Source organism: Pyrus communis, chromosome 5 (genome assembly GCF_041283825.1).
Source record: "Pyrus communis isolate YQ-2024b chromosome 5, ASM4128382v1, whole genome shotgun sequence".
NCBI classification, from domain to species: Eukaryota; Viridiplantae; Streptophyta; class Magnoliopsida; order Rosales; family Rosaceae; genus Pyrus; species Pyrus communis.
This window is the reverse complement of record NC_142569.1, coordinates 163120-231084: the sequence shown is the minus strand read 5'-3', so window position 1 is coordinate 231084 and position 67965 is coordinate 163120. Positions and strand designations below refer to the sequence as shown.

The window sequence follows — 67965 nt, the reverse complement described above, 5'->3', positions numbered from 1 at the left end:
TAACCCATAAATAGTTTTTCTGCTCCAACCATTTTGGTCAAAAATTTTAGCCTCAGATTATTAAATAATGAATTTAGACTAATTTTTCTTTTTAAAATAAAATATTATGTAGACTATCCTAATTTAATTTTATGAGCATTTTAACCTAAAAATATTTAGATTCTGACAAATACTGAAAAATCACTAACCGACACCATGAAACTCGTTAAACACTATGAAAAAAATATGAAACAAATGAAAGATTTTTTTTATACTTGTTTTAGCCATTAGATTTAAATTTTGACAATTAAAATTTTTTTTTTTACTGTTGAATTTCATCAAATTAGATCTTAACCGTTTGATTCAATGAATTTATAAATAGAAAACTAAATAAAATATACATATATGGTGGGTTAGCCCTATTAATCCTGGGCTAAATTTAGCTTCCATTTGAGTTTTAGGCTTTAGGCCACATTTTAGCCTTGGGTTAGGTTGAGTTTGGGGGGGAATAGAAGTGGAGATTTGAGTTTTAGCCCAGCGTTGGAAAAGGCCTAAGAAGCTTATTATACATATTACAAGGAGTATTTATCAAATATAGCAAAAAAATAACATTTAATTTCAAAAATGTGAATTAAATAGACACAAATACCTTCAAATTTAACAATTAAATAAATTAAAGGGTTTTTAGCTACTATCACCTCAAGCTCTGGTCCAACTTCACCTTTGGTTCTACACTCCACCACCACAATCCTATCCCCTTGGACCCCCTCATCACCGACATTGAGCGCCACCATGGTTACTACAAGTGGGAGCATCAAAATTTCAATCATACCTTCAATGCCTTTTTTCTTACTAATATCATTTTTAGTTTTAAATATAAAAATAGTTTTTAAAGTTAATTCACATGTCGTTATATAATTGTATTTGTGAGACCCACGTGGCGCCATATCATCATACTAACAGAACAATTGATAGATTTTTCATGAAAAAAAAAACTAAAATGATCACGATGGACAAATTCAAAGAAAGACTAAAATGATTCACGATAAACAAATTCAAGAACACTACTATTGATTATCATTAATTATTAAGAACCAGATTAAGGAGTTATGTCAACGTTATGAATCATTTTGGCTAAAAAGCCTTTAATTTATTTGATTGTTAAATTTGAGAATATTTATGTCTATTTAAGTGGAATTTTAAATATATTTAATTTTTTTTATAAAAAGTGATATTTTTTAAATTAAGAATTAATTTGTTGTTATATTTGATAAATACTCGATTACAAGAGCCGTTAATGTACACTTTTGATAGCATGAGAGAAAATTCAAAGTTTGTAAATAGAAACTATCATGTTGAATTTGGGCCGATGCTAAAATTTTGTAGCCCAGATTTGTGACAATTTAAGATGGATTTGAGTCACCAGACTGACATAACCCAACCGAGTTGGCAACGAATACAGTACAACCCACCTGCCTAAGAAAACCCTAAATCTTAACGCACAAAACCCTTTTAGGATTTGACCCCTTGGGTCGAACAGTTTAATATAAGCTTCCTGGCTCGAAAAATTATAAACCATGCAACCAATAACCATATTCTCTTGTATAGTGCACTGTACAAAGGAATAATCAGCGCTATCTATACATAACACATTATAGTTAACATATTCCAGCTCTTTCATCTCATCTCATTCTTATAAGAGATCAAAACGTTTGTGTCCCATATAAGAGAAGAATGGTGTTGGTCTGTCCCATATATTGACCCCATTCCCATAGGAGAAGAAGAAGTTGATATTGCAATTGATCAATTCAGCAGCTGAAGGGAAAAAAATTCACAGAGAGCAAAATATCATTCCCGACACAAGTCCAAATGATCAAACCCCAAAGGTTTGAACATAGGGAATTTGGAGTGTCGTGCTAGCTAGTGCTCCTGGCTATAAGCTACCCTACCATCACACATATCCTATACGAGTAGTAGATGAAGAAGTTATTTCGGGCTTCTGTGTAGTCAGGTTTTCGGCTTAATGGCCTTCTGAAGTTTGTTGACACATTTCATCTATCAAGTTGCAAAGGACCGCTTTCCAATTTACGAAGGTGTCGTGGAATTTTCACAAGCTTTTGCTTTCAGGATTCTATAATATCAGATATTAGAATCACCTTTTGATCCATATAACGCCCGACTGCTTTCCCCTTGCCTTCTTTCTTCTTTTCCCTTCCTTGTTTTTATATGCATATGTATGTAGCATATAACTAAACTCATTTCGGCTATATAGTCGTTTGAATCACATAAGGCTCCAAATTGGAAAATTACTGAAATTTCGAGTTGGTAATTGTGCGAGTTGAATCTAGAGTGCCACTTTGATCTGCTGGTTCGCCTACTACCTGTTTAGGTTTCTTTGGTAAATAGATACCAGTTAGGGTTTGCAAACAAATTTTGGCAAACGACTGATTTCCCAACGCTTTGTTGCATGTTTAAATGGATTATATACTGATGTACAAAGTTTGTAAATTAGTACTTGTTCATTAATTTCATTCGTATAGAATTTGGTTAAATAAAGTGAGTGCATGGGATTCTTTGGTGATTGATTGGGTGCCAAGGGCCAACTTGGTTACGTGAAGACAGGAATCCTTCCCTCTCCCTCTCCAAATACCAATCACCTTTTCTTTTCATCTTCCTTTTCCTTCTGGTTTACTGCTACTTTCATTTCATGGCATGGGAAACTAGATGACGATAATGTTTATCATCACAATTCACAGAGAGACACATAAAGACACACAGAGAGAATCACACACATAACCCTCGAAGAGTGAGCGAGCGAGTGGTTTCCATGAGATGGGTCCCGCTGGATTCCACCACCTCTTTCCAGATGTTGATGGCCTTCCCAATTCCCAGAGCAACCCTGATATGGAGAGATTTTTTAATGTGACCAACACACGAAGTGGTACATCACGTGTCATAAATGGTGAGATATGTGTGTTAAAATATTAATAATTTAAAAAGTAAAATTTTCCATCATTTACATAAAAATATGTGATGTACCATCCATATTCACGTGATAATAAAAAATTTCTTCCTGACATGGGCTTTTAGTTTAGTCCACATGATATTCACTTGGGAGCTTGGAATCCAAAACCCTGGGGACCCCTTGGGTTCCACCCTATTTCTAGCTACACACAAATTTATAGCACCTCTACTAAATTGAGTGAGGAGAAGAGCTGTGACAGCCTTATTTTCCTGCTCCACATGTATAATCGTTTTCTTATGCTTTATCTTTATCTTTTTGTTTTTGTTTTTGTTTTTTTTTTTTTTGTGCTGATCGATCAAGAGAGCATAATGCTTTCTTCTTTTTGTCTTTCTTCTACATAATGTAATCAACATTCCAAACATAATAATCAATAAACTCCCATTTTCTCCTGAAGCGAAGAAAAAACTAATTGTTTTTAATTATTATTATTATTATTATTATTATTATGGGAGAGAGGGTTTGAAACTATGAAAATAATTTAGAAAAGAAGGGGGTTTTGAACTCGGCACAATAGATGAAAACCCAAAACCCTATCCAATAAGATAATGTACCACATGCGGAGAAAAAAACTAATTATGTTAATTGTTGAATACATTAAATATAGTGTATGTTTTTCAATTTTCAGTTTTCATGCCGTGATTCTTGAAACAACATCTTGTTAAGTTTGTAGTTAGATTCAAATAAAAGATCGATGTTGGGATCGAAACGTTCAATATGAGTATTGTACAAATGGGAAGTGAATTTCGGCACTCTCCTATTTTTCATGGACTTCTTTTTTATTTCTGTAAAATTGTATTGAATAAATCAAAGAATAATACAATGAGGCCCGTCTGTCAGAGATGATTGATTTCAAGAGGATTATTCACTATATTGAAGGCATTTTGAAGAAAAAAATGAATGTCAATTTTATATTTGATCCAAGTTAAAGGTTGCCTGTGTAGGATTAAAAAACAAGTTTACTTCATGATTAACATTTAACTTGGACAATACAAGAAATTTGTCATCCATATTTTTCTTCAAAATGTCTTCAATATTATGAACAATATTATCTAAGCTAACTCTCTCTAACAAGCGAGACCTGAGTGTATAAAAATAAGAAAGAGTGTAGAAATCACTGACAAAATAAATCTCAAATATCCAATTATTGTTGATTACATAAAGGTAAAAAGAAAAACTAAGTTGATTAAAGGCTGACATTTGATTCGAAAAAAGGTTTTTATCTGCACTTTATCTTAATTAGTGTCGGGAAAACTTTTTGTTTGATTGCAAAACTGAAGTTAGTGATGTAGGAGGAGAACCTTATCAGGATTCATGAGCTTTTAGGGTTGGCCAATCATTTCCCTTTGGTGATTACATGTGTGTGTCTATATCAAAGTAATGCAGTATACGAGAGATTTTTTAGTGTGCTCGGAACACGACACATTAACAAAATCTCTCACAGTATGCAAATGCAATGTATACAATCGATCATAACACTGCTTTGACCCCTTAATCTAAGGTTTTGTCCTTTTAAGCACCTCAAAACTTTCTTTAAAAAAAAAAAATCAGATCTTTATACAAAACCATCATATCCACCCGTGACCCGCCACTGCTTTTTCATCCAGGCCGGCTAAAGAGATCAATCACATGCATTAACGTCTGTGTTCTTATTTGACCATGAAAAACTACTGAATTTATACCGAACGATTTGAGTAAAAAGATATATTTCTACGTAAACATTTACTCCTTTTGTCAGGGTAAAATGATTTTTGTCCCTACCCTGCCTTTAATACCAACAGTAGTATGAATGATCACGCAGTTCATTTCGAAGGAAAGCAGGGGCAATTTGTGAGAAGCTGAGTCAGCATTAAACAATTCCACGTCAGACACGTAGAATTCTCACGTACTTAAATGTCCTTTAGCTTCTTCACCCACACCCCAGAAAGGAAGGGAGAGAGAAGAGACCGACCAAGAGTTAGAGGAGAGGAGTGAGATAAAGAAATAAAAGCAAAAGAGTGAATATTTCATTTTGTTTCCAGATTGCATAACATATCTGCATCCATCTTCATTCAATCTTCTGAAGAAAACTACTTTCAGATATCACCAGAGAAATGGGCGAAGTAAGTATTTGGCCGATACTTCGTTTTATTCACTAGCTTTATTTATGTGTGCGCGCGCGCGATTTGAACAGCTTGCTGTATTTTTTGATATATTTCGAACTTTTTCCAATATTCTTGTTGGTTGTTTCTTGTGTATTTATACATTAATTTGTTTGGGCAGAACAAAGATTAGCTTCATGTATTAAGTGGCATTTTATAAGTTTAATTTTCTAGTTGATTTTTGTTTTGCTATATATTTTGTATGGAAACAAATTAAAGGAGAAGAAAGAGGAAGAGAAGAAGGAAGAAAGCAAAGATGAAAAGAAAGAAGAGAAGAAGGAAGAAAAGAAAGAAGAAGAGCCTCCGGAGATTGTACTCAAGGTTGATATGCATTGTGAAGCTTGCGCAAGGAAAGTTGCTCGAGCCTTGAAGGGTTTTGAAGGTAAACTTGTTCTTTTCCTTATTATTTCCATCTTTAATTTTTGAATTCTGACAACCTCTCCCTCATCAATTTTTTGAATTGTATAAGAATAAAACAAATTGAGCTAGGAAAATACTTATAATTTAGTTTAAAAGTGTTTTTGTATTTAGTGTAGTTCATGTTTCGCACGTTTTTCTTGAAGAAAATACTTTTCAAGTGTATTTCTTTTCGTTCATAATTAATCAGAAAGAAATTAAAAAGGTACGAGGAGGGGTTAGTGCAAGTAGTTTGAATTTTGAGTATTTGAATGTAATTAATTCGTGGTGGACGGTGGTGGGTGGACTGCAGGAGTGGAGGATGTAACGACAGACAGCAAGACGAGTAAGGTGGTGGTGAAAGGGAAGGCGGCAGACCCCATAAAGGTCTGCGAAAGATTACAAAAGAAAAGCGGCAAAAAAGTGGAGCTCATTTCACCTTTGCCTAAACCACCAGAGGAGAAGAAGGAGGACCAACCGGTTAAAGAAGCTGACAAGGAAGAGAAAAAGGAGGAGGTAATTCTTTCAAAGCTACTTTCACATTTTTACTCTCTATTTTTTCACGCACTGGCTCTCCACCATAAGATTGTCGTTATATATTACTAATGAGACATTAACAAACTCATGAAATAATCATATATATTAAGTTTAAGTTTGAACGAATTAATTAGGGTTTTTATGGATGGTGTGGACATGGATCCTCGATCCAATTGTCTTAATTCAACTAGTCAAATTATCCGGATCATTGAAATTTGATTAAATTATTACAAACAGAAGCTCGTTTTAAAAATTATAATAACCCTAACCGTTAGATCAAATTTCAATGATCCGAATGATTTAACTTATTAGAATGAGACAACCGGATCGGAAAAGGATCATGTCCCAATCTCCGATGAATGGAGGGATGGGGTCGGCTCGATTCTCTAGAACAGTGAATATCGTGACTACTGTTTTAAATACTGACATGAAAGTAACAATTCAAAGTCAGCAAATTACAGCCCCACCTCCACGAAATTCACCATCCACATGCAAGTCCCTCACAAGAAAAAATTCTCAGGCACATTAGGGTTTTCGGTATTTCTAAGTGTTTTAATTATTAATTCTTAATTTTTATGTATGTAAATAAAGATTTAACTGTTAAAATACTTAAAATAACATAATAGTTGAAGTATCCAAGAAAGTCCTTTTCACAAAACCAATACTAATCGCTAGATGATTTGTATGATACATATATATTGTTGTCGTGTGTCAAAAATATAATGATGTATTCATTTTGACTCGATTCTCGTATTATGGCCACAAAATCGCAGAATAACTTATGTCCAATGTCCATGGTCCATACCGTGGAAGGTTTTTTGAGAGTTGTTGAGGGGTTTGGGAAATTAAAGCCTTATCTAATAGAAATTGAGACTCTATATTTCATATTTGAATTGGACATTCATATTCTTATACTAGAACATTTTATTCATGTATTTTATTAACCAAATAAAATATACGCATGTACTCCAACGTCACTTAATATGTGTTCTTGAGATTTTGTGTTATACCAAAGAGGCACCAACCCTACCATACTACCATACTACCATACTCAGCTGTATGTTGTACTTACAAACATATGCTGCAGCAACCATGGGCAATTGGGCGTTGGCCATGAGTGCCGGGGGTCAGGGGTACATGCTGCAACCCGTATGTAACATGAAAAACATATGCCTTCCTACGACTCTTTAGGCTATATATAGCTATTGCTCTTCCTTATGTATGATTTAACGAATAAAATGAAAGAAACATGTGCTCTACTCCCACAAGGGCCACAATAATACACATGTTTATAGTGCATATGCAAACGTAAATTGCAATAGCATCATGCCATGGACGCTGGTTGTCGTATATTTAGTCTGTTGCATCAGTATGTATCCCACTTTCTCACATTGGGAGTTGCGATTGTTGGCATCACATGTCCATCTTTACTCTTGTCCTTCATTGTCATATATATAGATCAACATTACCAATGAAATAAACAAATCTAATATATATATATACACACACACATACACACACACGTATATGTATTCAAGAAACCAGTGATGTACGTAGAAAGTCCACAAGTCTGGCTACAGAAGACATCGTCATTAGACCAAGAATCTATATGTGTAGTTCAAGTAATAATGCTTAATCAATTAGTAAAACCCGATCTTCTGGTAAAGAATCAATTATTTGATCATACCATTCAGAATTTTATCTGTGACAAGTGACAAATTATTTATATAATTCAACGTTCGATCTTGTCAGCCTCCTGCTGTTGTTACAGTGGTATTGCAAGTTCGAATGCACTGCGAAGCGTGCGCTCAAGTTCTACAGAAGCGAATTCGAAAGATCCAAGGTACTTTTTCCGTATAATCTTTCTTTCTCTAAGCCTACATATATTTGTTTCAATTCAATTAATACAAGTCTTCTTTACCGCATGCATAGCGTACTGATGTAGTACAAATAGTTTTATTCAAATGAAAAAAAAGAATCACACATTTTGGGTTTAGGATTTAATACCTGGGGGTAGTGCATGTGAAACGCAATTCCTGTTGGAAATTTAAATTATTATTATATATTAAATTAATTGAATGGAAATTGGTAGTGGTGTCTTTTGGTGGAAAATGTGTCCCTCAAAACATGAAATTCAAATGACAAGCTCTATAAATACGGAAAGTCCATATATTCATTTAATCACTTTTCACATTTACATATCCATTCACTATATATGTACTTAGAGACTTTTAAATGTCTCATTGAGTCTTACATGAGAGTATTTAGCATAATTGTGGTTCATTAGAGCCTTATGATTTAGAATGCTATTATTACAACGCCGATCAACCATAATAAATACCGTAGTGGGGCGTAAACTTGCCTTAAGGACAAAATGTCTAACATTTGATATTCCATCATGAGTATGGATTAAATTTGATATTAGTTGAATGAATTATTTCTTGTTTTCTAGGTGATTAATATAGCAATTAAACCCTATAATAATAGAACGCCTGCAAGGCAGGGAAGTACATTTTTTCCGAATGTAATTAAAGCGCAGCCTAAATTGTTGAACTATTTTACCAGATCAACCTGTAATATTTTGGAGGGTGCATGTTAAATTAAATATTGCAGGAGTGGAATCAGTGGAAACAGACGTAGCTAATAATGAGGTTGTAGTAAAAGGCGTAGTGGACCCGGCGAAGCTTGCTGAGGAGGTGTATAAAAAAACCAGGAAGCAGGTTTCTGTTGTGAAGGAGGAAGAGAAGAAGGAAGAAGAAAAGAAAGAAGAGGAGAAGAAAGAAGCCGAGAAAGAAGGAGAGACGAAACAAGGGGAGGAAGACAAGCAGGGAGAGGATAATAAGGTCGATATCAAGCGAAGTGAATATTGGCCGACAAAGTACTACTCGGATTATTCATCGTATCCAAACCCTCAGATTTTCAGCGATGAAAACCCTAATGCATGCTCTGTTATGTGACTGCTATATGTATATGCGTGCAGTAAGACGCATGCATGCATGCCTAAATCTGCAATTTTCTAGGTACATGTGGTAATTAATAATTGAACTATTAAATATTGCAACTTATATATTAATTAAGAGTGTATGCGTGCCACCCTTGGGCATCAATCCAATATATATATATATATATATATGTAAGTTTACGTTGGTCGGACTTTGAATTATATATGTCGTCATGTAATAATGTAATTTTTTTTAATACTACGTAGTATTGAATAATATGTGAAATTAATGACTAAGATTAAAAAAAAAAGATCTAAGCAGGTGTAAAAATCAAATCTAACGACTAAAATCCTCGTAACATTGAATGATACGTAATATTGAAGCCTTACCCATAATAATGAGTTGCTTGACCTAGTTTGTATCAGATGCTCTAAAGAGTCTAAACATAATTGTGAATTCTAGTGTGTATGACATATAAGTAAGACCAAGAAGCTCCTTCCTTAATTTGATGCGTGAATTATTAGAAGTGTTGAACATTGTGATTAAAGATAGATAATTAATCAATTGAAAGAAGAAGATCGAAGGAACAGAATATGTGAAGTAGTCATTGGACTTTTTTTTTTTTTTTGGGAAACATAAGCATTTGATCTTTTCCATTTAGATAAATTGATTGTTTTGTTTCTTATATTTCTGAAAATAGTGTTATTGTAATTTGCTTTTATGTTCTGTGGTGTACCTATAAAGATGAATCATGGAATATACACATTTTTAACTTTGCATCATTTTGTCTTTGGGAGATATAAGATTGATTAGACATATAAGATTTTTTTAGAATACCATTTGTTTCTGCTACAGGATTTAAACTTCTTCATGATAATTGTACCATTTGTATATAATCAATTGACGTATGAATCATTTTAATATGTAACTATTTGCCCTTATTTATTAATAGCAAAGTTATTTTTTAGGTGAAATTTTAACATTCACCCCTCCTAATTATTAGGTGCGAAAATCTTCAATAGTTGCCCCTATTTGTAATTAATAATTAAGTGCGAATTATCGATCACTACTTGTTCATAGTTGTACGTCCGTTTTTCTTGTCAAGGAAACTGATTGTCAACCTTAATTGCCTAATCGACTTTCTCTCCCAGTATAACTTACTCACCACCAGTTGATCAGTATCAAAGAATATTTGTTTGTTTGACTTGTAAGAGTATGAGTATGATTCTTACAAATCTTGGGATAGTTGATATTATAAAGAAGTCTAAATCATGTTGATAAGAGTTAATCCAATCATATTGGTATATTGAAGACTCTTGTGTTTGCCCGATTATAGGACTCATATTGATAGAAGGAATCTTGTATTCCTTGTGGGATTGTTATAAGGCGATCCAGGTCTTGTAGTATAAAACCGCAAGCCACTGCTTTCACAAAAACACACTCTTATTGTTCCAATTACCTATAAGTTGGAGAGCATTGAGTTTTGCAGAGAGGAGAAGGTTGTGTGCAGGTTTTCATGGCTTCTTTATCCGTGAACATGTCTACAGGTATGTGTTGGTATAATTGATGCAGTTCTTACAATACATAATTTAAGGATTGTGATTTAGTTGATTAATCCTTGTGTTCTTGGCTAGTGTATTAATTTTTCAAGTCTAGTTTACTCTTACATGACTCCCATGTATGTGATCGCTTAAGATTTTGCAATGGCGACGAACCTGCTATGTATCATGGTATGATACATAGAAATCTTGAGTTTAACATAAACCTAGCTACGAAATTATAATGAACCCTACCTACTTAATTTAGGCTTGTATTGAATGTCATCTCTTATTGCGGGGATCGGACTACGTATTAAGACACTCGACGGCTCGAGTAAACCTTCTCAGTGATGAATCTTAAATTTCAAATTGACCCCCTATTTTCAAATTTTATTAGTTGCATGATGAAATTCTTGGAACTCTAATGAATTATTTTCATTCCTGATAATTTTTATTAGATAACATTGAGATAAGGAAAAAGTAGTCATGATACATTAATCTATAACGAGTTCCATATTTTGTGAGCAAAATTGTTTGTTAAAATGGCAGCAAACATATTCAGGATTTTTGGTGTTAACGAAAAAACATATATTGGGCTTGAACATGCATGGGCCAAAAAGAGAGAAGAGATTAGATATATATTATAGGATTATATGCTATGTCGATCAATGTGCAGAACTCTCAAGTGCATGTAGAGGCACAAAAATATTAACGGTTGAAATTAATTATAATAGTAAAGCCAGTGGAAGAAAAATGATACAAAATTGGACAATCAAAGTTAAGAGACCCACATGAAAAGGCTGGAGAAAGATAATGGTATGACAGCCACTCGTCTAATTACTGGAGAAAGATATCCACCCCCCACCACCACCACCCCCCCCAAAAGCCCTGTCATCTTTTGAGCTGGTGGTCTGTGTCAAATGTCAATATGTATTTGTCAAGGCCTTATATAGCCAGTGATAAGTGGTGACCAAAACAGTAATGACCTGAGATCCGTTTTCCACTCGCTCGATGCAGAACGTATTCATATATATATGGACCATGCACGATAACTAACATTTGGTCCTATCTTAAAACAAAAAGTATCTGCTCAATGAGGGCTGCTCTTTTAGCTTAGTTGGAAACATAACATTATTAAGGCAACACTTTATTTTCAACACCATCCCACTCGAGTTCAACGCACCACGTTTAAATTTCATACCCCTCCTCCTCTTAAGAGTAAATTGCTTCTATTAAAACAAAATAAAATAAAGAAGTGTCTCGCTCCACTGTGAAGCATTGGCAGTTAGGAATAAAACATTGCTCAAATTGACACATGTGAATATGAACGAATTTACAAATGAAAACTTAAAGGGGGCATCAAAGACAGATAGATATATATACATATATGGCACTACTTGAGTGGGAACGACGAAGCCAGCTGGCTTTATACGATAGGGGGCCGGGTCAGGTCAGCACAGCGTTAGACCACAAGGGCATTGCCTTGGAAGAAATTATAATTTAGTGGAATATCGTCAAATATATAATGGTGGTGGACCATGGATGGGATCTCTGGAGATCAATCTTTGCATCAATCTTAACCGAAAGGTGAAACAGACTGTTTGGTAGTATACGCCTACTTAGGTGGAGCGATCGAGCAAGCGTGCTTCGTGTTGGGTTCAAATTTGGGTGGCATTGGTGGTACCTAGCTTCGCAAGCTTGAAAATCAAAAGCTAGATTGTCCAATCTTTAACTCTCCAACTGCTGTTATGTATATATATCAGGCCCAACTTATACTGCGTGGACTACTGCCTCCCCAATGTTTTTTTTTTTTTTTTTTTTTTTGGAAGCTACCGCCTCCCCATTGTTTTAGAACAAATGGACGAGGCTGAAATAGAATAATGCATGCATGGGGAGTATAAATGTAGTTATGTAAATAAACTTTATTATGTCATGCCATTTAGTCGTATTGTAAGATGAGATTCATTACTTAATGTCTAATATATATATATATATATATATATATATATATATATATATTGGGGTTATGTTATCAGGGGGAGGTTAGAATTAATGTAGGCAGGCTACGACAGAGTAGTGACACCACACCTATTTTTGTTTTGCAGTAGTAGATGCAATGTCTGAAGATGCAATGTTTGAATTGTTTCTATGAAATTCTTTGTCCCAAATATTGGCAGTCGGCTGACAGGTCTTTTTCTTATTGTGAGCGTCGCGACTTCATTTGGGTACCCAATGCTCATCCAAAAACTTCATCCATCATACATCGATCACAAGTTTAGAAATTCGATAAAAAAATTAACAGATTAGAACCAAGAAGCAACATGGATGCTCTCGTATTGGTCTCCACGTATAACAACGTATAGTTGTAGGGCCAGTCAAATAATTAATGGATAATAAGTGACATAAATAGTACACTTTATAAACTTGTTGAGACTTGTTAATTTGTAAATGCCAAACATCGATCTCCAGTTTCTAGTGATTTTGATTCAATCAAATGAACCCTACATTACAGGTTGAGAATCTGAACAATAAGGTAGAAATTGATGATTCAAATCAAATGAACCAAAAGCTCTGTTGCTGTTCCAGAAGATCACAAGGCCTGCCCATTGCAACTAATCGCAATGGAAGTGCTGTCTTGTAACTACTTTTGACTTGTGAGTAGGTTCGTTAGTGTTTTCTTTATGTTATAAGTGCCTCCTTTTGTCGCTTTCAATCTTGGATCGATCGAGTCGAGGGTAAGGAGTGCTGAGTGCTGAGTGCTGAGTGCTGAATGAATCTCAACTGCTGAGTTTGGTCAGCACGAAAAGTTTACGAGTTTGGACTCGCGGGTCCACTTGTGACTGTGGGACCTTCCACCCTTTGAGCCACCCGTCTCTGTAAATCGCGGGTCCACATGCACATAGTACTCGGCCTTTGCGAAAGTCTTCTGCAGGCCCTGCCATGGCCACCACCCATCACGTATCAATGAAAGTGAGCTCTTTTATGCATGACATGAGGATCATCTTTCATTCTTCTTTCCAATGTTTCAAGCTAGCTTTGAAATGTGAAGGTCACATCACAATTCAATTCCAATTGGCACTGTACCTCACTAACTATATAGGGTGCCTTTTCCTTCCAGATGAACCAAATATATAATGCAAACAGGTGATACCGCTAAGATTACTTCCACCCAAAACAAATTTGGTGGAACAATTGGACCACGTTTCCAGTTTTCTCATACAGATACGAATGAAGTCATTTCGCTCCTTACATATGATGCATCAGATACATGATAAAAAAAATTGAACAAAATTTCTAAGTAAGAATTCACTAATAAATAAGTTGAAGTCCATCATCAATTTTTATTTTCTATCCTACATTAATATATATAATCATTTATTAGAAACTGTAACCCATCGGACTCAATGTGTATGTTGCCGCATGGAACACTCTCTCCCTCTTACTGATGCACTCCTAACCAAATGAGTCTTCATAATTTTTATTTTTAGTTATTCATTTGTACTAGTGAGCCAACATATGGTTCTTACTCCAACCAACCTCAGTGATCCAAAATAGTAAGAGCATATTGAGCTATGCAATGTGTCATCTTATTAATTAAAATTAGTGGTTTTCTAAGCTCAGAAATAACATGATTCGTAGATTGGTACGCCTTTTTGCCTCATCTACAACTATTACTAGTTTCTTTCCAAGGGGAGATCATCACTACTTATATATAGAGTCTATAGACTATATAAACTAATTCCTCTAATTCCATAACACACAATACAAATACATATATCTTTTAAATACAAAATTATTGTAATAAATATGATTCACGTGAATTAACTATGACAAGGTATCCGTTACCTAGTTTGCATACGAATTCAAATATTTGTATTCGCTTATTTGCGCTCGTTAGACCATTTTTAATATATATATATATATATATATATATATATATAGTAGCTTAAAATTTAATTTTTAATAGAAAAATATAAAGTTTGTGTTTTTTATATATACCGAGTAAAATGTTAAGTATCAACTATTTGAATTTCATGCCAGCAGGCAGCAGGCCACACAAACACAATTCCATAACACGTCAGATACTACAATGCCTTTGTGGGCCCCAGTGTCCTCCACGTAGTAGGTATTCTGTGAACTCTATTTCTAGCAGATCACTTGTAAAGCCAAGCTGGCTTTTGGTCGCCACAAGCCCACCTGTGCAAGACGTTCGAGTACACGTGATGTTCACACGCGCGGTAAAGTTGCAGCCCCCAACCAATTTTTCCACTCTTCCCCAATGAATGATCGCCTCCAGACCACCACCGCATTTCACTCACCACTTACTCTCAATCAGTCGCCATATTACATAAAATTCTATTTAATATGCAACTTTTATGTCATTCAAATTTCGTGTGACTAGAAAATATATTCTGCTATGTAAAAGTTTTAAAGAAAAATTAATGAAAATGATTTGAAAATTTTGAATTTTAATGAAAATGACAAAAAGAAGTTGTAAGTGAATAATATCATGATTTATTTTTTAGAATAAAAATATGGTTTTTCGTTTAAGTGAACAGTACCGAAAACTTTTCGTTAAAGTTCTCAAGTTTTAAAAGTAGTAGCTTTATAGATTTAACTTCTTTTAATTAATTAATTAGAGAATTGTTATTTTAATACTTTAAAATTTTTAATATATACTTTTCACAATTTTATTTTTTTTAATTATATAAAATTTAGAATGTAAAATAAGATTTTTAAAATGTTAATAATAATTTGATTAATTATCTCTTACTAATTAATGAAACTTTCTTTGTTAGTCAAAAGATAATGAAAAGACAACTTAGTCTTCTATCACACAAAAAAAAATGATGGGCAATAATGTAATTTCACAAGTCCAAATTTTACTATTTTTTATTGAAGCCTCACCTACATGTGATGTTAAAATATCTCTAATATTTAAAATAAAAAAAAAAAAAAAATCTCTCACTCCCCCCACGTTCTCTCTCTCTCTCTCTCTCACTCCTTCTCATTTAAAAAAAAAAAAAATTGTTCATACATACAAGTATGTAGACAAATGCTAGTAATAAATAAATAGATCATTTTTAACTATAAATTTTTATGCAGTTTAAAGACTAACTAATTTTATATTTAATTATTTTTTACAGAAGTTAACTTTACATTTAGACTTACAATGCCTACAATTCCATAAGAAGTTTGTGCCAAATGAATATTTTGACTAAAAAAAATTCTAAAGCCAAGAGGATGGTCCAACATTTGCCAGGTGGATGCCATTATATTTGCCTTCGAACTGGAACAAACACGAGCACAACACAAGTCTTTGTCCTGCATGGCAACATGGACACATTTTATGTGGGTCCTGTGGAACCCATGTGCCATGTGGTAAGAACGAGACGTTTGGGTGTGGATAAGGTTCAGGGTAATTAGATAAATTTTTAGCTGTGACGGAAATACAGATGGTGCATTATTGTTTATATGTAAATGGTGAAAATTTTTAATTTTTAAGTTATTAACCTTTTAACACACATAATTCACAATTTCTATAAAGACACGTGGTATACCACCTCGTATGACGGTCACACTGAAAAATCTCTCAGGTAAGTGATGCCCACACACGCGGTAAAATTTGCAACCTGCGACCATGTGTATTTTGCAAATTTAGACATAAAACTGCATGTCTATCTTACTTGGAAGAACCTTTTAACAATTGGAACCTCACGGTAGAGGTATTTAAAGTTCAAAAGATCGTACGTAAAAATCTAAATACATAACAATATGTGATTGATAATTAAAATGTCACAATAAAAATATTTAAGTCAATAAAATTGTATAATAAAGTCAAAACAAATAATAATACCTGATCAATTAATTATCGCATTTTATGCAAAATGAGGCACGAAAGCTACGTGGGCATAAATTATTAAGAAATTATTGTGTAATTCAACAAGCTAGAAAACAATTATAAAATAATTTGGTATTGAAAGTTACGCCACGTGACTTTGATACCCGATGTCAAACATGTATGCCATAAAAAGTTTTAAATTCAACTCATTTGGATTTTTGGACTCGCATAATTGGCATACAAACAGAACGCTAAGACATTTTGTTACTGGGCACACGTATTACAGAGACTAAACACGAATAGTCTAGCGTACCTACCATTCAACGAGGGAATATATAACAATTCTATATTAGATATGCCATTTGAAGTCGATAAAACAAAAGATATGTCATATGAAGTATGAACATTCTCCGATTAAAAATATACTATACAATTAATACAATATAATGTATTACTTTTGTTTAAAATTAGGGTGTAATATCTACACCCTTCTAATTTTCGATCGTTTGATCAAATGAATCGAAGAAAATCAAATGACTAAAAATAACAAATGATGTTTAAATAGCACACCCCTAAAGTCAAAGCAAAAGTAGTGAAGTTAATTGTTAATGAATTTGACACGTAATAGTAATAGTAATAGTACTAAAAAAATGTTATTCTTACTATCTATGTAACATTCCGCATTGTTCAGGGAAGTGGATCATGTAAGCCTTATATGTATATTCTCATCTCTACCTAGCACGAGGTTTTTTGGGAGTTCACTGGCTTCAGGTTCCGTAGGAACTCCAAAGTTAAGCGAGTTTGCGAGAGCAATTCCAGGATGGGTGACCCACTAGGAAATGCTCGTGTGAGTTCCCAAAAACAAAACTGTGAGGGCGTGGTCAGGGCCCAAAGCAGACAATATCGTGCTACAGTGGAGTCGTGCCTGAGATGTGGTAGGGGCCCGGGCGGGGATGTGATAATTTGGTATCAGAGTCAATCCCTGGGCGGAAGTGTGCCAACGAGGACATCGGGTCCCTGAGGAGGGTGGATTGTAACATCCTACATCGTCCAGTGAGATGTGATAATTTGGTATCAGAGTCAATCCCTGCCCGGAAGTGTGTCGACGAGGACGTCGGGCCCCTAAAGGGGGTGGATTGTAACATTCCACATTGCCCAAGGGAGTGGATCATGTAAGCCTTATATGTATATTCCCATCTCTATCTAGCATGAGGCTTTTTGGGAGTTCACTGGTTTCGGGTTCCGTAGGAACTCCAAAGTTAAGCGAGTTCGCAAGAGCAATCTCAGGATGGATGACCCATTGGGAAATACTCGTGTGAGTTTCCAAAAATAAAACCGTGAGGGTGTGGTTGGGGCTCAAAGCGGACAATATCGTATTACGATGGGGGTCGAACCCGAAATGTGGTGGGGACTTGGGTCGGGATGTGACAATCTATTTGTATCATTTATTCAATATAGTAATAAGAAATATTATTATTTTCATCTATTTGTATCTCTCTAACATAAATGGAATTTAAAAGTGTGAGTGGACCTTGTATTTATTAAATTAATAATACAAATAGATAATAAATGCAACATTATTAATAATAAAAAAAAACAGTATCCTAGGACGAGAACAGTAACATTACAGGGATTTAGATCCTCTCCTGAATTTAGGAGGCCAAGCTTCCTGAGCAAAGCATAAGACCGTTGGATCCAAATTCAACGATTATAATTATTATAACATTTAGAGGATCCTCATATTTGTAACTATTAGATTAAAATCTAACGATCCGTGTGATTTACTCAGAAAACTTAACCTCTAAGTTCAGGAGGAGAGGATCCAAATCCACGTTACTGGACAAAAATGTCAGGAAGGACACAAAATCTTGTAGCCATGGATTATATATCTTATAAATATGAGTGCATAACTAGTCTCTTGGTCTTACGGTCGATACTTAAATTCCAAGCAACCACCGCAGAAACAAACAGACACACACGTCAACTAGTCCACTATACTTCACATCTACTTCAGAACCACATCTAGTCCACTGAGAGAAAACAGAGGGAGAGAACTTTCAACTTTGTTTCAATGGCGGCCAAGAACCACAGCGACCCAGAGAAGGGGCCTAACGGCACTAACGGCGCCGGCGACCATTACCCACATCAATCGGACGGTCACGAGCCATGCAAAATAGAAGAGGTGGCGCTGGTGGTGCCGGAGACCGACGACCCGACGATGCCGGTGATGACATTCAGGGCATGGTTCTTGGGACTGACTTCCTGCACTATCCTAATCTTCCTCAACACCTTCTTCACCTACCGCACGCAGCCGCTGGCGATCTCCGCCATTCTTATGCAGATTACTACTCTGCCCATCGGGAAGTTCATGGCCTCCGCCCTCCCCCGCCGCGAGCACAGCCTCCTTGGGTGGCGGTTCAGCCTCAACCCCGGGCCGTTCAACATAAAGGAGCATGTTATTATTACCATTTTTGCGAATTGTGGGATTTCTTACGGTGGGGGTGATGCCTACTCGATCGGCGCAATCACCATTATGAAGGCTTACTACAAGCAGAGCTTGAGCTTTATCCTTAGCCTCGTTCTCGTCCTCACCACTCAGGTTCCACCACCACTCGTCCCTTTTTCAGCTTTCATTCTTTATATTTTATTATCGCTTTCTGAATTTCATATTTGTCGGGTAGAGATTTTGGAAAATTATGATTTTACCATGCATAGATTATAGTCTAATGCCTACTTTTTGTTCATAAAGAATGGATAATAATTGGATCCACTTAATTGCATTCCACTCTCATCATCTTTGCTATTAACGTATTTTCACTTTATGAATTTTATAATCGAAATTGTTTATTTTTTTAACCATCATTTTAAAAATCGTCTCTATAAAAATCAAATCGTTTATAGTTGTATGCATGTTTCAAATATATTGCCCTTTAAATTTAGAAAAAGGTTCATTATTTGTAATTTGATATGAAAAGAAAAGAATCATGTTTGTGGGTAGATGCTAGAAAATCAAGAAGCCAAATTGTTGGGCTTGTTCTCCAATTCGAAGTGATTTTACTCTTTGAACTAATGTTTTTGTGAATAAATTTTAAATTCTGGGGTTTGGTGATCTGTTGCAGATAATTGGGTATGGATGGGCTGGGATTCTCAGGAGGTACTTGGTCGACCCGGTGGAAATGTGGTGGCCTTCCAACCTTGCTCAGGTTTCTCTGTTTAGGTAAAGACTTGGTTATTGTCATGCGTCGTATCTTAATCAATGTTCGTTCCCTTTGGTGGTTCTTGAGAATAAAAGCTCAAGATAAAAGTTGAATTCTTTGGTCCTCAGTGAACTAGGATAGCTAAACTGACTGGTGATAACTCAAAAGAACATAGTATTTCATTCCTCGATTCTTGGCCAACCAAATGGAGTGTAATAGTTTCAACAATTTCACCATTCCTTGTCCAAATTTGCTTTTTTCTTTTGTAAACGAATATGGTTTTGGATGAACAGGATTAGGAAAGAAAGTAGGTAAAACAAACTGCAGTCATATTCTAATTTCCCTTTTACATCTTTATGGTAAAGTGTTGTTGGTTTCCCTGCCAGTTTCCAATGAAATCATAAGCCATGTGTTGTTGCATGTTCAATGGTTGAGTTTCTTGGGAACAATGTTTCATCATGCTCTGTCTCTTGAAAGATTGGAATAATATTTGTCACAACGTATAACCGCTCCAATTGTAAAGTTATAATAATAAAGGTCCATTTTAGGATGAACGACTTTCTCAAATTGTGAATCTTGCTTTGATGGGGAATTTTCTTGTAGGAAAAGCAAAACTTTTGCTGTAAAAGTAATCCTTCAATGGGCATAAAGTATAGAATTTGAATGTGTGTCTGTTGTTACTGGTTTGGTGCTATGCTTTTGTTCACATCAATGACTTTGTTGCTGTTTCTGTTTTGCTGTTGTTGTAACTTGTCCACAGAGCACTCCACGAAAAAGACCATAAAGCGAAAGGCCTTACCCGGATGCAGTTTTTCCTTATTGCCTTGACAGCAAGCTTTCTTTACTATGCACTCCCTGGCTATCTTTTCCCCATCTTGACGTTCTTCTCATGGGTCTGCTGGGCTTGGCCACACAGTATCACAGCTCAGCAGATTGGCTCAGGTTACTATGGACTTGGTGTTGGTGCCTTCACCCTCGATTGGGCTGGGATTTCTGCTTATCACGGCAGCCCCCTCGTCACGCCATGGACTTCCATTCTCAATGTTGGGGTTGGATTTGTCATCTTCATCTACATCGTTATGCCTCTTTGTTACTGGAAGTTTAACACTTTCGATGCTCAGAAGTTCCCTATATTTTCCAGCAAGCTCTTCAATTCTACTGGGCATAAATATGACACTACCAAGATCTTAACACCCCAGTTTGATCTTAATATTGATGCCTATAATAGTTATGGCAAGCTTTATCTTAGCCCCCTTTTCGCTTTGTCCATTGGATCAGGATTTGCAAGATTTAGTGCAACCCTTGTTCATGTGGCACTGTTTCACGGAAGGTACTTTCAATTCTTAAATGCCATAGCTTCTCTTAGTCTCTACATATTGTTAGATCTGCATAGCACGCTAGATAGATATATTGATTTAACTGACAAAGTGATCCTTTATTCCTTTTCCTAGTGCTATTTTGAAGCAAAGCAAATCAGCAATGAAGAATGCGAAAATGGATATCCATGAGAAATTGATGAAAAATTACAAACAAGTGCCTGAGTGGTGGTTCCTTGTTTTGTTAGCGGTGAGCATCATCCTGTCCTTGGTGATGTCTTTTGTGTGGAAAGAAACTGTGCAGCTGCCATGGTGGGGTTTGCTGTTTGCCTTTGTCTTGTCTTTTATCGTGACCCTCCCTGTTGGAGTCATTCAAGCTACCACTAACCAAGTAATCTTTCGATTTCTTGAATTTCAACCACCTTTGTTCTTGCATGTACTAACAAGCTGTGAAATATCATTCTAAACTTCGAATCATTTGTGTGACTTCTGTGTAGCAACCTGGATTTGATATCATAGCACAATTCATGATTGGGTATGTTCTACCAGGAAAACCAATTGCAAACTTGCTTTTCAAAATTTATGGACGAATCAGCACTGTCCACGCTCTTTCTTTCCTGTCTGACCTCAAACTTGGGCACTATATGAAGATTCCACCTCGGTGCATGTACACTGCTCAGGTATTTGATTCAGCACAGAAAATTGTGCTTAACCTTTCTGTTCTTGTTAAAGGTGGTTATTCACCTTATTAAACTGACATTTAATGATGTTTGTTCCCAGCTGGTGGGAACTCTAGTTTCCGGTATTGTGAACCTCGCAGTTGCATGGTGGATGCTGGAAAGCATCGAGAACATATGCGATGTTGAATCCCAAAATCCAAACAGCCCGTGGACTTGTCCTAAATACAGAGTCACCTTTGATGCTTCTGTTATATGGGGTCTGATTGGACCAAGGCGACTATTTGGACCCGGAGGATTGTATAGGAACTTGGTGTGGCTATTCCTTGTTGGAGCTTTCTTGCCGGTTCCAATCTGGGTAATGAGCAAAATCTTCCCAGACAAGAAATGGATTCCCTTGATCAACATGCCGGTCATCCTTTATGGCTTTGCGGGGATGCCGCCTGCAACTCCCACTAACATAGCAAGCTGGCTTATCACTGGAGGTATCTTCAACTACTTTGTGTTCAAATACCACAAGCGCTGGTGGCAGAAATACAACTATGTCCTGTCTGCAGCGTTGGATGCTGGTACAGCTTTCATGGGCGTCCTCCTCTTCTTCGCCTTGCAGAATCCAAAGCACGAATTGAAATGGTGGGGGACTGAACTCGATCATTGTCCTCTAGCGACATGCCCCATTGCACCAGGTATTCATGTCGACGGATGTCCAGTTTTTTAAATAGCCAAAAAATAGTGGACACCAAGACATATATTTGAAGGATCAAACCTATGAGGAGGACGGATCTCGTCGTAGTTGTGGAGGAAGAGGAGATTGTACGTACACTCTTAGCAGCTGTGGATTTCAGGGTTTGGGAGTTGGTTCTAGTTTTTATTGCTCTCTAGAATAACTAGAAATGTATCATTCAGATGAAATGTATGGGTGTTATTGTTAATTACATAAGAATCAATTTAATCTGAATGAATGGGTAATACATATGTTTCTGTGCACTTTTAGCCAAAGGTAAATAAGTCCAACCGCATGGGACAGACTCAATGCACCTTCGAAGTTTATCGGGTACATGTAAGTCTTTCTCCAATCGAGTAATAGAAGTAGTGTGATATTTCTAAGACATTGTATGGGAATGGATGTTAACTTGCAAATGAATTAGACACAAAGAAAACTTATCCCTTCCACCTTGGTAGGTTTGGAAGGGAGAAGTTTTCTTCCTTTTCGATCCATCTTGTACCTTCGATCCGTTTCTAAGTTCAATACGTATTGAATTTAGTAAATTATCCACTTCAGTCTAACACAAGCCACCAAAGGGTAATTAAATCTTCCAAAATACGTACTTTTTTTAAGGCAAATATTATACGAGAGAGAGAGAGAGAGAGAGAGAGAGAGAGAGAGAGAGAGAGAGAGAGAGAGAGAGAGAGAGAGAGGGTGGAAGTAGAAAATTTGAAGAGAATGCAGATAGGGTGATAAGGGTAGTCAAAAAAATTCATTCTTTCACCCTTTTTCTTGTACAACTGAAGAGAAACAAACAGCCAATAAGCGCGAGTGAAAGAATTAAGTATGCAAAAGAAGATGGATCAATGGTCATTAAGCAATGGAATTGTGTGAAAATACAAATCCTTCCTCAACATAACCGATGCCACGAAAATGGCATTTGACTTTGAAATTCATATAAAGCTAACTACATAATGGGATCCGTGGAGTCCAGGCAGACACTTAGTGTATGTTTTTTTTCTCTTTTATCTCTGCAAGGACTTGTAGAGAACCACCGTAACATACTTCGCTATAAACCTCTCTGTTGTCCCGAGTGCCACCACAGATGGTCCACTCTTCCCTCTCTGCATGTAAAGATGATTGAGTACCACATGTTGAGGTCTTGACAAAGGAGGCGGCATCTCCATGTAAGATGAAGGTGCATTCAACAGTGTCATTTGTAGGTGTGGAGGAACCGATGGGGGCTCCTTCGCAAAATCTTCAGATCCAAGCTGCAGGTTGTTGTAACTTGAGTCCGGTGACTGGGGAGGTTCAAAGCCGGAAATGCTTCCGATGTCTTCTGGAACATAATCCTGCAGAAGAACCAACAATATCAAATAGCTTACAGAACTTGCGCATCCAAGCCCAGTTTTCAAACAATTTCAACACTAATACTTAAAACTATAGGTCAAGACCCAGGCAACCAATAAATGAGAAAATACGAGTGCATTCTGTTTACATCTGTCATGCCACTATAGAGATTTAGAACTGATGGCAGTAATTTAGAAAATATAAAAGAAAAGGGTAACACAACATATTGATTAAAAATCCTCATAAAAATGTGCAATTTCAAAAATCACACACACACACACATAATGAACAAGTGCTAAATTACATCAACTGAATGTCATTTCGTCTCGCGCTCTTCGCCAACATTTAAACAATAACAAAATTATCATTTCAAGCACTTTTTTTTAATCACGGCATATAAATTTCTCATCATCTCCAAGTTTGACTAAAAGTAGAGCGGTGCAACAGAAAGAATTTTTAATCGGCTGTAATTTGATCCTTCTCTTATTAGTCCTGTAGACGAAAGCTATAACTACCAACTGACACGCCCTCCCAATGTCCCGAGGACATCAGGATCCCCAATCTTGATGTCCTCGGGACATCAGGATGGGGGCGTGTCACCTACTCTCTATGTAATATCCAAACCAACACATGAAAGAAAGGGATAATTACAGCTCACTGGAAAAGACAAAGATTACCATGAACAGGACCATATGAAATATCATTTTTTCTTTTGACAGAGACCTAGTCTTCCCCATCTCGAGTAGAGTTGAAAATAAGTTTCAGGAGGTTTTAACAATTTGGTAGGAGTTATACAAGATAATGGAAATCCCTGGTGTTTGTCTTGTATCAATGTGTTTCAAGTTAGAGGCCAACCCCAAGTCCAACCTGATCTACTTAATTGGGCTCAACGTGATTTTCCTCTTTTGCAGACAGCTTTGTACGGGCTTAAAAACAGAAATTTGGATAGAGAGCTTTAGGAACAGAAAGTAGATACACAAGGGTGGCGAAAAAGCAGTCTACTTAAAAGGTAAACATGAATTTAACAGCTAAGCTATGTTGAAGGTATTAATTATTGAGGCTTTCAAAGCACATATATAACAACACAAATTGTTACTGAAGAATTTAGACTCTAATGACGTGAAACTTGAATGGAACATATAAAAGGAAAGTTTATATGTATGGACTATGGACTATGGTATATGATATATCGGTTGTATGAATATGAGAAATATCGTCAACACAATATAACTGATATTCCCTAGTCCATACAGCCTAATATCATCATTGAATAGTTAAAGGAAATCAAAATCCTGAAAAGTAGGATTTGAATAAACAGAATTAAGTTGAGACTGGAAAAAAAAAACATAAATAGATTAAGCTAAAAAAGGGGTACTTAAATGCTTTAACAAATTCGTATGAATACAGTTTCTGAATGATGATATTACAATAAACATCAAGCAATCCCTAACTCTGAAATGAGCTTTTCCCTGCTAAAAATTAGAGGACATTTCAAAAAAAGGTTATACTCATTATTCCCTTATTCAATCCTACAAGAAGGTTATGCTACTTATAAGATCTGACTAGGAGTTTCCTTTATCTGGTTTAGATTATGAACAGTTATAGGCGATTATAATGGGGTTGTTACACTCATCCAAAACACGTATCAACCTAAGAAGAGATGACAACCATTACCTGCAAGTCCAAAAGGTTGTAAGAATTGCCAGCATCATCTTGGGCCAAGGGCAAGTCAGGGGAACACCTCCACTGCCCATCAACAATAAACCTATATTGGTAAACACCGGATGGCAGTACTTTCATAATAGTGAAGTCCTTCCCTGATCTCTGTAAAGCCCATCTGCAAACCAAGATAGAATAAAGAACTCAAGTAAGAGTTCACATAGTGCAAAAACTATATTCACAATCTAAAGCACTTATTATTCTTTCTATTATTTTCGAAAACCTTGTCTTCCAATTATCCCATGATCCCTCCACAGCTACATCCTTCCCACCATAGCTCCATGTAATCATAGTCGGAATTCCTTGCTCACAGCACATGTCTTCAAACCCCGACGTTTGCATCCACGAGTTGTTTGGGATTTGTATCTCATCTGGTCTTTGTAAGGGAACCACAGGGACCTGGAAAAAGAATAATAATAATAATAATAATTGAACAAGAGGAAAAATATTATGGATCGCCGTAGATCAAATACATCAGTGTGAGTAACAGGCAAGGGTACAAGTAAGATAAACATATTTCAGGGCATTGACTGCGTATATACTGGAGCAGAAGCAGATTACCAATGGTATTTCTAAAGGATCTTAGCATTAAAAACTTTTAGTGTTAGTATCTGGTAGTGCACCAAGAGACAGATTCATGTAAAACGGATATTCCAATTCAGAATTGGAGGAGGAAGGATGTTGGTATCAAAATTATTACTTGGTTCGCGCAATCAGTTCCCCAACGATTAACCACTCATGTTTCAGTTTCTGCTACAACAATGATCCAAAATACAGACTTGTCACAAAGAAACAAGAAATTGTATGATTTGGGCCGCCTCTTAGCAAGTTATCAATAAAAAGGAATGAAGAATTGGACAGCTTAATTCACAGAGCCAGTTCTAAGCTGAATCACAAAAGCCCCCAATTCTAGGAAAAAAAGCAATTCGATGGCAGTTGGGTAAAATTGAATCTCGGTGGAAAAATTAAGAAAAGCAAAAACCTTGAAAACAAGTAAGATGAGGAGAGAAAAAGGAACTGACTTGGGGAGTGAACATCAAAGGGGAGTGAGTGGCCCTAGGGCTATGAGGAGGTGATTGACCCATCAACTCAGCGGAGCCATGAACAAGACGGCCGCCGTGGGCAGGGCCCTCCTGCAAGATGCCGGCGGCACCGCTGTCTTCCTCGGCCGCAGAGGGGCTTCCACCACCATCTTCTCTCCCATTCACATTCCCCATCACAATTGCTTGGATATGACCTCTGCTAGCAACAAGCACCAAGCACCAAGCACCAAGCCAAGAAAATAAAACTACAGATGCATAATAAATACCCACTTTGCAGAATTGGAATCCAATCTCATACGATGCAACCTTAAATCCCACAAAGCTCACGAATTTAGATTGATCGGGCGTCAAAACGAAAAGAAAGAGCCCAGCAAAGAGAACCCCCCCGTTTAATATAAATAGAGAGAGAGAGAGAGAGAGAGAAAGAGAGAGAGCAAAAGAGAGATTATTAGATTAAGAAGAGGGAGCATTAAGCAACAACAAACACAAAGGAAAAAGGTGGGGGCGGGTAGGGGGTAGGGGGTAGGGGGTAGGAGGTAGGGGTAGGGGTAGGGGCAGGGGGGCAGAATCGGCAGATGGAAAGAATAAAAGTGAAAAAAGGGAGGGGAATGGAGGATGGAGGACGGAGGGTAAGTAGTAAATAGTAAATTAATTGATGGGTGAGTAATAATCGCAATCGTAATAATGATATTAAAGAAAGAATAATAATGGATGGAGAAAGAAGAAGTAATAATCTCCGATGAGTTTGGAAGATGGAAATGGAATGGTAGCCCAATGCCCAATCATTTTGTTGGTTTGATGGGGAAATGCCCTTGCTCCTCACGTCATCACATTTTGACAGAGTCCTTCTTTTCCCTTTTATCCAACCCTTTCTCTGCCTCCCACTACTCACTCCCCCAAGACACTTCATTTTGTGGTTTCTTCCCTTTTGGGTTTGGGGAATGGACTTTTCCCATTGGAGTAATTACTAATGCATATATTATGTAGGCAATTATATGGTTGCTCAAAAGTAAAAAAAGAGAATGCACAAACGTGAATAAGGTCAGTTGATTAGGATAACATAATCATACATTTCTACTTAAGTTGGAATTCCGTAGATTAGAATAATTTCGAGTTGCCTTGTGAAAATAAAAGAAGAAATATAGTTTTGTTTCTTAGCAAAAAGGGAATAAAGGTGAGAGTGCGTGTTGGGTTGGGTCGGGCCTTTTGATATTAGATTAACTAGGTTCCAAAAGGGCATACAGGATTGGTCCAATCACCCTCACGCACTCATTGGCCGGCAGACCTATCTCATCGTCCCCTATATTTTCAGACAAAAGGCCTCTACCCCGTAAAGCGATATGAAAAACGGGAAAAGCGGCGAGAGCTTTAATTCGAGAATTTGTTTTTCAGTGCGGCATTTAATCAAACAGATAGCGAACTACAGCGGCAGCCTCGTGAGTGACCAACCTCTGCTTTGTTTCATCGTATGATCTAAATCCTTTGCTGCTGTTGGGTTTTTTTTTTTTTTGTCAACACCTACAGATGGTGTCGTTTTCTGTTTTCTTTGATAAAATTCCTTGATAAAGAAGCCGTCTTAATTTTTTTTTTCTTTGATAAAATTCCTTGCTTTGTCTTATAAAATATGATATTTATCTTCCGAAGCATTTACACACATGATATCTGTCGCCACACTTTTCCTATAAAGGTATATACTTTATATCTGATAAGTACGATGTGTACAGAGCCTTGCATATCAATGCTGTGACTGAAGCGCCATCCAGGATCCCTGTCTAATATGCAATGGATCTGTACGATCATATCTTATTGTTGTTGCTTGCTTCCTCAACGCATGCTTGTGAAGGTTTAGAGGTCAAATGCTGGAACCTTATCCTGCCGGCAGTGTAGGTTCGGATGCCATTACCAACGGACGATAGTTTGAGTCCTTTGTGCCTCCTGACGGAAGCGGGTCGGCATTGTGCATTCTTTGGTATTCCAAGTACTCGAACACAACACGTTTTGTCCAAGTTGGGAATTGCATGTAGATTGGAAGGAAGATCGATCATGAAATCCCCAAATTCGTCTGTGACGCCTTGTGCCAAACTGGATTTTCTTCTCCCACTGACACGGCAATTGACGGACACCAAAGCACCTGCAGATTTTGACCAAATAAAAACAGATGGTGAATATACACATCGATTGATTGAACAATGGTTTTGTAGTTAATTGGAAATTAATATTATGATTAATTGAATTTGTAAATTAAATGATCATAACATGACTTAATTATATATATGATTCTGTCTTATTGGGCCAAATATATCGCTAGCTCATTTTTTTTTTCCCTTTGAATGTTATTTTCGATGAAATTATTTCGACGAATTAATTAAAAAAAAAACACCACAAAATATGTAAAACGGTGTTTTTGCTTTTCATCCAAGTCAAATAAAGTGTAGCTTAATTAGCAGTATAAAGTCGATCGTGAATTGCTTTCTGTAAGGTGCAATGATCCATAGTTAATGGATGATAATACTAATACCGGTCTGCCTTGAACCCCATTTAATATGTCCAAATCAATTAGGAGAAGTTGATTTTCGCTGGTCCAACGTGAACATCAAAATGTCAGGTGATTGCTTTAAGGAGCAGTTATTCACAAAGACACAGAATATGTGTCTTCATAAAATATTCATAAAAAATAACGAAGGTGGTGGCTAAGAGTATATCATGTTTGATATATGAAGAAGAACAACTCCTTGGAGCTGGAGGAGACCACTTAATTCAAGTTTTAGTTTCATAACCCTAAAATTCAAACTTATAAACTTATAAATTATTGGCACGCTGAGCATGGATTCCTCAGCTTTTATATAATCTAAGATTATGATAAGGATACATCTAAGAGGAAAAATTAAAGGAAGAAAGACGAAAATGGAGTAGTGGTTTTATATTGTTGAAGTAGGTAGTCTAAATTGTTGCTATATGTATATAGTTGGTTATACTGCGTAAATGAAGTTTATCAATGATGAAATTACATGACAAATAATTAAAGGTATAAAGTTTGCCACAGAATGGATGAGACATAAACAACAACAACTCAACAAGCGAACGCGTACACAACTAATTGCATGATGTAGGAGATTACTCTATAAATGCCGTAAACATATATATGCAGATTCGTATGTAGATATATCAGGATTGTTGAGCATTCAAGTATATAAATTAAACTACACACCTGATAGAGGCCATGCATGAAGATGAAGCTGATCACGATCAGTTTGATCAGGATGCAAAATATTCAAATTATTATGATTAATACAAGCCTCCTCGCAATGGACGGAGCCTGTAATAAGGACGGTGGAAAGCTTTTCTTCTCCATATCCAGCAACCTGCATCATATCTTCTTGGCTGGACATCAGCTGCTCTAACGGGTTATTATTCATTTCATCCTGTTGTACTTGTGCCACTCCTCCTCCCCTTCCTCCTCCTCCTTGTCCTCCGTGATCATCAATAATATCCGCCATCGCCATTGAAATCGATCTTGTGACGAGGCTGCTGCCGATGATTAATAAGTTGAATAAAATGATGCAGCTCATCTTCAGAAGCTTGTTGGAGGCGCAAATATTGTAGTAGCTCATCTTCTTTGTGTTACCTCTACGTGAGTTGATCATCAGTACTCCTCCTTTGGTTTTGGTTTTGGTTTTATAGTAAGCTAATGCCCTCGCGATGGTCCCATTTAAATTCCACATAATACCCTCAATCACTGGTTAATATTACGTACCTTCGCAGTCCTTGTCTCCCACCTACATCGTGATAGAGTTACCCTTTTGCCCTTTAAATATATAGATGGATCTCTATGCATGCGCAGTGCGTATTGCATAAACCTCGTGGTCGTGGACATACCAACACCCAAAAAGGTTGTGGTTTTTGGTCATTTGATTAATGAAGTTACTGCCAACTAAACAGAACAAAAGGTTATTCAAAACAAGACGAAATGGAGGGTATATCTGTCTTAACGACCTTTAAAAGGCAGAAGAAGTAGGAGAGGTGGAGGGGAAGTTAATTTGTTGGTTGGTAGCCTACTCTTGTCTTCTACGTATTCTTTTGTTAATCAGATTTTAAGCGCAAAACACAAGCCGTTTACCAAGATTAAATTAATTAATTAATTAATGACGCACACACGTACGTCTCGATCGGCAGTTATACATATTGGATAGGTTTGATCCAAAACATGAACAAATATAATTTAACCTGAAAAGGATCAAAAGGTTGGAGAACTTTAGCCTCAGTTTAATCGATCGGTGAATCCTAAACCCAATGCATAAACTTGTATTCGTTTAGCAAAGAAAGAAGAAGTTTCTGTTTGGATGGGTGAACTGACCATTACACTTACTTTGCAACCCTGCATTGTGTTATTGTTCTGTGTATATACTATAGCTACATTAGTTTCGCACTCACATATTGCACTCATGAAAATAGCTAGCATTGAGACATGCACGTTGATATTATATATAACATTAATATTCTTAGAATATTGTTGGGGAAAATTGTTAACTGAAATTGTCAGTTGCTTGTTATCGTTGAACAACCTTCCCAAGCAGCCACACACACACACACACCAAATTTCCAAAAAATGAAAGTGATTTCTCATATTCAGTGAAAGAAAGTAACCTAGAGATTAGAAAATGAAGCAAAGCTTAAGAATACAACGTATTTATTTGTAATTCATGTATTACCTCTTGATGTTGATGATGCTGATGTAATTAACATCAAGATTGCCTAAGTTCTAAAATATTAATTTAGATGCGTTTTGGAAATTAACATTTTTGTTCCTAACTCAAAATATATTCCTAAAACTTGGAACACAACTAAATTTGTATTTTTTTCCTTTCAAAATATGTAAATATTATGGCATCTGAACAATTCTTGAAAGTGACCCCTTAATTGTTGCAAGTTGCACGAAATTTATGAATAAAAATGTCTTTGTCATGAATTGCATTTCTTGCATCACTTTAGTCGTGCTTATTGTTACTTTAGATCATTTGTTTTCCTTTGCAGGTTTTAAACAAATATAAAAGGTCTTGCACCCGCAAATTATTATATAGATTATAATTATTATTTTTTGAGAAATAACGTCTCAAAAATCTAATTATACACTACAATTTTTTTATATTTAATGCATAATTAACTTTTTAAAATGTCGAAAATGTCAAAACTTAATAATACAATATTTAAATGTGAAAATGGCGCCAAACAACCATTAAGCAGCTTCATTTTGCTTGTTGAGTCAGACATATAAACTTGGAAGTGACAGCGCATCCCATTATTTTGTTGATGTTTAACCAAATTAATGTGCAATTTGGGCTGCGATGGTTATGATGGTTAACCAAAATAAGAATTGTGATTAGGACATAAATTATGAATAAGACATGAACATGATGCTCCACTTTGTTTTACCATTTAATTTATACCTTTAAAATTTAAAACTGTCTCCTCAAAGAAATAAATCATACGTTTAATACTGATATAGATCGTGATTAGCACAAATGAAAAGAAAAATATCAGATAAATAAATGCATGCAGTGTGCATATCCTTAATTAGTGCTTTGGGTCTGGAGAAGTGTTACTTGTGGCTCTAGCTATATAACTTAATGGGCTTATTAGTAGGCCCTGAACCTATTGGATCAGGTAACTAATTCGGGTAGAGAATCTTGATAATTGGATGCATGTAAGCAGGGGATCCATGACTGAGGATAGATCTTCTTTGTGAGGATTCTTAAAGATTCTTTAATCGTGTTTGTTTATTGTGCATCATACAATCAGTTTTTGTTAGGTGCTATTTATATTCAATTTTAAATAAAATAATTTAAAATAATTTCTAACCACACGATATACAATAAACAGACATTATTAAAGAATCTTAAAATCCTCACAAAAAAGATCTGGAAATAATTTTCATTCGGGATCCATGATCATCAATTCATCATATTGTGCATATTACGTAGTGGAGTGGGGGTCCCTTGTCCTACTACTTGCATTTGCATGATGAAATATATAACTCACTTTAACACTACCGGATCGTAAAAAAATTAACACTCCGACTCTTTGAAGCTTTGTAAAGTGGAAGTGTGGAACCAATCTTTAAACACCAACAATTAACAAATAAAATTTAGAGTGATTACATATGTTGATTAATGACATGTCCAAAGGCACACCTTCCCATTCAAAAATTGCATGTGGATCATCAGAGCCGTCTGAAGTGGACAATAAAGTACAATAGTGTCATCTGATCTTATTTTTATTGGAAAGGAATCTCCTTTGAATCTTTTTCTTATAATTCATAAAGTTCGGTAATTCAGATTATTGAAATTTGATTCAATAACTATAAATACAGAGAACTACTTTAAAATTTATAATAACTTTAATCATTAAATATATTAGAATAAAGAAATCCGGAGATGACGATTTTTCATTTTTATTGGCCACTAATGCATGGTTGGTCCCACGCAACGAAATGAATTGGAAAGTCTTTCAAACATGACGCAAAAAAAGTCTCTAAGCCTAAAGTTGATGTATAAGAATAGGAATCTCTTTAGATCTTTTTCATCGAATTCAGTCATTTGGATTATTGAAATTTGATCCAACGGTTACAAATAAGAAACTTCTTTAAAAATTATAATAACTTTAACCGTTAAATTAAATTTCAATGATTCTGATAAGTGAAGTTGGTGAACTTGATAGAAAGGATCCGGAGAGGATCTCTTTCCAATGTACAATGCCCAACACAATTGAAATTGATGATGGAAAGAGGTGGTGGAATAAGGCTTTATGCTATAACCAACTTTAGTTTGTTTTTATTTTGATTTGCGTGTCTCGTCTCTAATATTGGAATGCAGTAATCAAGTCGGATGAGGATAAGTACCGTCCCACAAGACCTATGTAAAACAAATAATGTTATTTATACCATATATTTATCTCATATTTTTATACTATTTTAGGTGACATTGAACAGTTATACCATTTGAAAAAAATTGTAAAACCCAAGAAAATGAAAGAAAAAAACTCCTCGTATACCACAATCATCATTTAATTAACCAGTTGTTATTAATTATTAATTTATTAAATAATGAACTAAATTTAAAAATCTGATTAATTCAAATAATGTGGCTATCTATATCAAATGCCACCTAAAATGATATGAAAATGTGGTACAAAAACATGGTATGAATAATATTACTCAGATAAAACAATTGTTACAGGGGTGAGACTTTTCTCCACTTCGATTATTACTTAACTGTAGCATCTTAAACCAATAATTACAAATAAGGCAACATTATATTATTACAGTCGCAACTCAAAGTTGTAGGATATCTCCTTCCCTGTGCTCTAGACGAGTGATGAGTCAAGATGCATCATCTATATATCAAGAATACGCGTGAGGTCCTGAGCACAGGCCAGGTGTCAAAATCTTATCGATAAACGAACGGCCCAAGACCATCCCACATGTCACAGACAAAGCATTATAATCTCCCACACCACAACATCTAACACCATACGAAGATAGCCAGTACCACTCCAGTCTGAAAGCGTAGTCCACCCTCTCCAAGGGGTAAGAGCAGCAAATTTAGCAAATTATATTTACCATCCTCCTTTGTCAATTCACTTTCATAATTTCTTAATAGCCTGATATCCTAATAGCTAGTCAAATTAAGAATAAAGATCGAGCACTTGTCTCTCGCTCTGCCCTCTCATAGGGCTCATACATAGCCAGTATATTGTCACGTAAGGAAAGTGAACATTATATATATATATATATATATATATATATATATATGGCTGACTCGGACAACGACTCTGGAGGAGGAGGAGGAGGAGGAACGACAGAACAGCAGAGAGAGCAGGACAGGTTTTTGCCGATTGCAAACGTGAGCAGGATCATGAAGAAAGGTCTGCCGGCCAACGCCAAGATTTCAAAGGACGCCAAAGAGACGGTGCAGGAGTGCGTCTCCGAGTTCATCAGCTTCATCACCGGAGAAGCCTCCGACAAGTGTCAGAGAGAGAAGAGGAAGACCATCAACGGCGAGGACCTGTTGTGGGCCATGACAACGCTGGGGTTCGAGGAGTACGTAGAGCCTCTCAAGGTTTACCTGCACAAGTTTAGAGAGGTGGAGGGTGAAAAGATGACTGGTAGTACCAATACTAGTGCTGGAACGGGAACTGGAATGTCCGCAGGGCATGGAAGGCACGCTGATCGATATCATCGCGATCATGAGAGAGAGCAGCGGTATGTGCATGGTCATGGTGCTGCACGCGATAGTATAAATGGAATGTATGGTGTGATGTCAACGCAGTCCACGACCATGATGATGATGGATCATCAACAACATCACCATCATGAAGGTCATTTGTATGGATCTGGTGGTAAACCCTCCACAGGGCATGGGAGACCAAGGTAGGGTTAATTAAGTATATATAATGTTAATTTGGATATATTTTCACAGCACTAATCGTGTTTTGTATGCAACGGACGCGCTTTCATAGGGGACCGATTAACACTTCGAACTGTTGCATACAAAACAGCCATAATTCATTGATATGAGAAGTTTGTCCAGTTTAGGGATACCTATAAACTGGATGATATTGGTATAACTGTACAGACATTCAGTTCGTTCGTTTTCCTTATTCTCTTGTTTCATTTGGAGGATGAAAAAGTAGGTGTGCTATTCACCGGTAAGAATAATGTTTTAATGGATCACATCACGATAGCCCGCAAATTCGTGACCATAATTCCAAGTTTGCAATGAGCCAATGACCACATTTCGTATATTCGAACGCCGTTATGTATTGTTGTTTTAAATAATCCAATTGTCCGGCCTATTAGCTCAGCTGGTTAGAGCGTTGTGCTGATAATGCGAAGGTCGCAGGTTCGAAACCTGCATGGGCCATCTTCTTATCAACCGGTTTTCTTTTTAACATTCATTTTAGCATGAATATGCGTGCCAGTTGTTTTTTATGTAATTTTTTTTATCCTCAACGGACAATGGCTAACACAAGTTTATCAATATAACCTTGACAAAGACTGGAGATAATTTGTTATTAAACCATGGTTCTTATTACATGGTGGTTGTTACACTGCATCAGTGTAGCGTATACTTCAGAAAGGCGAAAGGCATAAATTCGTCTACTAATTTTCTGGATTACAAAATAAATTCCCTTGCTCCGAAATTTCAAGGACCGATAGATGATCAAACTCCGCCGTCTCTCTTGGGCGCCTTACTAGTATTATTCAAGTACAAGTAGCTCGCCTTTTGGTCATAAAAACTTGATGCAAGTAGTGGAGAAAATCCTGAATACTGCCCATCCATCTTTGTTTTGCATATGTCATTGATGTATTTCAGAAGCTCGTTATTCTGGACAAACGGTTGGGCTGCATACTCATCAAATGGCATCCACTGCAAAGCCATATTACACCACACGACTGTCAATACAATTCAAGAGCTTCTATAGGTGCTGTATTTCTCCATTTTCTCTAATTCACAGCCAAGATGGATACAGCACATCAATTAAATTTACAACACCACCAGACTTGTACGGAGTCACGAACGTAGAAATGTTTATCGGTAAATATACTTTATTCACAGGGGAAATTGGGAAAGAAAATGACAAGGACTTGAAGAGGTATGCACAGTTTAGATTCGTCCTATCTATCTGTAAAAGGGAGTTAATCACTGTCAAGATGGAAATAAATTTATGTCTTATCCTCCCTTAACTAAAAATTACCTGGGCGGCTTCAATCTCATGTTCCTGCGTTTGGATATCAAAGGAAAGGGGTCGCATCATGCACACAAAAAATAAATCTGACTTCTCAAAGAATGACTTGTGGCTTTGCCTGCAAATTGTAACAGTAATGGTATGAATACTATAACTATTCCAAAGAGCTAGAGGAACTACAAAGTAAACATGCAAAACTAGCGATGAGAATCATATAATAAGCTCAAGATAAAAGGAGTAGATTAATCGTTCAATGTTCTTAACATAATTGAGCCTGGAATATTGAGATTTATTTAAACCCAATAACAGTCATGGTAGCATGGTGCCATGCCCTAATTTATAAAATAAGTTTGAACTTTGTAGTCATGTATTAGTTTCATAATCATAGAATAATGTCTTATACGATTGTAAATTATTCACCAAAACTACATATTTTTAGTTAAGTAACTTGCGAGTCCCTCAATCAGACTGGATTTGATGATTAAACATACACCAACACAGTTTCTCTGATGAAAACACGATAAGTACCTGAATGCTAGAACTTCTACAAACTCCGAGTCAATCTGAAACCACGGGAAACACAGAAGAATAAATTCGTATAGGAAGCCAATATTTACACTCATATGTAAGGAAGTGTAAATTCAATGTAAATACTGACTCCAGTTTCTTCTTTGACTTCTCTCACAGCAGCTACACAGATATCTTCTCCCTTCACAAGAGAATGTTTTATATATTGGTTAGACTTGAACCACACTCCATTGCTGTGACAATCAAAAACAAAACTTCCAGGAACGCAGACACACACCTCGTCTACAACTCCAGTAGGGAACTTCCACACACCTGTCCCCTGTAAAACCCCGCTCTTTTCTTGGACTGCTAGCACCTACCATCGAATGTTTACAAAACCCAAAAGTTCCAGCCATTAAAGCAGAGTCATGGAGAATAACAAATGTTGTGAAATGTTCCAAACATCCCATCGTCTCGGAAATAAAACAAATGGATCTCGCATAAAATCTTAAAGACTAGAGTAACTCAAACTTGGGGAGTTTTGAGAAGAAAAAAACTTGAAATTGACATGAGAGGGATAAAATGATAAATTGATAAAGGGGTTGGTACCATAGAATTGGGAATGTATGTATACCTGTCTGGTGTTAGGGTTGAGGACGAAAGCGCCAATTCCGACACGGTGGGTGGCATTGGAAGGAAGGGTGTGAGAGGATTGTGGAATCCAATACACGAGCATCAAATACTTAGGCTCTGCATGATGGTACCAGAATCCCTCCTGCAATTCCCAATCCGTTCCTGCCCAACATCTATTAACTACTAGTTGTACTTTTACACACACGTATATGTATGTAATGTAAGGAACACCACCTTCATTAATTAAATAATCAATTAATCAAATATTGAGCATGAATAAATCACAGAAGTTAGAATGGGAGATTGACCTTGACCGCAACTTCAACAAGATTGACTCGTTCTATAGGCAACTTGATCCAAACACCCTTTTTCCCCTGCACCCAACAATCAATCAGAACTATAGTTATAAATCGTTCAACTGGATATATGAGAAATTGAAATTCGTGGTAAAATTAATTAATTACCTGAAGCTTCCAGTGGGCAATAGAGGAGGTAAGCAATGAAAGGAAGGTGGCAGGATCCATGGGATCATTGTCGTTGATGTGGACGATGACACCTCCGTAATGGTCATGCATACCACTTAGAACAAGACTTTCTGAACTAGTTTCACCTTCAGCGGCCATTGATAATGTTGTTGTTCGATGTCTACGACGAAGCTGAGCCTCAGCCCTCGGCCCTCAACCAACACCAAACTCGAATAATGTTTTGAATGACTAAAATAGCCTTCTTATTTTCCTTCTCATTTATTTTCAATAAAATTAAATAAAAACGGAAGTAAAAAGAAAAAAAAAGGCAACACACATGGCTGTTGATTGTGAGCCTGTTTTAATTCCATTCCGGTAACAAATTTTCCTTCTATTTTGCCCCTTTGCCCCACTCCCAACTATGGAAAAATTTGGATACAATACAAACACGTATTCGGTACAAAATAGGCATCATTGTAAATACTCTAGACAATGCAGTTATTCATTTAACTAGGACTCTCTTCCCATGTTTTTATTGAATTTATCGGTATATTTTACAAATGATGAAATACAGAGAGTATAAAATCTTGCTTTCGTCGTGCAGTGCATAAGAGTGAACGACATGCTTCCCCCTAAATACCAGTTGGAATGTAGCTTCATGCTCGCAGGTAAAGATTGCAAATCATTGTACAAAGTAGTCAGATTTAAGTTTATAAGCTTACACATGGCTCCACCCAATTGATAGACAAGGACTTCATACAATTCATACCTGACGGTAACAACTTCCACAAACTCTGAGTCAATCTGAAACAACATAATTAATAACAAAAAAAAGTGAAATGAGAAATCGCATTAATAAGCTAATATGTACACTCACTAAATGGTAAGTCGGAAAACTAGTTACTCCGGTTTCTTCCTTCACTTCTCGGACAGCAGCTGCAAAGATATCTTCTCCCACCCAACGACTCCAGTGGGGAGCTTCCACACACCTGTCCCACGATATTGTCCACCCTTTTCTTGGACTACTAGCACCTATTGTTGAAATTTTATAAACCCAAAAGCTTTAGCCATGACAGGAGGATCATGAAAAACAATAAATGTAGTGACAGGTCTCAAGCATTATAAGTAACACGGCATTCTTCCGAAAATGGTTGACTGAAAATTGACATAAATGGATCTCACATAACTCTTTAGACATGATAAGCCAATTGTAGGAGTATGCAAGTCCAGAAAATTAATGTAGACATGAAAAATTCACTTATTCAGATGATTGTTCGATGGAAGGAACATAAACACACACACACACACACACACAAATGAAGCGAGCAAGATGGAAACTACAGATTTATAACTACATAAAGATAAAGAAGTTCCCTTACTTTGAGTAAATTAAATGAAAATGAAAGAAAGAAGCGCTATGTGAACATTTGAGATAAAAATGATAGTGGCGGCTGGGGCGTTAGAAATAGAAAATGCATATATCTCTCTGTTTTGATTGATGAGAAAGGCACCAATTCCGACACGGTGTGTTGCATTTGTGGGAAGAGTATGAGGGGACTGAGGAATCCAATACACGAGCATCAAATCATCAGGCTCTGCATGGTGGTACCAGAATCCTTCCTGCAATTCACTCCTCCCCAATATATCGTAAGTAATCTATACATATACAGAACAAATTTGAATTATCAACATTAGCAAGAAGAAAGAAAAGCATGAACAGAATAGGAGCTTGACCTTGACCGCAGCTTCAACAAGATTGACTCGCTCTATTGGCAATCTGATCCAAACACCCTTCTTTCCCTGTACAAATATTAGGCTTTCAGCAAAATAAAAAAGATAAGTACTTTAGTCTTTCTAATAAAAGTACTTATAACTGCAAAATTCTCTCCAATCGATCCAAGAAAGATTGGCGATGAAATTATGAAAGATTGAAGTAAATACCTGCAGCTTCCAATGCGCAATCGAAGAGGTAAGAGAGGATACGAAGGTAGCAGGATCCATGTGCTGAGTGATGTGGACGATCACACCTCCGTAATGGTCATTCACTGCACTAAGCACCTTCTTCACCTCCCCTCCACCACCACCACGACTTTCAGTTTTGGCAGCCATTGATGATGATCGGCAAGCAGAGAGCTCACCAAATGTTTGGTAGTTTTCTTACCATATTAGCAGGAGAGAGTCAGTGGCCATTGCTGACCAAAATTAAAAAAAGAAGAGAGGAATGGGCACACGCGTGGCATGTGAGATGATCACGCAGTAGGCACGTGACTCCACTGACAAAATTGATGACCTCCGTAAATTCAAGTTTTAAAAGGGCCTTTTACCTCTATTTTACTTTCCATTTACCAAAATTCATTGCGTTTTCACCCACCGCTCTCAAGTTGTCGGCCCAAAAACCCTCGCTCGCGCCGCTGTTATCTTTCCCTGGCTTTACCTCCTTTTTATTTTTTCTTTGGTTTTTAAATAAATATGTAAAAGAAATTGAATTTCTCATTTTTACCGTGGTCGTCCCCGGGGGCGTGAGGTTTATGGCAGAGTTAACCGGCGGGCGGCACTTACCGAACTCGGACGCCTTTGGAGAGCAGATATCCCCGTTCCCTGAGAGCACGTACGACCTTGTGTTCGAGAATCCGACGCCCGCGGTTCCCTCGCCGCCCCAGAAGCTGCGTCCTGTCAGGGGCGGTGGCGTCAGGTCTCCGATGGACAGCGGAGGAAAGCTGGAGGATGTTGGTCCGGCTAAAGTTGGGTCGGGAGACGAGCTGGAGGACGAGTCCAGGTCAGTCTTTGTTTTCTTTTAACTCCAATCCAAAGCTTGAATCTTTTTGTTAACCAAACAAATAAAGATTGTTTCTTTATCTTTTTATTTATTTTTATCATAATTGTGTGAGCAATGGGGTAATTGGATTAATGGATTATGGTCCGTTAAATTAATTTGATGTACTGCTGGTTTTTGTATACGGCATGTCGTGTTATATAAGCACATGATGATGGTTTGGTTTAGTGACTTACTCTCATCGATAAATAAGTGTATTGTTTTCCTAAACCCTGACCCATAAAATTAAAAGATAATTGGTGGTCTGCGTATTCCTACATATAATGGTTGGTTGGTCTTTAGATTGTGGAGTGTGGAAACTAGGAGACGTGGGATTGTGACTTGTTGGCCATTTGAAGGTTGATTAGTGTTTATTTATTTGTTTATTTTACTAATCATAATTTGAAGTTTGATCAGTCTCCTAAACAGTTAAAAAAAGACATTGCTTTTTTAACTAGTACCAGCTTAACAGAGTGTTGAAATGTATGTTGTTTTAATCAACCAAGTTAGCATTCCCTTACCATTTGAACTTTAACAGAGTGTTGTCCATTTTCGTTCAGTTCATCGGCGGATGATGATGATGATCGTGATAAGTGTTTGAAAGCACAAGGTGAAGAACCCATGAAACGGAAGAGAAAGACAAATGTGAGGACCGGAAACAGACTTGAAATTGAAAGGGTCGAGCTCTTTCTGGAAAGTCTGGTGAAGAAAGTGATGGAGCAGCAAGAGCAGATGCATAAGCAGTTGATAGAGGTGATAGAAAAGAATGAGAAAGAGAGATTAGCAAGAGAAGAAGCCTGGAAGCAGCAGGTGTTAGACAGACTGAAAAGGGATAAGGAGATAAGAGCCCAAGAGACATCTCGCAGCCTTGCGCTCATTTCCTTTATCCAGAATTATTTGGGCTCTGAAAATCAAGTCCCCCAACCATCACCATCACCATCACCAGTACCGGAACAAGCACCCGCACCAGCACCAGCACCAATACCATTATCGGTAGTACCTAATTATGATCTTCAACGGATGGAAGGAAATGGGAAGGCAGACAATGGCATGCAGAGAGACCTGATGTTGGTGAGTAGTGATGCAACGAATAGAAGATGGCCAGAAGCTGAAGTACAAGCCCTTATAACGCTGTGGGCTGCTTTCGAACACAAGTTTCACGTTGCAGGTAATCCAAAAGGACGCATATGGGAGGAGATATCTGTTAAGATGGGAGAAATGGGCTACGTCCGGTCCGGAAGGAAGTGCAGGGAGAAATGGGAAAACATCAACAAGTATTTCAGAAGGTGCATGGGACCAGACAGTAAGCGTTCGGCAAATGCCAAGCTTTGTCCATATTTTCATGAATTGGAGTTGCTCCACAAAAGCGGTCTCGTAAGTTTCGGGAATGGCTTTAACCGCACAAGCAACCAGAATGAGGCCAATATTGAAAAACAGGAGCAAAAGAGTGAAAAAAGGAGTGATGACGGTATTCAAACCCCTCCTGCTTTTGATAACGGGGATGGAAGTGAAGGCAAGTTTCAGAGAGAGAGAGAGAGAGGGATGAGTTGAGATGAATGCTGGGGCTCCCCTGCTCTGCTCTTTGATGGATGGCTAATATTATACGATTAGTGGTTTGATTGATGTTTGGGTCGGTCATTTTCTTCTTGAGAATTATCTTACATCTCTCTGGTGAAGGTTAATTTTGTTGTATCTTGATTGAACTTTTTATATGCTATTGAGTATTGACAATTAACTTTCTACTGCGACTGTCTGAAGGGCATGCATTTAGCAGAGGCGTGGTGTTTGCTTTGCTAATCGAAAGAGGGAGACGAACATAATGGCAGCCACCAAAATAGACCCAATTCCATATTTTCTTCAAATGTTAAATTATGATACCAACACTCGAATAGTGATGAATGTTGAGGAATGGTGGCGGTGATGCCATTTGCCATGCTGGTGTGTATGTAATGTGCATGATGTTTGTCCGTGTAGGGAAACAATACCATGCCCTGCCTGACCAGAGTGTAAAGGAAATCGTCGCCTTGCCGGCCGTGGGGTTAACAGTTAAGACGTACTCTTTCACGAAATTAAATTATTAAGTTCACTGTATATCTTTTCTTTAATAAATAAATCACATTATATATTTGAAGAACGGGTCTTGGACTGATGAACGTAAGCCCACAACTTTTTTACATTTGGGTCAAAAGAAAAAAATGAAAAGAAAGGCCCATCTAAGAATCACGTGATCCGGTTTCGACAGAGCGATCCGTCTCAAACGTTGGACCATTTTACCCAACTCTAAAAATAAATATATATAAATAAAATGAATACGCGGCGCTAGGATTGCCACGTGGGCTACGTTTTAAAGCAGTATAAAGGTCGACCCTTGCCAAGTAATAGCTGGTTCAAACTTGACTCGAGTCTTCTCCTCTTTCAAAAACTGTTGAGAGAGAGAGAGAGAGAGAGTGAGACTGAGAGAGTGTGAGAGTGAGGCAGATCAGGGCAGGAAAATAGAATGAAACGATCAGGAGGTTTCCATGGCTACCAAAGGACCGCGACCACCCCAAACACAACCTCTGCTTCTGGTAAAAACTATATATTCTTCCTTTTCCTAATATATAGTTTCCCTATTCCCTTCCCTACGTATTATTTCACATTTCCTACAATATATCTACACACACACACTCTTCTTTGACATATATGTGTGTGTGGCACTATTTTTATATATCTATTGCATTGCATGTCGTTAGATGTATATATCTTGGTTAGTTTATAGCCTGTCGTTTGTCTGTCTCTTAAATCTATCTATAGGTGTACACTCTTATAAGGAAACACATGCATTTGTGTAGATCTTGCACCAATTTGATGATCATTTATTTCACAAGTTAATTTTTAATTAGTTCTAATTCCATTTTCATACAGTTGAGAGGTTTCAGCTCTTTTTGTACTCATCCTTCGATATATCGCAGCTCCATTCTTGAAGATTTAATTATCATTTCATTCTGTTTTCAATTAATTGATCAGTGATCACACACAGACATCCTACCTGCTCCCTCTCTTCCAAAGTCGATCTATACATAGCTCTGTTCAGATTCCTCGATATCTTGATATATATGATCACGATCTGATAATTATGCATTGTGGTTTAGAGTATTTATGAATCCCAACTTTGAGAAAGAATGAACATTATATGTGCTTGTAATTAATTGAGTTATTTTTATTATTACCAATTAGTTTTACCATGAAAACTTAATTTTTTTCATTTGAAAAAGATATTGCTGATCTGTCCTCTTAGGCTCGTAGCTAGAGAAGAGAAGACAGTTTACAAGTGGCAACCATCTTACATGCAATCTGTTCTCCATACCGAACAAGTGGCCTCCATGCATGCATATACATATACGATCACACATCCCCCGGCCCCACTCCACTTCATTCTCCATCCGTCCGCCTTAGACTTCTTGTCTCTGCCTGTATTCCACAATATTATTCTAATTTCCCATGAGTTTTAATTATTCTTATATCGATTCAGGAAAGACAAAACCCTAGTTATATATAATACTGAAATACGTCATTCCTTCTCCTTAATTTGCCTTCCAAAAAGAAACGTACGTACCGCGGGAACTAAATAGTCAAATTTCTATAGGTTTTATTTGTTTTTAGACATTTTGTTTTTCATTTTCTGTCTGTACATTCATGGCCTTTTGTACAAATGAAAATAATATTAATGAACCAAAACAAACATAAACGTACTGCAAGTATTATCCATTTTCACGATCATTCGTACACTCATATCTTAATTGAGAGTCCATGCAGGGCTGAAACCATCAGATATCAACCTGAGGCAGGCTGAGATGAACCAATACAGCATGGGGATGGGGAGACAGACTACGGCCACCTCCAACGTTAACAATGTTTTCAACAACAACAACGTTAACCACCCCTCCAATGCCAATACCACTAATGGCACTGCCGATGATAACGAGTGCATGGTGCGAGAGCAAGACCGTTTTATGCCGATAGCCAATGTGATAAGAATCATGCGCAAGATCCTTCCCCCACATGCCAAGATCTCTGACGACGCCAAGGAAACCATCCAAGAGTGCGTCTCCGAGTACATCAGCTTCATCACTGGGGAGGCCAACGAGCGCTGCCAGCGTGAGCAGCGGAAGACCATCACTGCTGAAGACGTGCTGTGGGCCATGAGCAAGCTCGGCTTTGATGACTACATCGAGCCACTCACCCTCTACCTGCACCGCTACCGCGAGATGGAGGGCGAGCGTGGGTCCTCCACCACCTCTTTGATGAGAAGCGAGTCCTTGGCCAAGGGGGCGGGTACTAGTAGTGGTACCAGCAGCAGGTCAATGGATCACCACCAGTACTATGGCACCTCTATGGCGGCTGCTGCGGCTGCTTTTCATCATCAGCATGGCCATGGCCTTTTTGGTTACATGCAGCCGTCCGATGTGTCCGTCTCCAACAATAATGCGAATGCTGCAGCAGCATCTGGATCGTCCTCCCAGCTCCAGGGTGGTGGTTCTGCCGCAATGCCAAATGGTGATCACCATCAGCCACATGCAAATGGTGCAAATGGTCCAAGTGGTGGAGTGTGAATGCATGAAATGAAATCACCAAAGTGCTGACTGGTGAACTGAGAATAATGTAATGTTAGGTCGGTCCTGCGACGACAAGTAGTTCTGTAATAAAATTAAGGACGCTGAGGTTTTAGTCGTGTGCATTAATTGGGGTGTTTTTGCTTGAATCTTAATCGATGACCGCACTCCATCCGGCATTGTCTCTACGTCTAAACCTTGCAAAGATAGTCGGGACACAAAAAAAAAAAAAAAAAAAAAAAAAGCAGAAATTAGCTCCCAGCGAGGATCGAACTCGCGACCTTTCGCTTACGAAGCGAACGCACTACCACTATGCTATGGAAGCCAATTGGTCATTTTTTTAAAAACTTTTTTATAATTAACATTTGTAGATGAACTGCTGCGAAACATCATGCACAGACTTAAACTTCTGTTATCTGTTCATGCTTAATAATTCGTTAACGGTTTAGTGATATTCTTCCTCACGTGAAAAGTCTTAGGTTCCATTTTCGCTAAAGACGAATTTGAACCATATTATTACTAGCCTACCGTAAAGTTTAATCCACATAATATCATTTGTTAAAGAAAAATAATAATAATTTAACGTGTAAAACAAACTATGATGTCACGTGAAACGTGAGAGTCGACTGGACTTTCATGTGGAGACTGGAGAAGGCATCATCAAGTTAAGGAACCATATATACTTGAATAGTTCAAATTTGTTTGGATACCCTTCAGAATTCTCCAACCTTTTTTTTATGGCTAAAGCGGTTGCCAACTTGCCGTCTTTTACAGCTTTTCTTTCTTCTGGTGCTTTTTCTCAAACCCCGGCAGCTTCTTCAATGCATTCCCCATCTCTCCCTTGCACCCTGTCAACCACAGATGACCCGGCTTGCTGCACCTTTTGTTCACCGCATAACAATACATAATCTGCATTCACAACTCCAGTTTCCAAACCCACAAAAAAAAAAGAAAAAAAGAAAAAAAAAACGGCCTTTGGTAGCGTCTATTAAGGGCCCCATACCCTGTTTTTCAAATACATTGAATTTTATTTATTTATTTAACAAACGATATTATCTAAACTAAAGGGAAGATGTGGGTTTAGCCCTCACATTAGGTTACCAATAATGTAGTTCAAATTCGCCTTTGGTGAGAATGAAACCTAAATCCTTTCACTTACAAGTAAAGAATAATACTACTAAACCGTAGTATACATTGAATTTGATACTTTAGAATAAGAGCACTTTTATATGAGACCGAAATAAAATATATAGAATAAAATTAGGGGATTTTAACAAAACACTCGGAGTACTGTTTACTTGAACGAAAAATGACATTTATACTCTAAAGAGTCATTTATGGTATTATTCACTTACAACATTTTTTTGTCTTTTTGATTAAAACTATAAAATTGAACCGTATGAAAACCGACCAGCTGCGTCAATTTAACAATTGTGACACAGCTGTCCATGTTTCTTCGACCAAACGAGGTATCAAACTGTCCACTTTCAAGTATCATGCTCAAAAGCATGTTACGATGTTGGCATTACATTGATTCCCCCCCCATCCATTTGTTGCTACCTATGATTTGGTATTTTTTCGTATTACTTTTCATTTGGTATTTTACAACTTTATCCAGTCAAAAACTCATAAGAGCTTATCTTTGTGATTAAACAAGCACGATCAAATTTCTCTGTAACTTATTAGGAATCTAATTTTGTTCTTTAATCACAAATTTGTAGACAAGTAAATGCATCCTAACATGCACATAACGATTGTTCTTGCAACAGTGATCTAGGGTACCTGTCTTATTTAAAGTTTACTATGAGTTATATTCATCTTCTACTTACAAGTAAAAAAATGTTAAGTTATAGCCCTTGTAGATATTAAGTAAGATATTAAATTATTTTTCAATTTCTTGTAAATACATCGTTGTAATAAAATTTTTGAGTAAGTCAACTATTTTTGAAAACTTTCCTTTTTTCCTTTCAGAAAATGTCCAAGCAATCAAAACTGGGACTTGGCCCGCCACGAGAGGTGTGCATTTTAGTGCAATATTTCCTAGGGTCGTCCAAAAGGTTTCAGAATGGAACAAGCTCAACTAACAATATGATACTAAAAATGGTTAAAGTTAGAGAAATTAAAATTTCAAACTAAATTTGTAAACTAAATAACATGTCATTAATAAAAAATAAGTACGTTAATTAATATTTAACTAATAATTCAATCATCAACATCCACCTCATTTGATATACAAAATTTAGTGTAAAAATTTATTTTCTCTAGTATTATTATTTTTTTAAAAAAAAAGAGAAAAACAAAAAACGGTGTTTGCCAACTAAAAAAATGGAGAAATGTGGTCAACAGGGACATGACTGGGAAATAACTAAAATATAGCGGCAATAAAGGAAATGTGCCATCTATAATAAGAGTTGTTAATATATAAAGGGGTAGGGGCAGAACTTGCGAAGTCAAAAAATTTCTCTTACATTCGCAGTTCATTTCGCATCGTTGTTCGAAAGGGCCAACCCCCCGAGACTTGAGAGAGAGAAACAAACTCGGGCACACTCAGTGAGTCACGGCCCAGAAAAAATAGACAGACAAACAAGAAGCTCCTCTTCCTCCACTACCTTGATTCTCACCCTTATCGACTCCATGAGGGAGGTCTCACTGCCCTGAAACGACAGCGTTTGCCCCCTCCCACGAAGAGATGGCCCAAAAGCTCGAGCAGCTGCTCAAGGAGGTGGGATCGAAGCTCGAGACCCCTCATTCTTCCAAAGACGCTCTCGTCAAGCTCTTAAAGGTTTTGCATTTCTCTAATTCCTTATTTTGTGTACCCAATTTTTCTTCTCCTTCGGAATTATTACTCAAAAACTTCTCCTGTTTCGTGGAAATTGACGCTCGGTAACGTTTAGTTATTTTAGTTATTTTCTGTTTGGTTGCTACGAAACAGGTGAAAAGAAAGCGAAAGCTAGTATTAGAAATTTTGAGTTCCCTTCACTTTTTCTCCATGGTAATTTCTTCGTCGAGATTGAAATTCTCGGCTACAGCATATAAATTAACTAGTTCAATTAGGGTTTTGGTGAGGAGATTAAACATAGTTAGCCTTAAGATTTCAAATTACACTTCTTTTTTGGATTTTAGGGATTCGACCGAGTGTTCAGTGAACTTTCTCTGTTTAGAAGTTTTGATTTTCTTAAATTTGAACAAGTTTGGGGGACAATTTCTCTGATTTAGGGTTAATATTCATGCCCTCGGGCTGTGTGGCTTTAGTGGTGGCTAGTTATGTCTGTGGTATTTAGATGCGAAAGAAGTGAGTGGAAGAAACAAAATCGGGATTCCAAGTATTATGTTCACTTGTGAGACTGCTCCAGATTTACACGGGGAAAGATTCTAGATTTTCTTGATAACTGGGAAAAAGTACATGACTTGACATTGAAGTTCAATTATTCTCATGATTTGTTAAATTTAAGCACATCTGATGGCAAAAAAACATTTTTGCTAGTTGTTTTGCAATGTGCCAACTATCAGTCCAAATGTGAAAGCATTTTGTACCCATTCTATGTGATAAATATTTCAGTGACCTAATGACTATAAGAATTTTAATTTGTTTATAGCCAGTAGTGGAATAGAAATATAGGTTTGTTATTCTGAATTGCAAAATGACTATAAGAATCATGGAAATTTCAATGTTATTTTATATTTTCTCGTGATGATAAGAACAGATCTTTATGATTTCATCTTTTCTGTTAACCCATTGTTCCACTAATTAATGTCTGTTGCAATTTTTCAGTTTTAAACGATACTCTAAACATTCTTCTGATAATCAGTAAAGTGGATGCATATAATTGTGTGACTTGTGTAATTTGCATGTAAATTTAGGTTGAATTTAAGATGCTATTATTATTGATTATTTTCTTCCAACTTGCAGCAAGCTGCATCATGTCTTTCGGACTTGGATCAATCACCTCCAGCGTCTACGTTGGAGTCAATGCAGCCTTTACTTAATGCAATTGTCAAGCCAGAACTGTTGAAGCATCAAGATAGAGACGTCAAGCTTCTAGTTGCAACTTGTATTTGTGAGATAACTCGGATTACTGCACCTGAAGCTCCTTATAGTGATGAAGTACTAAAGGTGCATTTATTTTATTAAGTCAGCTGGTTTAAGGATATACTGCGTTTTCATTTTGTCAATGTGTACTCTCAGTCTCACCTGATTGTTCCGAATATCTTTGCAGGATATATTTCACTTGATTGTGGGAACTTTTAGTGGATTGAAAGATACAAGTGGTCCGTCATTTGGTAGAAGAGTACTCATTTTGGAGACTCTTGCCAAATATAGGTCATGTGTTGTAATGTTGGACCTCGAATGTGATGGTCTGGTGAATGAAATGTTCAGTACATTTTTTGCAGTTGCCAGGTTTGTTTTGTTTCTTGTAATTATATGTATATGAGTTTGAACTTTGAGGAATATCTTGTTATCATATCCTTCAAAGCATATGATCATCTCTCTAAGGTGTTCCTTTCTTTTCACTATGTTTCATGAGTTAATTTACTTTGATTAAGTTACTGGAACTCTATAATCTATGTTGCTATATATTTCCAAGATAATGTCTATAGATCAGTCTGATAATGGGCATCAATTGGTTAGTTAGTTTCAAAATTAGCTTTCCTATAATGATAGAACAAAGATGCAATACTTGAAACAAGAGAACCTTAATCGCATAAAATGTGAATCCTTCAAATAGAAAGTTAACATGGGATACAACTAGTAGCAACACATGTTATCTGCTAAAACTTAAAAGTGCCCCGGGAAGGGGTGGTTGGGTTGCTGTTAATTGGTTGACTGCGTTTCTTTCTTCTTTCTAAATGTTTATTATTGAAGGAATAGTTTCTGCTTCAATTTAATAATTACTGTTTTGAAATTTGTCACATATGCAGAGATGATCACCAAGAAACTGTTTTGTCATCGATGCAAACAATCATGGTTGTGCTCTTAGAAGAGAGCGAGGAATTGCGAGATGATCTTTTGTTTATTGTATTGTCTATATTAGGTCGTAATAGAAGTGTAAGAATCTTCTCTATTTTCTGGTCTGTGGAATTAAGTTTATAGTTTTTCTGGGTCAAGTTACAATGTGTGCTGACCTTGTGAAATTCAAATACTAGGATATCACTGTGGCTGCTAGGAGGCTTGCCATGAATGTTATAGAACAGTGCACAGGAAAGCTTGAATCTGGCATTAAACAATTTCTTATATCATCAATGTCAGGAGACAACAAGTCTGAGAATCATCAGATTGATTACCATGAAGTCATCTATGATGTATATCGTTGTGCTCCCCAAATCTTATCAGGAGTTGTCCCATACCTGACAGGAGAGTTACTGGTATATACTAATCCAATGTCTGACATTTCAGCTGTTCATTCTACATGACATGGATATTTTTAGTTGGATGAACAAATTTAAAGGAAAATTTTGAACATCTGCAGACTGATCAGCTAGAAACTCGTTTAAAAGCGGTTAGTTTAGTTGGAGACCTATTCTCTCTGCCAGGCTCAACCATCTTCGAAGCCTTTCAGCCAATCTTTTCAGAGTTCTTGAAGAGGTTGACTGATAGAGTTGTGGAGGTTCGCATGTTGGTCCTCCAACATGTCAAGAGCTGTATGCTGTCAAATCCTTTCAGAGCTGAAGCTTCCGAAATAATTTGTAAGTTCTTTGGAGTATTTAGATGCATGCTGTCAAATCCTTTCATATCTTTCACCTGCTGATTGTGGGCTGAAATAACATTTTCTAGCTGCCCTCTGTGACCGGCTATTGGACTTTGAAGAAAAAGTACGAAAGCAAGTTGTTGCTGTAGTTTATGATGTGGCATGTCATGCCCTTAGTTCCATTCCACTAGAAACTATAAAACTGGTTGCAGAGCGCCTTCGAGATAAATCTGTATATACACTTGTCCCCCTTATCTTTATTTGTGTCCATTTAGTAATTTTTTTTTCCTGTCCATTTTTCATAATGCTTCATTTCCCCCTTCTCAGCTACTTGTTAAAAAGTATACCATGGAGAGGTTAGCTGAGATATTCAGGGTTTATTGCGCAAAGTGCTCTGATGGTCCACTCCTATCCAGTGATTTTGATTGGATTCCTGGGAAGATTCTGAGATGTTTTTATGACAAAGATTTCAGGTAAGCCCTTCAGGGTTTCAATTGTTTATTGGAAGTTTGCGTAGTCCAATACGTCATATACATATTTGTTATATATAGGCTTTTGCTGTTTCCATTGTACAGCAGTTGCAGATTGTGATAGGAGGAACCAAGTAATGATAGGTTCAAGATCTTGATGTATATCTAGTTCGTCCTTGTTGTGAGATTTTTATTTATTTATTTAATATATTAATTAATAAAATGCGTTATAAGAAAATTCTGATTCACTCTCTGACTTTTTTTGTTTGTCAAATGGTTTGATTAAAGATCTATTAACTACTTTTCTACGTGATGATTTGCCTATTTAAAATAACCAAGGTTCCTAGATCGACACTTGACACAGGTTGTAATCTACTAATACTATGCATGGGTAGTCTATCATGTTTGTTGTTGAGATTCAGGTTCTGACAACTGCAAGTGCAGAAACTCAAATTGTTTACAGTGAATGGTCATGATTGTATTGATGACCAACACATTAGATTTATTGTCGAGTGATAGCTTTAATAGTATTTTATATTTTGGGGTTTTCCCACTTGCTACCTTCTTTTTGAGTCTGAATGTTGAGCACTTCAATTTTGCAGATCTGATACAATTGAAAATGTTCTCTGCGAGTCCCTGTTCCCTACTAACTTTTCAGTAAAAGATAAAGTTAAACATTGGGTGAGGGTCTTCTCAAGATTTGATAAAGTTGAGGTTAAGGCTCTTGAGAAGATTCTGGAGCAGAAGCAAAGGTATGTTGTTAATGCTTGGATTGGATACCAAGCTACGACTTTCAATAATCCTCAACTTTTTGATCTTGGTATTTGATGATTTGTAAACTGATTTTCAGGGGATTTCTTCTTGGATTGCAGGTTACAACAAGAGATGCAGAAGTATCTGTCACTTAAGCAGATGCATCAGGTTAGCAAATACTCCAAGTTTGAACTGTGCAATGTCATATGATGTCCCAAGCAATGTGACTCGTTGTGATTCAAATGCAGGATGGTGATGCTCCTGAGGTCCAAAAAAAAATTCTCTTTTGCTTCCGTATAATGTCACGGTTGTTTGCTGACCCAGTTAAGGCTGAAGAGAATTTTCAATTTCTTGATCAACTGAAAGACGTTAACATCTGGAAGATCTTAACAAATCTTGTTGATCCAAACACTGGCTCCCAGCAAGCTTGCACCTTACGGGTAAGGAGTAACTCACTCACTATTGTAATATTTTATAGTAAGTTCTTTAACGATAAAAAGCGGCAAAAATGGTTTGCACTAGCAAGGCAACCTCTATCTGAAATCAAATGCCTCATGCTTTACTCTCATTCTGCCATTGCATCAACATAATGGGTGTCAATCTCACCACATTGGACATATAATTGTTACGTCAACAACTTTAGCTAGTTGATACCCCCACCTCCAACAGGGCAAAACACACACACAAAAAGACAACTAATTTGCTGCCTATATGCATTAAACTTCCTATCATATCCCACCTTCACATAGCTTTACGATTCTATGACCCGTCTAGTTTTTCTCCATTGTTCTTGCTTGATACAGCTGTAGTGGAAATTGTTCAAGGAGGTTAGAGCAAGTTGGTTTATTGCAAAGGGTTGTTTCGAGCTTCTAAGCACCAAGGCTTTAGGGAAGGGGAAGAAAGCTAAAGCTTTGTGGGGCTGTGAGGATTATTAGGGAGTGGGAGTAGAGGAACTATGGGGTAGGGTAAGATACTGGCCAGCCCTGTGGGCATCAGTTTCGAATGAGTTCAGGGAGTTCAGGGATTATTCTCTTTCTTATATAGTGAATGGATGTCTTAGCAGCCGTAAAATGAATGTGGTTCAGCTTTAGTTACTTGTAAAGTAGTCCTACTTGAGAGGTCCTAGCTAGTTTTGCTAGTTGTTTGATTTCTTATCCATTTGTTGTAATTCCTTCTATTGTTTTCATAAAATTCTATCATTTCGTCTCCAAAAAAAAAAAAGCCTGGTATAGGATATGATTTCTGAACCTAATTTTCTCTCAGCTTTCTTATTTTGTATTAGGACATGGAAACTGCATGTTGAGGTTGTATTTAAATTGATATTCATGCAAACCTTCTTTTAATTGCAGGATGATTTGCTTAGGATTCTAGGTGAAAAACACCGACTATATGATTTTCTTAGCACTTTCTCAGTGAAGTGTTCTTATCTACTTTTCAACAAAGAGCATGTAAAGGAAATTCTTCTGGAGGTTCTTGTACACAAATCTACCGCAGATATGAAATATGTGCAATCTTGCATGAATATTTTGGTGGTAAGGATACAATTCTTACTATCGCTTTTGTAGACAAATCTGTAAAATGTTTGCTCTGATTACTATCTGCTCAAGCTAGTAAACAACACTTTTCCCCTGGTCTGTGGATCAACAACTATGTCCCATATTTCTGCATACTTTTGCTTTCTTGTATTATTATATTATCTGTCAGGGACCTCAGGGTCAAATTTTTTTATCATTTGAGATTGGAGGTTCTTACAATGTTATCATCTTTGGCCTCATATATTATAGTTAGCAAGAGTTTCCAGTTTCATTCCCCCAAAATTTAATGTTATTTGAGCATTTTCAAGTCTAAATCCTAATTCTCTTCTAATGCATTTTCAGATTCTTGCACGCTTTAGTCCATTACTACTCAGTGGGACAGGAGAAGAACTAGTAAATTTGCTTAAAGACGATGATGAAACCATAAAAGAAGGGGTTTTGAATATTTTAGCAAAGGCTGGTGGTACCATCCGGGAGCATCTTGCAGTGTCATCAAGGTCCAATTGTTGGAATTTGAACTATTATGCTATTCCCCTCGTATATATTGCTGATTGTTGTCCTATATTTATGTTGCAGTTCCATAGACCTTGTATTGGAGAGGTTGTGTTTGGAGGGCAGTCGAAGACAGGCAAAGTATGCTGTACATGCCCTCGCAGCGATAACAAAGGATGATGGACTTAAATCACTCTCTGTTCTATACAAGGTTTAAGATTAGTGTTACTTTATGTGCACAATTAGATCCTCTTAAATTGTATAATATTATGATAATGTTAGCAGATGGGAAGTTGATATTTCTCAATTTGCAGAGGCTTGTGGATATGCTGGAGGAGAGGACACATTTGCCTGCTGTACTACAATCTCTGGGGTGTATAGCTCAGACTGCAATGCCAGTTTTTGAAACTAGAGAGAAGGAAATTGAAGAGTTTATAATTGAAAAGATCCTAAAGTGCAATAATGTATGCCTGTCTAATTCACTGAACTTGTGATATATCTTTAATTTTATGACACAATGATAATTTGTTTTCTTGCGTATGAATGCTTTACTTTTCAGAAATCAGGTGACTATAAAATTGCATCCTGGGATGACAAAAGTGATCTTTGTTTGCTAAAGGTTGGTCAATTTTGAGAGATTTTTATTTTTATTTATCGTATAGAATTGTGTGGGTTTAATTTCTTTGTTCATTTTGATCCTCCAAAAGGAATTAGGTAACTTTTCCAGGATATATTAGTGTAATACAGTGACTCTTTGGATTTAATACCTTTTGGCAAGCTCCTTATACATTGGGTTACTCTTTCATTTTTCTTGGTTTTTTCTTTTTTGAATTGTAGATATACGGGATAAAGACATTAGTAAAAAGTTATTTGCCTGTCAAAGATGCTCATGTTCGCTCTGGCATTGATGGTCTGCTGGAAATCTTAAGAAACACACTTTCTTGTGGAGAAATATCAAAAGACATAGAAACAAGGTAAGTTCAAAATTGTACATTTTCTGGTTATGGTTGAATCAGGTTGATCAATCTACTTCAGTTTGTTGTTTGTAATATGCGGCGTCAAATTTCACGTAAAGCTTTTGTGATCTACAGTGCAGTTGACAAGGCTCATTTGAGGCTTGCTTCTGCAAAGGCGATTCTTCGTCTGTCCAAGCACTGGAATCATAAGATACCTGTTGATATCTTCTACTTAACCTTGAAGACTTCAGAGGTGGAGTTTTTCTGGTTAATCTTTTCAGTATTACTTGCTGTATTTTTTGTTTTTGTTATGTTTTTCCTAATACAATTACTTAATTGTCGTATTCATGCAACTAGATGTCTTTTTTTGTCTTTATTTATTTGTTTATTGTTTTTGGTCTTCTAGATTAGTTTCCCTCAAGCTAAGAAAATTTTCCTGAACAAAGTTCATCAATACATGAAGGACCGGCTTTTAGATGGAAAATACGCTTGTGCATTCTTTTTTAACACATCTGGATCAAAGTCAGTGGAGTTTCAAGAGGTATCGATACTAGGATTTATTCATTCAGAGTAATCATCCTTGTTTTAGCGTGTTTATTGGCTGAAGTTTGTATTTTGGTTTAAATGGCAGGAGAAACAGAATCTCGCAGACATTATTCAAATGTATCACCAAACAAAGGTGCGGCATCTCTCCATGCAGCAATCTGATGCCAATTCATTGACTGCTTATCCGGAGTACATCCTCCCATACTTGGTTCATGCCCTTGCACATCATTCTTGCCCTAATATTGATGAATGCAAGGATGTGAAAGCATTTGAGCCGATATACCGGTATTATATTCCCTCTTACATGAATTTATAGATATGTTTTATATGAAATCAGAGCTGAAATGATTGACAAAATGAGGCTGAATTATTCTATATCTGTAGTTAAATGGTATCTTGGCATTTATTTTATTGTTAATGCTCATTCTCACTGAGTTGTCGTTTTCTGTATTTTACAGGCAATTGCACTTATTTCTGTCTATGTTGGTGCATAGAGATGATGATGTCAAGTCAGAATCTAGTAGCAACATTGAAAAGGAGGATATTTCTGCTATAATCTCTATCTTTCAAAGTATCAAGTGCTCTGAAGATATATATGATGCAACAAAGTCAAAGGTTGATTGATACTGTTTTCTTTATTCAGGTTCTCCTGAGCATATTCAATCATCGGTCCCTCCCCCTGTTCAAGCTTACTTATGTGGTACTTTGAAATTTTCAGAATTCACATGGTATTTGTGACCTTGGGCTGTCAGCTACCAAGCGCTTATCCCCAAAGGAGTATGATTTACAAGGATTGCCTGCATCAGTTCCTCTACCTTCTATGTTGTACAAACAGTATGACAAGAAAGAAGGAGATGACTCTATGGTAAGGGATCCCTTTTCCTTTTTAAGTCACTTGCTGGATAAGGCAGGTAATGTAATGATCAAGAGCAGGTGCCTTGCCTATGTGTTGAGCATGCGGTTATAGTTTCTGGAATGAGAGATTAAACCCACATTTTAGACTTAGAAAGTGGACTATTCTGATTTCTTGCTTGTGTACAAGAGTTAAGAACTCAAAACAACATGACTTCCAAAGAAAAATAGCGTAATTATTTTCAAGAATTAGTCACTCTCCATGATATGTGATTGAGCCAGACTGCTTAAGATATTCTAATGCTTTGTGCTAAACTACTTGGGTTAAAGTTAAACCAACATCAAGTTTTTCTTGTAATATTTTGCTAATTTTGGTCATATTCTCAATTTCTTATGATACCAATTTAGTGCTTGTGTTTGATAGGCCAGTGAAGGGAAAACGTGGTTGGCCGATGACTCTGTGCTGGCTCACTTTGAATCTCTTAAGTTAGAGTCTAGTGAGATGGTATGTTATAATACTGAAGAACACTTGCACTCTTGAAATATGCTGTGATATTTGGTGTATCATTGATCTTTTAGTAACTTGTATGCGTTTCTTTCATCACAATAGGGACTTTCAGAGATTGCTGAAGATGAACTTATGAAAGATGGTGAAAGAGATGGAGGTGAAGTGCCTTTAGGAAGAATTATAAAGCGCTTAAGATCTCAAAATTCCAAGGCTAAAAAGGCAAAAAAGAACAAGGCATCATCAGCTGATGCAGAGAATGCTGAAAATAGTGTTGATATATTGAAAATGGTCAGGGATATAAATTTGGATAATTTGGAAAAGCCTTCTAAGTTTGTGTCAAGCAACGGTCATGAAAATCTTCCAAGCAAGAAATCAAGAATGGATCTAAAGCACGAAAAGGAAAACAAAAGAAAATCTACCGAGGCAACGTCTGTCCCCATTCCTAAACGTAGGAGGTCATCATCCGCTCATGGTGCTTTCAGATCACCTAGAAGTACTTCAAAGTCTCCTCTAAGTGCTTCAGTAGACGATGTAGACAATGTAATAATTTTATCATTTCAATCCATCGACATGAATGCTAGGATTCACCACAGCTCTAAAATTAAATGTCTATGCAGAGAAAACTGGTTCAAGGCACCGAGTCAGATTTGTTGGTTTCATGCTTCCGGAAGAATGCTACCTCCTCGTCACAACGTAAAGGCAGGGCCTCTGACCATGGTCTTAATGATGAGACAAATGAAGTTGGAGAAGCCAGTGACCATGAAGTGAGTTCTCTTCCAACTTTTTTTTATTCAAAATGCATAACATCATGGTTCTTTTAGCTGTTCAACATTGTAATAAACTTATGTTCTACCTTTATTGCAGGAGCCTAATGTGCTGGAGGCTGACAAGGAAGACCTAAATAGTGATTTCAACTCTCCTGCAGGATCCATCAAGAAGCGGAAAAGAAAGAGCATTTCTGGTTTGGCAAAGGTAGTTGATTTACACCTTCATATCCAACATCACAGTGGTGATGTCATTAAAACTGGCGCACCTTCCATTATGGTATCATTAGTATGTTGTTTCTGAACTGATGCAGTTTTCTATTTTCATCCGTAGTGCAAATTCAAGGAAAGTGGAAAAGATGTCGAAGACTTGATTGGTTGCAGAATAAAAGTTTGGTGGCCAATGGATAAGCGGTGAGTGCTCTAATAGATAATCTGCAGACAAGACATACAGATTGAAGCTTTCCTTTTTGCTGATTATTATACCCAAAAACTGTCCCTTTCATTTCTAATTTCCGTCTTACATTGCTACTATATGATTATGAACTAGTTTATAAGAACCAGAATATAAATAAGCACTAAAATACTTATTTGGCTTATTTTAAAATCTACAGATTTTATGAAGGCACAGTGAAGTCGTTCGATACGTTAAAGAGGAAGCATGTGGTAAGCTGCACTTTCTTTCCCTTATCATCTCTTGGATATATAGATAGCCTGTTGTAAATGTGCACATTTACAAATAATTTTCACTTGTTTATGTCATATGGAAGATACTGTATGAAGATGGAGATGTAGAAGTACTACGGTTAGAAAAGGAACGGTGGGAGCTCATTGACAAAGGTCGCAAGCCCACAAAGGTGTGAAAAGTTTTGATCAGAATTCTCTCCTCTAGCTGATAGCGTTCTGCAGTTCTACTTCACATTTCCAGTAAAGGAACACATCATGACATAATTCTGACACATTACATGTTTCCTCATTTACAGAAGTTAAATTCGTCAAATAAATCCCCTTCAAAAGAAGTGTAAGTATGGTCTTTCTGATGCAAGCCTGTAGATTATATGTTCTTCAAAGTGATTCACCTAACGATTTTGGGGAATATTTGTTAGCCTTGAACGGGATAGTGGTATTGATGTCTATGGTACGCCATCTCATTTTCTTCTCTTTTATTATTACAGGTCCCCTGGTCAAAAGAATAAGCGCACAGGTGGTTCGCGAGAGAACAAAAAACCAATTAAAACGTGAGTGAAGTTTGCATCCCTTGCTTATTTGTCTGGTACTTTTTCTTTTTCTTAATAATGAAAATTGTAAATGTGATTGGTCTCTGATTTTGTAGAGTTAAAAGGAAAAGAACACCAAAGAAAAACTCGGCTGGGAAGAAGGGCGTATCAAAAAGAAATCATTGGGGAAGTAGGGAAAAAGAGAGTTCTGAAGTATCGAATGATGAGCCTGCCCTTACATCTAAAATTGATGAAATCGACTCAGGTAAGATTTCTCATCAGTTTTCATCTTGATGCCATAGTGCTTGTGACATATGATATACCTATCTGTAACGGCAATGACGTTTGGTGCAAAGGTCTGGGTGGACCTGTAAGAATTCTGACATGTAATGAAACGTAATGATGGCTGATCCATGTTTTGTTTGCGTAATGATTCCATGTTTTGTTTGTGTATCTAATCTTGAATCAATTTCTTTTGCAGGTAGTTCAGAAGAAGAGAATGCTGAAAAAGTGGACGAGAACGTGACAGATGAGGGGGAATCTGACACGGAAGTGAAGTTTGTTTCTGAAGGACAAGGGTTGAAAGATGCAGAAGAAAGTCCAAATAATACTGAGGAATCTGATGAAGAGAATACTGGTTCGGAAGGGATCCCTGCTGAAGACATGGACAGTATCCCACAAGATGCCGAAAATGGAAATGAGGAGATGCAACACTCAGAAGAGAAAGAAGCAGATGAACTAAGTGGAGGGTCAAGAGGGGTTAACGAGGAAGATGCGTCAGATTCTGAAAGGACTCAAGAAAAAGATGATATTTCTGGTAGTCCCTTGAAACAGGAGAAATCCCATGTAGAGCCTTCAAGTCTTTCTGATGCCGGAGATGACGAACTTTCTGATGATGAGCCTCTTGTACTGGCCTCCAGCCTTGCTTTTTTTTTTTATATGCAAAATGCTAAAGCTGTGTTAGTGGCATTTTAAAGTGAAATTCTTAGTTTTAATCGTCTTGTTTCTTGTGTGCCATGGATGCAGGGCAAGTGGACGCAACGAGTAGTGAAAAAAGGTTCAAAGCGAGTGCGATAAGTGGTGGAGCCATTTTGTACCACTTTTACCTTGGGTTGGCTGCGAGGCTGTGAGTAATCTGTGGCGTTGCAGTATGGCGTGGGTGGTGAAAGAAGAATGAAGAATGAAGAAGGGTGGCCGGCAGCATTGATGTAGAATGTAAAAAAGACAGCGTAGGCATATAATATGCATATCCCACTGACTGTAGGTGAAGAAGTGTTAAATGGTTGTAACATTTTGGGTATCTTTAGCGACAGCAGCGACTGTACGTACTAGACCTGGGACTTGGTAATGGTTAGCTGATAGATTTTGACATGCGATGAATGGGCTCTAGTCGAGTCTGAGTATAGTCTAGTTGACGCTAGTTTACCACCACAATTTATGCTTGAATGGCCGCGACATGTACAGTAGAGTTTATACGTGGGGATAATCGTGTGTTGTGTTTGTGTGTTAATTCTTGCTTGAATCCTAATAACATCCATGGAAGTGATAATTGGAGGGCTTTGTTTTTTTTCTTCTTCTTGTTGAGTTTCATGTGAATGTTGGATTCGTTTTTCGGATTAGCTAGCTTTGTTTGCAGACAGCGGAGGGCAATTGAGCTTTCTAATGATAATTGTTCACATGGAATGGAATAAAATGGAAAGACGCAAGTTTGTTTGTTTATATATTCTTCACCCGCTCACCCACAAGGGCCACTACACCACCATTATGTACCGTATATACCATCACCATGTGTTTCAAGTTCATCTTTGATTTCGTATGCTAATGTAAGGAAAGGCATCCCTTCATATCCCTTCCACGTAATTCACCAAGCTAGGGCATCCGGATCATTAAAATTTGGATCCAACGGCTAACGTTATCATAAATTTTAAAGTGAGCTTCTGTTTGTAGCCGTTGGATCAAATTTCAATGATCCAAATCCTCGAACTTGATGGATTAGGAGGAAATGATCCCTTTCCCTAATATAATACAGCGATTATTGGCAAGCAATTATTATTTACGTTTCCTAAATGAATGAAATGACATCAAGAGTCATCAGACGGTCCCCACTAATCTATAGCTCACTCGGATCGGACTAGAGCAGATGTTGTGTGTGTCCTACCTTTGGTCAAGTCTTGACTGGCACGTGCCCGCGTTAATCCACTACTGATGCCATCATCAACTCCTCAGCCAACCTTAGTGACCGGTTACCTGGTATTCCCGCTTCCGCTGGCTGTCCAAGTGTCTCCTTATTTTGACGGTAAATAAAACCAGAAAACCCATTACTAATACTAAACCAGAGGGAGAGCGGGAGAGCGGGAGGAGGAGAGGGCCATAAAATCCAGTTCCATAGGATCAATTCAATATTAATTCTTGTTCATAAATCCTTAAAAACAAATCTCTACTGCCACTGCCTGTGCCTGGTAAGTCAAGTGAAGTGCTTCTCTTTCTTTCTTTCTTTCTTTCTTTGGTTTTTGCTTTTCATGCTTCTAAATTACTGCACTTGTTCTCCACATATGATAATACAAATTAACTACTTAATTTTATTTTATTTTTTTTTTAGTTTAATTTGTTCAGTGAGTGAGTGCTGGGTGGCCAATGGCTTTTATTTCCTTGCAATGTTTTGGTTTTGCTGCCTTTGAGTTTCTTGTTAATAATATATATATTTTTGGATATAAAATGTGACATAGATAATCTGGTTAATCTGGTTATTGGTTGCTAAAACAAGCTTCTTTTTTCCTTTTCTGTTTTTAATTTTCTGCAAAGCCTCTGTCTTTTATTTTCACACACAAGTCAAGCGAACTATATGTATATTATTTATCGGTTTATTTTATGTGATCGATCTAAGATATTCTTGAATAGTCACACAGCTTTTTCTCAAATACACATGTTATTTTAAACTGGATTCTTAAAGTTATGTGGAATTGTTAGTAACTCCGCCTTTTCGTTTACTGAGTTTTTCTTCTTCTTTCACAAATATTCTGTGAAGTTCCATGGAAATTGTTTTCTTTTTGTAAATGGTTAGATATGTCTGAGTCATGTGCAGAAGTTGGCAAATTTCTGGAAAGTGGAAAGGAAGTATGGGAGATTCATTGGGTTTGATAAAAGTTACAGTCGTGCAAGGGAAAAGACTGGTAATCCGGGATTTCAAGAGCAGCGACCCTTATGTTGTTGTCAAGTTGGGCAATCAGGTGAATTTGATGTCCTTTTTTTTTCTCAACCGTTTTCATGAAATTCATAGTTTTGCTTTAATACTACGCGGCATGCACAGACACACATATTCTTGTTCACAGACACACATGACTTTGTAGAACTCACCCTGAGCTGAGTGCATTGTATTGTCTTCAGGAGAATTTGTGTTACTGTCCTCATAAGCTTACTTGATAAATAACCGGGAAAAGAGTGGGACTTGAAAAGAGGATGGGAGACGGGGGAACTCAAACAAGTAACCTGTCTTTATACTCTAGGAAGGATGAGTATCAGTTCCCCTTTTAACCGACGTTGAATCAAATTTCCTACAAAATATGTTGAGTGAAAGCAAAGTTACGCAATCTATCTTCTAGGCTTAATGACCTGGACCAAAAGATTCTGTTGATATGATTATGGTAGCAAGAGGGCTACCTCGCTTCTTTATTGTTTAGCCTATCAACTGGAAGAAGTTAGTTTTACCAACTCATTGAGAACCCTTCATATTTCACTCAGTCTTTACTATGGCCAGATTAATCTTGGTCTGGATGTATGATTCCAATTTCCTTCAAATAGTTTATCAAGAGACCAAATTGCTTGAATTGATTCCTTCACATGCTAAGATTATAGTTTTTTTTTCCGATCGCGCACTCTTCAACGATATGAGGAATTGGAATATCCTGTTGTCTTTACTTCAAATTTCGTGTATGAGGCCTTCACAGTTCTGGCATTACTATAGACTAGAGTATCATTTGAGCGTTTCTTTGAGGGGCCTGTTTGTAAACAGGCTCAGAGTATCTTACGTATTAATTACTTTGGATGTGCATAAAGTTGTTTTACAATAAAAGTTGAACTTTGAAGCGACTCATTAGTATTATCTGTACCAGGGGGCTAAAACCAAGGTTATCAACAGTTGCCTCAATCCAGTTTGGAATGAAGAGCTAAGCTTCTTCCTTAAGGAGCCGATTGAAGTTCTAAGTTTGGTAAGTTGGGCATTTGAATTTGATGGTGACCAGTTCTTCTGATGAGCTTAATATATTATGTTGTTGTGTTTGATAGTGTTTTGCCAAAATTAGACCATTATTTTTCCTTAATTTGTACATGTTTCGTCATTTCAGTTTTGGTTTTAGTCCAGTTAATTTTTAATTTTCAGATTTTATTATGTTCACTGTTGTTTTGAAATCAATATTCCTGAGTAATTTGCTGATGATTGATTATATAGTTGGTAAAGATGACTTGGGAAATACTATTCCCGTTACAACTCTTTTAGGCTTGTATGACATGACAAAAGGTCTTTTTCCGTAGGAAGTGTTCGACAAAGACTTTCTGAAGACGGATGATAAGATGGGACATGCTCACCTCAGCCTTCAGCCAATAGTCTCCGCAGCTAGATTGAGACAGATTTTGAGTGTTTCATCCGGTGAGACAACATTAAGGAAGGTTGTCCCAGATGGTGAAAATTGCCTAGTTAGGGAAAGCTCCATCGCTTGTGTAGACGGTGAGGTGGTGCAGAGTGTTTGGTTGAGGCTTTGTGACGTCGAGTCAGGGGAAATAGAACTGAAAATCAAGTTACCTAAAGCGCTCGGCTTAGGTGTAGACCTCTTAACAGTGGGGAGAATATAGCTTGGTCATTTTCTGTTGCAACTCCTCTAGGAAAACCTAGTCTGAATATGTACTAGGCTACTAGCCCAGCTGCCCAAGGGGGGAGTTGGTTGTTTGAACTTGTGAAGACTCATTAATCTGGAATCCTGTGCATGTTTAAATGTAATCTAGGTTTTATGGATACTGTAGAAACTCGAGGTTTTGCTTATTGATTAAGGGAGTAGCTGATCACATTCTCATCTATTTTCTCTTGTTCATGACTTTCTCCTTCTAATTAAGTAAACATGCAAAAGAACGACTCTATTTTTCATCATTGACTCGACTGAACTGAAAAACCTACTGCAAATATGGAGTTAGGTCAGTTGGTCAGTACAGTATGCTCACCCCTTTCGTCCAAGCTTGAATCCACCCCTCTATATTAGAGTATTATTTTGTCAAGAAAGACTCCTTTTCGAGTGAAACGTTTTTGTTTTGTGGCGGAGGGAAAATATCTTATGGGGGTCAGTTTGTATAATAGAATATTCGAATCACCACTGTAGTGGTAAAATGCACGATATGGGACGTGTAGGTCCGCGTGTCTTATTATATGTATTAACGGGTATAGTTGAAGAGGTTGCATTGCATTCATGCATTGTTTTCAATAATGATTTGATATTTGGCTATATGATTCTATGACACTTAATTTAATATTGGCAATTTACTGTGGTAATGTTATGTCCCTACTAAGCTATTGAAGCTCATCCCTCTATTGTTATGCAAGTATACGAACTAGACATTCAAAAAAGTAGACGTGATGAGATCGGATTAGATGTGAGAATAGAATGTTTATTCATCTATTTATTGTAGGTTGTAAAGAATTCTTGATTTGTTTAAGAATCATGAATTATTTTTACAAGAGGAATTTTTTTTCCAACCCGTTTTAGTTTCCTTTTAATTATTTAATTTTTTTTACTCATATTTCGGATTTGAGTTCGAGTTTTTATTGTCGACCCCGGGTTCGGGGCATGACATTTTTCGTGAGCAGAAAGGAGAACTTTATAAGGTGTTTCAAAGCGGTTTTATGATTTATTGAGTAACAACAAGTACACTTAGTAGAATATTTAAGCCGAAAACTAAAAATAAGTGAAAAATACAATAGTGAGGACCAAAACATCGTCAAATGGGGTTCCACCCTACAAAATCTCATTGGAAAGTCTTCCCTTAATTTTCAAAATTTCACGCTAAGGTGAAGGTGAAAATAAATAGATTGAATGATGATTAATGAGAGATATAGTCTTAAAATCACATGTAGGTGAGACTTAAACAAAAAATAACAAAATTTTGTTTTGTTCAATAATTTTTCATCATTTTTTGGTTGACAAAGAGGGTTCTATTAATATGTAGTTTAGATTTATATATATAAAAAAAAAAGGAGAAGTCACATGTGACTTTCTCTCACCCTCAAGAATTTGAATCATTTTTTTACATTTTTGTTAATTTTTATTTTATTTATCTTACCAGTACAACAAACTATCATATTCATGTTCTTCAAAATATATTTTTCCGTGCGTGGAGCCCGACTCGTTTTTTGAGCACCCGGGAGTTCCCCTCGTTCTGCGTGCGCAGAGCCCACCTTGTCTTGTTTGCCCGGGTTCTTGTCGTCATGCATGTGAGGTGTTTGTATCGTTGCATGCCAGAAGCCTACCTATTTTACGTCCATGAAGCTTGCGTCGTTTTGGCGTGCACGGAACTAGCCTCGTTTTCCGTGCGCAAGGCTGGCCTCAATTTGTGCAATGTATCCCGCCTTATTTTCCATGCACATAGCTCACCTCGTTTTGTGTGCCAGAATCTCGCCCATTTTTTCTATGAGTGGAACCCGCCTTGTTCAGCGTGTCATGGTTCTCCTTGTTCTATGTGAGCTGAGTCCACCTCGTTTTGCTTGCATCGAGCGTGCCTAACACCTATGTTTTTTTTTTCGAAAAAAATGCAGATTTTTTTTTTCTCAAAATATTTTTCCTGAGAATTAATTTAAACTATTTAATAAATTTTGAAGCAGTTTTACGGTTGATTGAGCAACAAATGTTTACTTGGTAGAATATTTAAGCCAAAAACCAGAAAAATAAGTGAAAAATACAATAGTGAGGACCAAAACATTGTCAAATGGGGTTCCACCCTCAAGAATCTCAACGGAAAGTCCTCCTTTAATTTTCAAAATTTCACGCTGAGGCGAAGGTGAAAATAAATAGATTGAACGATTATTTATGTACAAATTTGCAAAATTGACTAAAAAATGTGAGATACCCATGTTTTTTTTTTTTGTGAAAAATGCAAATTTTTTATTTTTACAAAATATTTTCCATGAGCATTAAGTAGAACTTTATAAGGTGTTTCAAAGTGGTTTTATGATTTATTGAGTAGAAAATGTACACTTAGTAGAATATTTAAGCCGAAAACAAAAAAAATAAGTGAATAATATAGTAGTGAGCCCCAGAACATTGTAGAAAGGGGTTCCACACTCAAGAATCTCAACGAAAAGTCTCACCTTAATTTTTAAAACTTCACAATGATGCGAAGGTGAAATAAATAGATTGAACGGTGATTTATGTACGAATTTGCAAAACCGACTGAAAATAGTGAGTGTTAACCCGCGTTTTTATTCTGAAAAATGCAAATTTTTATTTTCGCGAAATATTTTATGTGAGCATTAAGGAGAAGTTTGTAAGGTGTTCCGAAGCGGTTTTATAATTTATTGAGCAACAAATGTATACTTAGTAGAATATTTAAGCCGAAAACTAAAAAAATAATTGAAAAATACAATAGTGAGGACCAAAACATTGTCAAATGGGGTTCCACCCTCAAGAATCTCAATGGAAAGTCTTCCTTTAATTTTCAAAATTTCACGTTGAGGCAAAGATGAAAATAAATAGATTGAACGATGATTTATGTACGAATTTGCAAAACCGACTAAAAACCGTGAGTGGTAACCCACGTTTTTTTGTGAAAAATGCAAATTGTTTATTTTCGCGAAATATTTTTCATGAGCATAAAGGAGAATTCTATGAGGCGTTTTGAAGCAGTTTTAAAATTTATGGAGCAACAAATGTACACTAAGTAGAATATTTAAGCTGAAAACTAGAAAAATAAGTTAAAAATACAATAGTGAGGACCAAAACATTGTCAAATGGGGTTCCACCGTCAAGAATCTCAACGGAAGGTCTTCTTTTAATTTTCAAAATTTCACGCTAAGGCGAAGGTGAAAAGAAATAGGTTGAACGATTATTTATGTACGAATTTGCAAAACCGACTGCAAACAGTAACTCACGTTTTTATTCTAAAAAATGCAAAATTTTATTTTCATGAAATATTTTCCGTGAGCATTAAGGAGAACTTTATAAGGTGTTTCAAAGAGGTTTTATGATTTATCGAACACAAAATGTACACTTAGTAGAATATTTAAGCCGAAAACTTAAAAAAATAAATGAATCAAACAGTAGTGAGGCCCAGAACATTGTCAAAAGGGGTTCTACACTCAATAATCTCAACGGAAAGTCTCATCTTAATTTTAAAAACTTCATAGTGAGGCGAAGGTGACAATAAATAGATTGAACGGTGATTTATGTACGAATTTGCAAAACCGATTGAAAACAGTGCACCCGTGTTTCTGTTCTTCTGGAAAGTACAAATTTTCATTTTCGCGAAATATTTTCCAGGAGTGAGGACCAAAACATTGTCAAATGGGGTTCCACCCTCAAGAATCCCAATGGAAAGTCTTCCTTTAATTTTCAAAATTTCACGCTGACGCAAAGGTGAAAATAAATGGATTGAACGATGATTTATGTACAAATTTGCAAAACCGACTAAAAACAGTAACTCATGTTTTTATTCTGAAAAATGCAAATTTTTATTTTCGCAAAATATTTTTGATGAGCATGAAGGAGAAGTTTATAAGGCGTTCCGAAGTGGTTTTATGATTTATTGAGCAACAAATGTACACTTAGTAAAATATTTAAGCCGAAAACTATAAAATAAATGAAAAATACAATAGTGAGGACCAAAACATTGTCAAATGGGGTTCCACCATCAAGAATCTCAACAGAAAGTCTTCATTTAATTTTCAAAATTTCACGTTGAGATGAAGGTGAAAATAAATAGATTGAACGATAATTTATATACGAATTTACAAAATCGGCTAAAAACCCACGTTTTTTTTGTGAAAAATGAAAAT

At 36.8% G+C, this 67965-nt stretch overlaps 11 protein-coding genes and 2 non-coding genes across 16 annotated transcripts; 8 read left to right on the top strand and 5 right to left on the bottom strand.

The window, feature by feature from the left end:
• The first annotated feature begins 4918 nt into the window (after positions 1–4918).
• LOC137726280 (heavy metal-associated isoprenylated plant protein 7) lies at positions 4919–9217 on the top strand. 2 transcript variants are annotated; one of them, XM_068465183.2, is made up of 5 exons: positions 4919–5103; positions 5362–5524; positions 5852–6054; positions 7828–7918; positions 8689–9217. In XM_068465183.2, the coding sequence occupies exons 1-5, from the start codon at positions 5095–5097 to the stop codon at positions 9030–9032; spliced, it is 810 nt and encodes a 269-aa protein (XP_068321284.1). In that variant the 5' UTR covers positions 4919–5094; the 3' UTR covers positions 9033–9217. The 2 variants fall into 2 exon arrangements, with proteins under 2 accessions (XP_068321284.1, XP_088549643.1); XM_088693517.1 differs by having other exon boundaries at positions 4925–5103; positions 5317–5524.
• A 9015-nt stretch (positions 9218–18232) lies between these two features.
• On the top strand, positions 18233–22574 carry OPT3 (oligopeptide transporter). The gene is made up of 6 exons (XM_068464453.2): positions 18233–18996; positions 19517–19614; positions 20355–20924; positions 21046–21301; positions 21408–21590; positions 21691–22574. The coding sequence occupies exons 1-6, from the start codon at positions 18469–18471 to the stop codon at positions 22303–22305; spliced, it is 2250 nt and encodes a 749-aa protein (XP_068320554.1). The 5' UTR covers positions 18233–18468; the 3' UTR covers positions 22306–22574.
• Positions 22575–23140: 566 nt separating this feature from the next.
• Positions 23141–27217, bottom strand: LOC137726574 (SNF1-related protein kinase regulatory subunit beta-2). Its single transcript, XM_068465508.2, has 4 exons — positions 26385–27217; positions 25586–25761; positions 25318–25480; positions 23141–23645 (listed from the first exon to the last, which is right to left on the bottom strand). Exons 1-4 carry the CDS (start codon positions 26577–26579, stop codon positions 23319–23321), a joined length of 861 nt encoding a protein of 286 aa, XP_068321609.1. The 5' UTR covers positions 26580–27217; the 3' UTR covers positions 23141–23318.
• A 797-nt stretch (positions 27218–28014) lies between these two features.
• On the bottom strand, positions 28015–30073 carry LOC137723051 (uncharacterized). The gene is made up of 2 exons (XM_068462206.2): positions 29614–30073; positions 28015–28536 (listed from the first exon to the last, which is right to left on the bottom strand). The coding sequence occupies exons 1-2, from the start codon at positions 30047–30049 to the stop codon at positions 28202–28204; spliced, it is 771 nt and encodes a 256-aa protein (XP_068318307.2). The 5' UTR covers positions 30050–30073; the 3' UTR covers positions 28015–28201.
• Positions 30074–34075: 4002 nt separating this feature from the next.
• Positions 34076–35042, top strand: LOC137727067 (nuclear transcription factor Y subunit B-3). The gene has a single exon (XM_068466006.2). The coding sequence runs from the start codon at positions 34211–34213 to the stop codon at positions 34832–34834; it is 624 nt and encodes a 207-aa protein (XP_068322107.1). The 5' UTR covers positions 34076–34210; the 3' UTR covers positions 34835–35042.
• A 207-nt stretch (positions 35043–35249) lies between these two features.
• TRNAI-GAU (transfer RNA isoleucine (anticodon GAU)) lies at positions 35250–35323 on the top strand. The gene has a single exon. It is a non-coding gene; the product is annotated as a tRNA-Ile (tRNA).
• Positions 35324–35432: 109 nt separating this feature from the next.
• LOC137725643 (nudix hydrolase 2) lies at positions 35433–38262 on the bottom strand. The gene is made up of 8 exons (XM_068464397.2): positions 37754–38262; positions 37598–37663; positions 37291–37431; positions 36955–37032; positions 36808–36858; positions 36678–36712; positions 36159–36267; positions 35433–35830 (listed from the first exon to the last, which is right to left on the bottom strand). Exons 1-8 carry the CDS (start codon positions 37910–37912, stop codon positions 35624–35626), a joined length of 846 nt encoding a protein of 281 aa, XP_068320498.1. The 5' UTR covers positions 37913–38262; the 3' UTR covers positions 35433–35623.
• Positions 38252–39896, bottom strand: LOC148696501 (nudix hydrolase 2-like). 3 transcript variants are annotated; one of them, XM_088693515.1, is made up of 4 exons: positions 39695–39896; positions 39488–39553; positions 39133–39409; positions 38713–38742 (listed from the first exon to the last, which is right to left on the bottom strand). In XM_088693515.1, the coding sequence occupies exons 1-3, from the start codon at positions 39860–39862 to the stop codon at positions 39143–39145; spliced, it is 501 nt and encodes a 166-aa protein (XP_088549641.1). In that variant the 5' UTR covers positions 39863–39896; the 3' UTR covers positions 38713–38742; positions 39133–39142. The 3 variants fall into 3 exon arrangements, with proteins under 3 accessions (XP_088549640.1, XP_088549642.1, XP_088549641.1); XM_088693514.1 differs by having other exon boundaries at positions 38252–39409; XM_088693516.1 differs by having other exon boundaries at positions 38252–39373.
• A 142-nt stretch (positions 39897–40038) lies between these two features.
• On the top strand, positions 40039–42307 carry LOC137725641 (uncharacterized). The gene is made up of 2 exons (XM_068464396.2): positions 40039–40529; positions 41126–42307. The coding sequence occupies exons 1-2, from the start codon at positions 40039–40041 to the stop codon at positions 42114–42116; spliced, it is 1482 nt and encodes a 493-aa protein (XP_068320497.1). The 3' UTR covers positions 42117–42307.
• Positions 42308–42949: 642 nt separating this feature from the next.
• Positions 42950–45312, top strand: LOC137721762 (nuclear transcription factor Y subunit B-6). Its single transcript, XM_068460786.2, has 2 exons — positions 42950–43132; positions 44361–45312. The coding sequence occupies exons 1-2, from the start codon at positions 43063–43065 to the stop codon at positions 45155–45157; spliced, it is 867 nt and encodes a 288-aa protein (XP_068316887.1). The 5' UTR covers positions 42950–43062; the 3' UTR covers positions 45158–45312.
• A 98-nt stretch (positions 45313–45410) lies between these two features.
• Positions 45411–45482, bottom strand: TRNAT-CGU (transfer RNA threonine (anticodon CGU)). The gene has a single exon. It is a non-coding gene; the product is annotated as a tRNA-Thr (tRNA).
• A 2102-nt stretch (positions 45483–47584) lies between these two features.
• Positions 47585–60507, top strand: LOC137725146 (sister chromatid cohesion protein PDS5 homolog A). The gene is made up of 34 exons (XM_068463735.2): positions 47585–47939; positions 49068–49271; positions 49375–49556; positions 50078–50204; positions 50303–50521; positions 50626–50842; positions 50931–51076; positions 51172–51317; positions 51917–52066; positions 52187–52235; positions 52316–52507; positions 53417–53599; positions 53945–54099; positions 54179–54305; positions 54409–54558; positions 54654–54713; positions 54932–55068; positions 55186–55303; positions 55457–55591; positions 55682–55881; positions 56055–56211; positions 56315–56461; positions 56873–56953; positions 57059–57496; positions 57574–57720; positions 57821–57928; positions 58055–58134; positions 58335–58386; positions 58491–58577; positions 58704–58741; positions 58896–58958; positions 59054–59202; positions 59419–59843; positions 59964–60507. Exons 1-34 carry the CDS (start codon positions 47847–47849, stop codon positions 60012–60014), a joined length of 5013 nt encoding a protein of 1670 aa, XP_068319836.1. The 5' UTR covers positions 47585–47846; the 3' UTR covers positions 60015–60507.
• A 751-nt stretch (positions 60508–61258) lies between these two features.
• Positions 61259–64004, top strand: LOC137726893 (protein C2-DOMAIN ABA-RELATED 11). The gene is made up of 4 exons (XM_068465844.2): positions 61259–61396; positions 62020–62164; positions 63047–63142; positions 63465–64004. The coding sequence occupies exons 2-4, from the start codon at positions 62054–62056 to the stop codon at positions 63780–63782; spliced, it is 525 nt and encodes a 174-aa protein (XP_068321945.1). The 5' UTR covers positions 61259–61396; positions 62020–62053; the 3' UTR covers positions 63783–64004.
• Positions 64005–67965: the final 3961 nt, after the last annotated feature.

Excerpts from the sequence above, each read along its gene's own strand:
- LOC137726280 (XM_088693517.1), top strand. Across the intron at positions 5,525-5,851 it reads AGCCTTGAAGGGTTTTGAAG|GAGTGGAGGATGTAACGACA; the intron begins GTAAACTTGTTC and ends GGTGGACTGCAG. Across the intron at positions 6,055-7,827 it reads AGGAAGAGAAAAAGGAGGAG|CCTCCTGCTGTTGTTACAGT; the intron begins GTAATTCTTTCA and ends CGATCTTGTCAG.
- LOC148696501 (XM_088693514.1), bottom strand. The coding sequence starts at position 39,862 with ATGGCTGCCAAAACTGAAAGTCGTGGTGGTGGTGGAGGGGAGGTGAAG. Across the intron at positions 39,554-39,694 it reads TTGCGCATTGGAAGCTGCAG|GGAAAGAAGGGTGTTTGGAT; the intron begins GTATTTACTTCA and ends ATATTTGTACAG. Across the intron at positions 39,410-39,487 it reads TTGTTGAAGCTGCGGTCAAG|ATTACTTACGATATATTGGG; the intron begins GTCAAGCTCCTA and ends GTATATGTATAG.
- LOC137725641 (XM_068464396.2), top strand. The coding sequence starts at position 40,039 with ATGACCTCCGTAAATTCAAGTTTTAAAAGGGCCTTTTACCTCTATTTT. Across the intron at positions 40,530-41,125 it reads GAGCTGGAGGACGAGTCCAG|TTCATCGGCGGATGATGATG; the intron begins GTCAGTCTTTGT and ends ATTTTCGTTCAG.
- LOC137726574 (XM_068465508.2), bottom strand. The coding sequence starts at position 26,579 with ATGGGGAATGTGAATGGGAGAGAAGATGGTGGTGGAAGCCCCTCTGCG. Across the intron at positions 25,762-26,384 it reads CTTTGATGTTCACTCCCCAA|GTCCCTGTGGTTCCCTTACA; the intron begins GTCAGTTCCTTT and ends TTCTTTTTCCAG. Across the intron at positions 25,481-25,585 it reads TGGGATAATTGGAAGACAAG|ATGGGCTTTACAGAGATCAG; the intron begins GTTTTCGAAAAT and ends CTTGGTTTGCAG.
- LOC137721762 (XM_068460786.2), top strand. The coding sequence starts at position 43,063 with ATGAAACGATCAGGAGGTTTCCATGGCTACCAAAGGACCGCGACCACC. Across the intron at positions 43,133-44,360 it reads AAACACAACCTCTGCTTCTG|GGCTGAAACCATCAGATATC; the intron begins GTAAAAACTATA and ends GAGTCCATGCAG.
- LOC137727067 (XM_068466006.2), top strand. The coding sequence starts at position 34,211 with ATGGCTGACTCGGACAACGACTCTGGAGGAGGAGGAGGAGGAGGAACG.
- LOC137725643 (XM_068464397.2), bottom strand. The coding sequence starts at position 37,912 with ATGGCCGCTGAAGGTGAAACTAGTTCAGAAAGTCTTGTTCTAAGTGGT. Across the intron at positions 37,033-37,290 it reads TCAACCCTAACACCAGACAG|GTGCTAGCAGTCCAAGAAAA; the intron begins GTATACATACAT and ends ATTCGATGGTAG. Across the intron at positions 36,268-36,677 it reads GTAGAAGTTCTAGCATTCAG|GCAAAGCCACAAGTCATTCT; the intron begins GTACTTATCGTG and ends TACAATTTGCAG.
- LOC137725146 (XM_068463735.2), top strand. The coding sequence starts at position 47,847 with ATGGCCCAAAAGCTCGAGCAGCTGCTCAAGGAGGTGGGATCGAAGCTC. Across the intron at positions 47,940-49,067 it reads CTCTCGTCAAGCTCTTAAAG|CAAGCTGCATCATGTCTTTC; the intron begins GTTTTGCATTTC and ends TCCAACTTGCAG. Across the intron at positions 49,557-50,077 it reads ACATTTTTTGCAGTTGCCAG|AGATGATCACCAAGAAACTG; the intron begins GTTTGTTTTGTT and ends TCACATATGCAG.
- LOC137726893 (XM_068465844.2), top strand. The coding sequence starts at position 62,054 with ATGGGAGATTCATTGGGTTTGATAAAAGTTACAGTCGTGCAAGGGAAA. Across the intron at positions 62,165-63,046 it reads TTGTCAAGTTGGGCAATCAG|GGGGCTAAAACCAAGGTTAT; the intron begins GTGAATTTGATG and ends TATCTGTACCAG. Across the intron at positions 63,143-63,464 it reads CGATTGAAGTTCTAAGTTTG|GAAGTGTTCGACAAAGACTT; the intron begins GTAAGTTGGGCA and ends CTTTTTCCGTAG.
- OPT3 (XM_068464453.2), top strand. The coding sequence starts at position 18,469 with ATGGCGGCCAAGAACCACAGCGACCCAGAGAAGGGGCCTAACGGCACT. Across the intron at positions 19,615-20,354 it reads GCTCAGGTTTCTCTGTTTAG|AGCACTCCACGAAAAAGACC; the intron begins GTAAAGACTTGG and ends ACTTGTCCACAG. Across the intron at positions 21,302-21,407 it reads TTCAAGCTACCACTAACCAA|CAACCTGGATTTGATATCAT; the intron begins GTAATCTTTCGA and ends ACTTCTGTGTAG.
- LOC137723051 (XM_068462206.2), bottom strand. The coding sequence starts at position 30,049 with ATGATCAACTCACGTAGAGGTAACACAAAGAAGATGAGCTACTACAAT. Across the intron at positions 28,537-29,613 it reads TCATGCATGGCCTCTATCAG|GTGCTTTGGTGTCCGTCAAT; the intron begins GTGTGTAGTTTA and ends CAAAATCTGCAG.